Source organism: Phyllobates terribilis, unplaced genomic scaffold (assembly GCF_046119375.1).
Source record: "Phyllobates terribilis strain yellow unplaced genomic scaffold, ASM4611937v1 Scaffold_10__3_contigs__length_209671492, whole genome shotgun sequence".
Classification (NCBI taxonomy): Eukaryota; Metazoa; Chordata; class Amphibia; order Anura; family Dendrobatidae; genus Phyllobates; species Phyllobates terribilis.
Genome location: NW_027362770.1, coordinates 171,291,621 through 171,352,568, shown reverse-complemented (window position 1 = coordinate 171,352,568; position 60,948 = coordinate 171,291,621). Strand labels below are relative to the sequence as shown.

The 60,948-nt window shown below is 45.6% G+C and overlaps 1 protein-coding gene across 7 annotated transcripts; it reads right to left on the bottom strand.

The window, feature by feature from the left end:
• Window positions 1-648: 648 nt before the first annotated feature.
• AGK (acylglycerol kinase) lies at window positions 649-44,529 on the bottom strand. Of its 7 annotated transcripts, none has more exons than XM_073650147.1 (16): window positions 44,433-44,529; window positions 42,846-42,969; window positions 42,411-42,450; window positions 40,168-40,247; window positions 38,640-38,715; window positions 21,724-21,816; window positions 21,474-21,506; window positions 21,112-21,206; window positions 18,108-18,177; window positions 17,427-17,506; window positions 8,873-8,930; window positions 5,201-5,351; window positions 4,698-4,795; window positions 2,599-2,669; window positions 2,425-2,509; window positions 649-1,928 (listed from the first exon to the last, which is right to left on the bottom strand). In XM_073650147.1, exons 2-16 carry the CDS (start codon window positions 42,953-42,955, stop codon window positions 1,797-1,799), a joined length of 1,272 nt encoding a protein of 423 aa, XP_073506248.1. In that variant the 5' UTR covers window positions 42,956-42,969; window positions 44,433-44,529; the 3' UTR covers window positions 649-1,796. The 7 variants fall into 7 exon arrangements, with proteins under 7 accessions (XP_073506248.1, XP_073506252.1, XP_073506249.1 ...); XM_073650151.1 differs by having other exon boundaries at window positions 4,698-4,792; XM_073650148.1 differs by having other exon boundaries at window positions 44,399-44,515.
• Between the last annotated feature and the right edge of the window lie 16,419 nt (window positions 44,530-60,948).

Here is a 60,948-nt window from a genome sequence, read left to right as displayed (position 1 = left end):
TGAGTTACAACATATGTATATGCCACGCCTGGGTCAGCTTAGCGTTTCTGGAGTTGGTACATCATCCATCACTTCAATTATTAAGCCAGCCCCCTTTTCTGCCACAACAGATCTATAGACATAGAAGGGGGCTGGCTTAATAATTGAAATAAGCAGTCAGCCAGCCCCCTTCCCAAAACACAAACTGGAAACAAATGTCTCATGTGAAGCACAAGACTGGAAGCCAAGCTGCCACAATCAGAGATGGAGGATGGGGCGCCGGGCTTACTACCCCACGGTGGCTCTATAGGTTATAGATGAACCATAGATACACGAGTCACTGGGACACAGAGTGAAGTTTTATAGATATAGATTAATCTATATATTTTCTTCTATTTTTCACCCCAGCTACAGCACCACCCTTGTACATAGGCTGTACCTGGTATTGCAGCTTAATCCCCACTTTCACTCCATGGCTATTGATGACTTTCATGGATCTCGAACATTGTAAAAGTGGAGTTGTCCACATTGGACAATCCCCTTTAAAGTAGCCACATTTTAAAAAAAATAAAATAAATTAAAAAAAGAGAATTAATGTGAAATTTTCTCAGATTATATCTATATATTTGTATGATGATAAACTTCAGCCGCAGGAAAGACAGTGAAGAGTTAATGTGGAGGGATTTTACTGTATGAGCTGAGGATTTTAGTGCAGCAGCGCCATCTGGTGGTGAAATAATGGAAGCAGCAATTTTCAGTTTACACTGTAGCTGTAACGATAGTGGGGGAGGGAAGGGGTCGTGGACCTGCGCAGGTTCGGTACCGTATTCTGTGTGTAAGATGCGACCAGCAGCCACTTGGCGATACGAGAAATAATCTGCTGTGTAAACAATAAACCCACACAGAGTCCAACACGTGGCGTCTTGTCCTCGGTTATTTTGCGCCCGTAGAAAACCATAGATGATGTTTATGGTCTATCTGATCGCACCCGCGCTGATCCTGAACACAATGCACGGACTGAACAAACATCTCCCAACCCGAGCGGGACGGCTTCATATACTTCTATGCGGCTGTCACGCTCGGGTTGGGAGATGTGCAGTCAGTTGAGACTTTTTTTTCTTAACCTTTAAACAGGGGACTATAGTATTAAAGAAGGTGGACCCCCATGTAGTGTACAACCCGTTATTCATATGCTAAGAGTCCTTTATTACGGTGTACATGTAGATAACAGAGGATGGCCATTAAAGGGGGATCATCCTTCAGAATGGGTTTAGGGTAAACCTGCCTGCTGCCCAGAGCAATCTGCGCTAAGCTTTCATCTCATCATAGACATGACTAGGTGAGGACATGGCAAACCCCTCTCCAACCAGCCCAAACCAAAGGTTCAGACTACCCTCATCATTTGCACAGACATCAGGAGTATTAGTAGGACAAGCTGTTGTGCTGTACTGCTGAAACCCGTGGCAGCAGTGCAAGCTGTTGTGCTGTACTGCTGAAACTCGTGGCAGCAGTGCAAGCTGTTGTGCTGAAACTCGAGGCAGCAGTGCAAGCTGTTGTGCTGAAACTCGAGGCAGCAGTGCAAGCTGTTGTGCTGAAACCCGTGGCAGCAGTGCAAGCTGTTGCGCTGTACTGCTGAAACCCGTGGCAACAGTGCAAGCTGTTGTGCTGTACTGCTGAAACCCGTGGCAACAGTGCAAGCTGTTGCGCTGTACTGCTGAAACCCGTGGCAACAGTGCAAGGGTTTAAAGAAGGGGGATAATTGCCATTTGGACTTCCAGCGTTGGGCCAGTAAGTTGTTCCTCAGTCGTCTTGTAGGGTTACGAACTCCGGGTAAACTTTTCTTTTTGGGATGGATGGCAGAAAAAGCGCAACTTCCTGGGCAGGAGAGTCACCTCCACAGACATGGCGTCGTACTCCTCGGAGTCTATGCTGAAATGTCCTTCTGTGCCCTATGGGAAAATTTAAAAAAAAAAAGTGATCTTCTCACCACAGTGACGTAATAGGCCAGTACACACTAGATTATAAGGAGGGGGTGGTTCTCTGGAGCTGAGGGACAGCTGTAAGTTACCGGCCCCATGAGCACTGCGCCTGTCGACACAACAATATCGGCGCTTCGAGTTAATCTTTAATCACTGTATAAAAACAGTTCTGCAAGTTTCACTGACAGCAAGCAGAGATCTTGGAAATGACAAAGCCAATAAAGTTTCAGGACTTTTTTCCCCCCATGCTGATTACGCTTTATTGACGTGGGACTGCGAAACGCCTTCATCCGCAGATCATGAAAGCTCCAATGCAAAATCTGTCGCAGGATCCCGATTACCATTTATCATTCTATTCCTAAGGGGCAGATGAGATTTTGGGCTCCTCTTGTGCACCAGGGCCCCGAGTGCGATGGCCGCCCCACCCCAGGACCGCACAGGGTAAGTGTTTGGGTTCAGTGCTCACCTCTGGCACCTGGATACTGAGGCGGCTGACGTGTAAGATCCGGGCGTCTTTAGGGCACAGCCGGGGATCGGTCGTCTTCTCCACTCTGAAAAAGTAAGATTCAGGCTGCTGATATCCTCTGTGCTGCACAGAATAAAGGGGATGATGGGACAGCATTAAGAAACCAGGACTCACCCCAGACTAATGAACTCAGACTTGCTGATGGAGTCTGGCTCAATGCAGACACTCATGGAGTCCATCGTGCGCTGGTAACAAAATTGCAAATATTAGAAACATTACAGAACCCATTGCGGCTCCGACGCAGGGGGGGGGGGGGGAGAAGAGGGGAGGCGCGGCTCCGACGCAGGGGGGGGGGGGAGAAGAGGGGAGGCGGCTCCGACGCAGGGGGGGGGGAGAAGAGGGGAGGCGGCTCCGACGCAAGGGGGGGGGGGGGAGAAGAGGGGAGGCGGCTCCGACGCAGGGGGGGGGGGAGAAGAGGGGAGGCGGCTCCGACGCAAGGGGGGGGGGGGGAGAAGAGGGGAGGCGGCTCCGACGCAGGGGGGGGGGGAGAAGAGGGGAGGCGGCTCCGACGCGGGGGGGGGGGGAGAAGAGGGGAGGCGGCTCCGACGCAGGGGGGGGGGAGAAGAGGGGAGGCGGCTCCGACGCGGGGGGGGGGGGGAGAGAAGAGGGGAGGCGGCTCCGACGCAGGGGGGGGGGGGAGAAGAGGGGAGGCGGCTCCGACGCAGGGGGGGGGGAGAAGAGGGGAGGCGGCTCCGACGCAGGGGGGGGGGGGGAGAAGAGGGGAGGCGGCTCCGACGCAGGGGGGGGGGAGAAGAGGGGAGGCGGCTCCGACGCGGGGGGGGGAGAAGAGGGGAGGCGGCTCCGACGCAGGGGGGGGGGGAGAAGAGGGGAGGCGGCTCCGACGCGGGGGGGGGGGGGAGAGAAGAGGGGAGGCGGCTCCGACGCAGGGGGGGGGGGAGAAGAGGGGAGGCGGCTCCGACGCGGGGGGGGTGGGGGAGAAGAGGGGAGGCGGCTCCGACGCGGGGGGGGGGGGGGAGAAGAGGGGAGGCGGCTCCGACGCGGGGGGGGGGGGGGGGGGAGAAGAGGGGAGGCGGCTCCGACGCAGGGGGGGGGGGAGAGAAGAGGGGAGGCGGCTCCGACGGAGGGGGGGGGGGGGGAGAGGCGGCTCCGACGCAGGGGGGGGAGAAGAGGGGAGGCGGCTCCGACGCAGGGGGGGGGGGAGAAGAGGGGAGGCGGCTCCGACGCAGGGGGGGGGGAGAAGAGGGGAGGCGGCTCCGACGCAGGGGGGGGGGGAGAAGAGGGGAGGCGCGGCTCCGACGCAGGGGGGGGGGGAGAAGAGGGGAGGCGCGGCTCCGACGCAGGGGGGGGGGGAGAAGAGGGGAGGCGCGGCTCCGACGCAGGGGGGGGGGGGGAGAAGAGGGGAGGCGGCTCCGACGCAAGGGGGGGGGGAGAAGAGGGGAGGCGGCTCCGACGCGGGGGGGGGGAAGAGAAGAGGGGAGGAGGCTCCGACGCAGGGGGGGGGAGAAGAGGGGAGGCGGCTCCGACGCAGGGGGGGGGAGAAGAGGGGAGGCGGCTCCGACGCAGGGGGGGGGGGAGACGCGGGGGGAAGAGGGGAGGCGGCTCCGACGCGGGGGGGGGGGGGAAGAGAAGAGGGGAGGCGGCTCCGACGCAAGGGGGGGGTGAGAAGAGGGGAGGCGGCTCCGACGCGGGGGGGGGGGGGGGGGGAAGAGGGGAGGCGGCTCCGACGCAGGGGGGGGGGGAGAAGAAGAGGGGAGGCGGCTCCGACGCAGGGGGGGGGGAGAAGAGGGGAGGCGGCTCTGACGCAGGGGGGGGGAGACGCGGGGGGGGGAGAAGAGGGGAGGCGGCTCCGACGCGGGGGGGGGGGGAAGAGAAGAGGGGAGGCGGCTCCGACGCAAGGGGGGGGGGGGTGAGAAGAGGGGAGGCGGCTCCGACGCAGGGGGGGGGGAGAAGAGGGGAGGCGGCTCCGACGCAGGGGGGGGGGGGGGAGAAGAGGGGAGGCGGCTCCGGGGGGGGGGGAGAAGAGGGGAGGCGGCTCCGACGCGGGGGGGGGGGGGGAGAAGAGGGGAGGCGGCGCCCACACAGGGGGAAAGAGGGGAGGCGGCGCCCACACAGGGGGAAAGAGGGGAGGCGGCGCCCACACAGGGGGAAAGAGGGGAGGCTACAACCCAGCAAGAGGGAAGACTACTTTTTGTGAGCCGGCTGTCACAGGGGAATGGGAACCACAAAGCCCAGCTTACTCCCTCGTCCCTTACCGTGAGATCTGGTTGCTTGTTCTGAGTACTTATGGACAGTTCTATGGCAGAAAGCTGAGCTTCTTCCCAGGGCTCCGGTGCTTCCTCCACTGGAACTTCTAGACAAAAATTCATATAAATGTCATATCACCAGGTAAAAAAAAAAAAAAGCCACGATGTTCCTCTGTTATTCTTCCTGGAAATGTATGAATAAAACTGATAACTGGATTACACCGCTCTCTTTCTCAGTCTGCAGTGGTGCTACATACTGACGCTGCTTAATGTCAGAAACCCCCATTGAAAAGAGGAATGGTAACAAATGGGTTTTTCCAGATTTCCAGGAGGAACAAGAGAGGAACTGTTAAATATAAAATGCTAATAAACAAAGCTCCAGAATTGTTGTTTCATAGGGAAAGACATCAGGAAAGTGAACAAATCTCTCTGATACATATGGACAAGGCAGATGTCACCTCCCTGCCCCCGCACAGAGAATCTATATAAGAAGTCTTACAGGGCCATCTTACCAGCTTTTGGGGGTGACCAGTACTGGACCAGCCGGCGGTATATCCGGACATGCAGAGGCGGGCGGCCCAATGGCTCCTTAGCCTCCTCTTCAGGTGGTCGCTCAGTGGGTCCTAAGTACAGGACGGAGGCTTCGTGCCTCTGCGGCCACTCCTGTAACAATAAAAGGGGAGTTCTGGAAATGGGTCCTGCCATAAATAGATCCGACCTGCATAATTACAACAGGCGCAGGTGACGGCGCCGAGCGTCTTTATCGAGGCGTCGTACTGCTCCGCCATTTCCCGCTAATCTATGCATCACACATGAATGGAGCCATGGAAAGCTAAAACACCCCAAATTACCCCAGAATAAAGCTCACGGAGAGTAAATTGCAGGTTCTGATTCCCGATCTGAGGCCGAATCAGTCAGCGCATTGTGAAGGTTCTGCGACCCCGTCCTCATCTACTCTATAAATACCGCAATATGAGGTCCTAAATTATAGCCGGTGACTCAGAACTGGTAATGGTAACTGAGAAAGCAGCAAAGACTGAATATTATATATAGTACTATAGTAGTTATATTCCTGCACATAGGGGGCAGTATTATAGTAGTTATATTCTTGTATATAGGGGGCAGTATTATAGTAGTTATATTCTTGTACATAGGAGCAGTATTATAGTAGTTATATTCTTGTACATAGGGGCAGTATTATAGTAGTTATATTCTTGTACATAGGAGCAGTATTATAGTAGTTATATTCTTGTACATAGGGGGCAGTATTATAGTAGTTATATTCTTGTACATAGGGGCAGTATTATAGTAGTTATATTCCTGCACATAGGGAGCAGTATTATAGTAGTTATATTCTTGTACATAGGAGCAGTATTATAGTAGTTATATTCTTGTACATAGGAGGCAGTATTATAGTAGTTATATTCTTGTACATAGGGAGCAGTATTATAGTAGTTATATTCTTGTATATAGGAGCAGTATTATAGTAGTTATATTCTTGTACATAGGAGGCAGTATTATAGTAGTTATATTCTTGTACATAGGAGGCAGTATTATAGTAGTTATATTCTTGTACATAGGAGGCAGTATTATAGTAGTTATATTCTTGTACATAGGAGGCAGTATTATAGTAGTTATATTCTTGTACATAGGGGACAGTATTATAGTAGTTATATTCTTGTACATAGGAGCAGTATTATAGTAGTTATATTCTTGTACATAGGGGACAGTATTATAGTAGTTATATTCTTGTACATAGGGGACAGTATTATAGTAGTTGTATTCTTGTACATAGGGGCAGTATTATAGTAGTTGTATTCTTGTACATAGGGTGCAGTATTATAGTAGTTATATTCTTGTACATAGGGTGCAGTATTATAGTAGTTATATTCTTGTACATAGGGGGCAGTATTATAGTAGTTATATTCTTGTACATAGGGGGCAGTATTATAGTAGTTATATTCTTGTACATAGGGGGCAGTATTATAGTAGTTATATTCTTGTACATAGGGGGCAGTATTAGAGTAGTTATATTCTTGTACATAGGGGGCAGTATTATAGTAGTTATATTCTTGTACATAGGAGGCAGTATTATAGTAGTTATATTCTTGTACATAGGGGCAGTATTATAGTAGTTATATTCTTGTACATAGGGGCAGTATTATAGTAGTTATATTCTTGTACATAGGGGGCAGTATTATAGTAGTTATATTCTTGTACATAGGGGCAGTATTATAGTAGTTATATTCTTGTACATAGGGGGCTGGATTGTAGTAGTTATATTCTTGTACATAGGGGCAGTATTATAGTAGTTATATTCTTGTACATAGGAGGCAGTATTATAGTAGTTACTATCTGCTTTATTTTTATAACTAAGCCAGCCCCCTTCTGGGTTACAACAGATTTATAGACAATGAAGGGGGTCAGCTTAGCGTTTCAGGGATTGGCACATCATCCGTCAGTTTAATAATTAAACCTGCCCCCTTCTCCGCAACAATAGAGCTACAGCCATAGAAGGGGGCTGGCTTAGCATTTCCTACAGCAGTAGGGTGACTGCTTATTTTAGTATCTAAACCAGCACCCTTTGTTTCTCTAGATGTATAGACATTGATAGGGGCTGGCAATGGTGCTTTATGGTAAGGGGATTGGCTTTATCTTATTTTTGATATCTAAGCCAGCCCCCTTCTGAGTTACAACATATGTATATGCCACGCCTGGGTCAGCTTAGCATTTCTAGGGTTGGTACATCATCCATCACTTCAATTATTATAGCCGGTGACTCAGAGCTGGTAAATGTAACTGAGAAAGCAGCAAAGACTGAATATTATATATAGTATTATAGTAGTTATATTCTTGTACACAGGAGGCAGTATTATAGTAGTTATATTCTTGTACACAGGGGCAGTATTATAGTAGTTATATTCTTGTACATAGGGGGCAGTATTATAGTAGTTATATTCTTGTACATAGAGGCAGTATTATAGTAGTTATATTCTTGTACATAGGAGCAGTATTATAGTAGTTATATTCTTGTACATAGGGGCAGTATTATAGTAGTTATATTCTTGTACATAGGGGCAGTATTATAGTAGTTATATTCTTGTACATAGGGAGCAGTATTATAGTAGTTATATTCTTGTACATAGGAGCAGTATTATAGTAGTTATATTCTTGTACATAGAGGCAGTATTATAGTAGTTATATTCTTGTACATAGGAGCAGTATTATAGTAGTTATATTCTTGTACATAGGGGCAGTATTATAGTAGCTATATTCTTGTACATAGGGGCAGTATTATAGTAGTTATATTCTTGTACATAGGGGCATTATAATAGTAGTTATATTCTTGTACATAGGGGCATTATAATAGTAGTTATATTCTTGTACATAGGGGGCAGTATTATAGTAGTTATATTCTTGTACATAGAGGCAGTATTATAGTAGTTATATTCTTGTACATAGGAGCAGTATTATAGTAGTTATATTCTTGTACATAGGGGCAGTATTATAGTAGTTATATTCTTGTACATAGGGGCAGTATTATAGTAGTTATATTCTTGTACATAGGGAGCAGTATTATAGTAGTTATATTCTTGTACATAGGAGCAGTATTATAGTAGTTATATTCTTGTACAGAGGGAGCAGTATTATAGTAGTTATATTCTTGTACATAGGGGCAGTATTATAGTAGTTATATTCTTGTACATAGGAGCAGTATTATAGTAGTTATATTCTTGTACATAGGGGCAGTATTATAGTAGTTATATTCTTGTACATAGGGGCAGTATTATAGTAGTTATATTCTTGTACATAGGAGCAGTATTATAGTAGTTATATTCTTGTACATAGGAGCAGTATTATAGTAGTTATATTCTTATACATAGGAGCAGTATTATAGTAGTTATATTCTTGTATATAGGAGCAGTATTATAGTAGTTATATTCTTGTACATAGGGGGCAGTATTAGAGAACAATTATAGTATTATAACATATTATACTCTTATTTGTGAGAATGATCTTTACCACACACATCAGAAAATAACATTTCCGTTCTGGAGTTGACCACCCCTCACCATCAGGGGTTAACCTCTCAGCATTTTGCCCGTTGGCTACCGTTTCTGGAGCGGTATCTCGGTATAGGGCACCAGGGACCCGGTGTCCTAGATAAACAGTCCAGGCCGTACCTTAAGTGTACTGAACAGATGAGCGGCTCTCGCCTTCAGTGGCCCCAAATACCAATATCTGTGAAGAGAAGGCGACAGGGAAGGTTGTGACCGGCAGTGAGGGAGCGATTACAGTCGTGCACAAGACAAATGACATTAAATGGCGATAATACGTTTACAAGGAATCAGGCGTTTCGGCGCTCATCATCCTGCATTAGCGTAAAAGCTTTTCGGCAGGGTTTAACCCCTCTTATTTGGGTCTCCGAAGTTTTTTTTTAAAAAAAAAAGTAATAATCATCTTCTACAAGTTAATGCTTTGGTCCGATTTTTTTCCCCTTCCTTAATGGGGTTTTCCTCAGACAGGAGGAATGCTGTAAAATTATGATGCCGTAGAATAAGGGCCACGTAAAATTTTTTAAAAAAACTATTGCTAGTCACTGGGGAGTATTCTTATCTCCAAGATCCTATCCCAATATGTAGTAGGTGTATGTAATAATACTATTAGCAAATACCGCCTATTAGAAATTCAGTATAGTTCTTCTGATTAGCTATGTCGCTTACCCCAGGGCATTGCAGTAGCTTAAGATATCCATGGTTACAACAATTCATATAGTGAGAGTTATCTTTAAGTGGCTGTAACCATGGATACCTAGGCTACTTAAACACCTACACAAAATTCAAAAAAGGGGCGTAATAGGTAGAGACAACCAACGAAAGACACAACCCCCCTAAAACATACCTTTATTAGTACTTTCTAAAAAGGGCCCAAAGGTCCATAAACCCACAACAATAATTCTAATAATAATAGGGCACCTTGGGGATGTGAGACATGGCAGAGATACACCACTCGTTAGACATGTAATATCTAAACATGGAGGTGACGTGGGATGTATCTCGTTTAGGGTTTTGGAGGTAGTGGCACGGTCAATCAGGCAGGGTGATTGGAATAAAAGGATACTCCAACAGGAGGCCCGTTGGATCTTTTGGAAGGAATCAACGGCCCCTGGGGGTATTAATGAACAGTTGAGCTTCTTGAGTTTTATCTAATTCTAAGAATATGACAGTGGGGGCTGAGTGGAACCAGCCTATATGGTATTGGTCGGATGATCGCCATACATACATTTAAATAATATCTTATCTGATTTGTGACACCGTGCGTACTGCTCATTGTAGGTGCGTGCGCTTTAGACATGCCTTAGATCTCTTTTTTTCATTCCGGCGACGTCATCTCTGGTGGGTGTTACCATCGTATCGTCACTTCCGGGTGCGTGCGTTCCATCTACCGGCACTTGGCGGTCATTTCCGGTGGTCGCATCACCATACCGTCACTTCCGGTAGCGTGCGTTCCATGTACCGGCACTTGGCGGTCATTTCCGGTGGTCGCATCACCATACCGTCACTTCCGGTAGCGTGCGGTTCATGGACCGGCACTTGCCGGTCATTTCCGGTGGTCGCATCACCATACCGTTACTTCCGGTAGCGTGCGGTTCATGGACCGGCACTTGCTGGTCATTTCCGGTGGTCGCATCACCATACCGTCACTTCCGGTAGCGTGCGTTCCATGTACCGGCACTTAGCGGTCATTTCCGGTGGTCGCATCACCATACCGTCACTTCCGGTAGCGTGCGTTCCACATGCTGTCCATTGAAAACCAGGGGAGGAGTCCTGAGGAGATAATTTGCATATTCCCACTGCATTTTGGGGTAAGTGAAGAGTCTCCGTGAGCTCAAAGAACACTGGATTTTGGCTGTTGGAGCTGAAAAGAGGACATCGGTAAACCGTGCGCCTACCGGCGCCCGCATTTTGAAGCTTTTTTTTAAAGCTTTTTTCACTGTTTCAGAACATTAATAATAAGAACATGGAAGAGTCCAGGAGCCATTTGGTGAGCTGCATATCCTGCTACATGTTCACAGACTTGCCAGTGGAAAAGCCAAACTTCACATGCCAGAAATGCAAGCTTGTGTCCCTGTTGGAGGAAAAGTTGCGAAATCTAGAAGAGAGGTTAACTACCTTGAAAATCATTAAGGAAGGTGAAGAGTTCTTAGACAGAGCAGAATTATCTCTTCATGATACAGAAAGAGAAGAAATTCAAACTGCACCTGACGAAACAGAGGAATGGAAGCATGTGACCCACAGAAGCAGGAGGATCGAGAGGCAGTCAGCACCCATACTGCTCAGGAACCAGTACCAGGCTCTCACGCAGGAGAACCATGAAGAAATACAGCAAAATAAGACTTTGCCAGCAATGAATAACCTTGTAAGCCCTCAGAATCCTCCTGGATGGAGAAAGAAGAATGTTGTGAAGAAAAAACGGAGAGTGGTGGTCATGGGGGATTCCCTGTTAAGAGGAACAGAGGCCGCTATCTGCAGACCAGACATAACCTCAAGAGAAATGTGCTGTCTTCCAGGAGCAAAAATTAAAGATGTGTCTGACAGGATATCAAGACTCTTCAGACCTACAGATCACTACCCATTCCTGCTAATACATGTGGGGACAAATGACACCGCAAGAAAGGACCTGGAAACCATCTGCAGTGACTTTGAAGACTTAGGCAAGAAAGTGAAAGAATTGGGAGCGCAGGTGGTCTTCTCATCCATCCTCCCAGTGGATGGCCATGGAACAATGAGGTGGAATAAGATTCTACAGGTGAACAACTGGCTACGTCGATGGTGCCGTCAACAAGGATTTGGATTTCTGGATCACGGAATGAATTACCTATACGATGGACTACTTGCTAGAGATGGGGTGCACCTTACGAAGACTGGAAAACATGTATTTGGAAGTCGCCTTGCTACACTCATCAGAAGAAACTAGAACAATGTGGGAAGGGAAGCAAAAGGCCAGAAAAAGCCATACAGCTGACAAATACTATTGAGATCTCTGCTACTGGAAGTGGAAAGGAAGAACAAAGACAAAACAATTTAAATAATAAAAATATGGGAGGAAGAGAAACCAACCACAAACTAAAATGTTTTTATACAAATGCACAAAGCATGGGCAACAAACAAGGAGAATTGGAACTACTAATGCAGGAAAAGAAATATGATGTCATTGGAATCACTGAAACTTGGTGGGACGATACACATGATTGGAATAAAAGGCTAAAAGGATACAACTTATTTGCAAGAAACAGACTTGATAAACGAGGAGGAGGTGTTGCATTGTATGTTAGAAAAGCGTATATCTGCACAGAGATTGAAGCTTCAGAGACTGGGAGTTCTGTGGAAACTGTTTGGGTAAGAATACAAGGAGAGAACAACGGAAAGGACACCATTGTAGGCATTTACTACAGGCCACCTGGGCAAGCTGAAGATATGGATGAACTCTTTATGTATCAAATGACCAAGTTCTCCAAAAAATATGACGTAGTGGTCATGGGAGATTTCAACTATCCAGACATTTGTTGGGAATCTCTCTCAAGTAAAACTAACAGGTCAAGCAAATTCTTATCCTCTCTTGCTGACAACTTTATCTTCCAAAAGGTAGGGGAGAAAACAAGGGGATCTGCTACTTTGGATCTAATCCTTATAAACAGGGAGGAAATGGTTGAGGAGGTAAAAGTGGCTGGGACGCTAGGAGGCAGCGATCATGCTATTATAGAATTTTGGATAACTAGAGGAGGAAGACATGTGAAGACTCAGACTTCAAGGTTAGATTTTAGAAAGGCAGATTTTAAGAGACTCAGAAAGAGAATAGGAGGCATCCAATGGCTGGATGTCCTTAAGGACAAAAATGTCCAGGAAGGATGGGAAATTTTTAAAAATGAGATTCTCAAAGCACAATCGTTAACAATCCCGAAAAGTAGGAAGAATGGGAAGCATTTAAGGAAACCAGGATGGATGAACACAGAACTTAAACACATGCTAAAAAGAAAGAAAGAAATGTTTATTAAATGGAAAGAGGGAGGCATAATGCAGTCTGCAGATCCTGCAGGGCACGTATCAGGTTAGCTAAAGCTGACAATGAATTAAGGCTTGCAAGAGATGTCAAAAGCAATAAAAAAGGATTTTGGGGGTATGTCAAAAGTAAAAGAAAAGTCAAAGATGCTATAGGATTTTTACAGGATGAAAATGGAGAAATGGTAAGAGAGGATGTTGAGAAGGCCGAACTTTTTAATTCCTATTTTGCATCTGTTTTCTCTCAGAAAGAAAATGTAACATCAACTGATCTTCACTGTCCTTTTAAAGGAATAGAGGAATCCAAGTTATCTGTAAACAGAAAGATTGTGAGGGAATATTTAGCTAACATAAATGAGTTCAAGTCTCCAGGTCCAGATGAATTACACCCCAGAGTACTGAAGGAGATCGTAGAAGAAATTTTAGAACCACTCTCCATAATCTTTGAAAATTCTTGGAGAACAGGAGAAGTCCCAGAAGACTGGAGAAGAGCAAATGTTGTTCCTATCTTCAAAAAGGGGAAGAAGGTGGACCCAGGGAACTATAGGCCGGTGAGTCTGACTTCTATACCAGGAAAGATCTTTGAACAAATTATTAAACAACATGTATGTAAGTACATGGATAAGAATGAAGTGATTAACCAGAGTCAGCATGGGTTTGTAACTAACAAGTCATGTCAGACTAACTTAATTTCCTTCTATGACAGAATCACTGACTGGGTGGATCAGGGAAATGCTGTAGATATAGTATATCTTGACTTCAGCAAAGCATTTGACAAAGTATCTCACACCATCCTTATTGAAAAAATTACCAAGTATGCAATGGACCAGGCAACTGTTAGGTGGATTCATAACTGGCTTAGTGATCGGACTCAAAGGGTGGTTGTAAATGGCTTCACATCCAGCTGGATGAATGTCTCAAGTGGGGTACCACAGGGCTCCGTCCTGGGACCTGTATTGTTCAACATCTTTATCAATGATTTAGATGAAGGAATTGAGGGTAAACTGATTAAATTTGCTGATGACACAAAGCTAGGAGGGATAGCTAATACTAGAGAAGAGAGAGAGAGGATTCAAAAAGACCTAAATAAACTGGAGCAGTGGGCAGCAACCAACAGAATGGTTTTTAACAGGGAAAAATGCAAAGTACTACATCTGGGCAATAAAAATGAAAAAAGCATATACAGAATGGGAGGAATAGAGCTAAGCAACAGTACATGTGAAAAAGACTTAGGTATACTAATAGATCATAGACTGAACATGAGTCAACAGTGTGATGCAGCAGCAAAAAAGGCAAATACAATTCTGGGATGTATTAACAGAAGCATACAGTCTAGATCACGTGAAGTCATTATCGGTCTTTACTCCTCTTTGGTCAGACCTCATCTGGAATACTGTGTACAGTTTTGGGCACCACATTTTAAAAAAGACATAGACAAACTGGAGCAAGTTCAGAGAAGAGCGACCAGAATGGTGACTGGTCTGCAAACCATGTCCTATGAGGAACGGTTGCAGGATTTGGGAATGTTTAGCTTGCAAAAAAGAAGACCGAGAGGAGACTTAATAGCTGTCTACAAATATGTCAAGGGCTGTCACATTGTAGAAGGATCATCTTTATTCTCATTTGCACAAGGAAAGACTAGAAGCAATGGGATGAAACTAAATGGGAGGAGACACAGATTAGATATTAGAAAAAACTTTTTGACAGTTAGGGTGATTAATGAGTGGAACAGGCTGCCACGAGAGGTGGTGAGTTCTCCTTCAATGGACGTCTTCAAACAGAGGCTGGACAAACATCTGTCTGAGATGATCTAGTGAATCCTGCTTTGAGCAGGGGGTTGGACCAGATGACCCAGGAGGTCCCTTCCAACTCAACCATTCTATGATTCTATGATTCTATCACTGGCGATTGATATCGGACATGTGCGCATGTTGTTACAATTAATATTGATTGAGGGGGCTGAGTTACATGTTTATAAGGGATACATATGGGCAGGAATCAACTATACATGCAGCACTGACTGGTAACCTGGGGTGAGAGATTGATGTCCTCCCCAGGTCCCCTGATGAACCCTGGTGGATACTAGGGGGAAACGCGTTGGGATTATTAAGATAAGTGTTATTTTTTGATTCATCATGGAACCATTACTAATTAGGGTTACCCTCTGATTTACCAATGGAGATGTACACTCTTTACTGAATGAATATTTATAGTCTTCATTGCCATGTTCCAGTCATCTATTTGGGAATATAGAGGTTTTGCTTTTTTCAGATATTAGTATCAGAGACCATCTTGATATATGGGGAGATTTTTTCCTTTGGTGGGACTCTGATTTTTTGAGTCATGTGTGTTACACAGCTTTAGTGTCGTAGCGGAGCATAGGTCCACACTGATGTTTTGCTCTAGCTGCTAAATTGATCTTCTATACACCCCATGTACATGGCTGTTTACAGTCTTTTGGGTTATTATAGCTAGATTATCAGAGTGGAATTTTTGCTCTGTCTGACTTGACTTGGGTGGGTTTTTGCCCCTTTTTTGAGTCCCGTGGGTTATATGCATAGAGATTCAAAATAATACATATGCTCTGGCTGCTATATGATTGAATCTGACCATGGCAAAACAAATATTGGCTGCATTTGCATATATTTTATGAATTTGGCAATTTATAATCATTGATTTACTATCGGCTTCTTTACTTATACGTTCACTATTTTCTTCCCTTTTTCACCATTGTGTTTTTTGTCTTTAATTAAGTGAAGGGATTTTGTAGGGACACAGACGTTGAGCGGGGGCGCCACGAAGTACAAATTAGGGTGCCAACCTCCGCTGTCAGGAAGGGAGAGGATTTAGGGACTTAACAGGGACAGCCTAGACATTATATTGTGTACTTTCCCGGTCGGTATATTTATCCCTTTTTGCCCTATTATTATTAGTATTATTGTTGTGGGTTTATGGACCTTTGGGCCCTTTTTAGAAAGTACTAATAAAGGTATGTTTTAGGGGGGTTGTGTCTTTCGTTGGTTGTCTATACTTAGGCTACTGTAATGCCCTGCACATGGGGTAAGCTACAGCGAATCAGAAGAACTAAACTATATTTCTGTCACTTACCCAATGTGCAGGGTATTGCAGTAGCTTAAATATCCATGGTCACAACCATTTACAGATAACTCTCACTACATGAATGATCGCAAATCATGGATACCTAAGCTACTGCAATGCCCTGCACATAGGGTAAGCAACATCGCAAATGAGAAGAACTATACTATATTTCTAATTGGAGGTATTTGCTAATATTATCATTATTACACCTACTACATATTGGTAGAAGTTCTTAGAGATGGGAATACCCCTTTATTGATTCGGGAAGAACGTGAAAAAAAAATAAAAAATTGTTGTTTAGGATACAGAATATTAAAAGGGAAACCCCACACAACAAAACAAAACAAAACAAAAAAGTCTTAAAAGGGATTGACCTATAATCCACACGTGTCCAAAGGTTAGAGTGATATATGTTTAAAATTGCTGGGGATCTCACACCACTCAAAAGATGAAAATTTTCCAGTGAGCACGTGCGACCTCTGCGAATGATGGTCGCACGTGCAACCTCTGCGAATGATGGTCGCACGTGCAACCTCTGCGAATGATGGTCGCACGTGCAACCTCTGCGAATGATGGTCGCACGTGCAACCTCTGCGAATGATGGTCGCACGTGCAACCTCTGCGAATGATGGTCGCACGTGCAACCTCTGCGAATGATGGTCGCACGTGCAACCTCTGCGAATGATGGTCGCACGTGCAACCTCTGCGAATGATGGTCGCACGTGCAACCTCTGCGAATGATGGTCGCACGTGCAACCTCTGCGAATGATGGTCGCACGTGCAACCTCTGCGAATGATGGTCGCACGTGCAACCTCTGCGAATGATGGTCGCACGTGCAACCTCTGCGAATGATGGTCGCACGTGCAACCTCTGCGAATGATGGTCGCACGTGCAACCTCTGCGAATGATGGTCGCACGTGCAACCTCTGCGAATGATGGTCGCACGTGCAACCTCTGCGAATGATGGTCGCACGTGCAACCTCTGCGAATGATGGTCGCACGTGCAACCTCTGCGAATGATGGTCGCACGTGCAACCTCTGCGAATGATGGTCGCACGTGCAACCTCTGCGAATGATGGTCGCACGTGCAACCTCTGCGAATGATGGTCGCACGTGCAACCTCTGCGAATGATGGTCGCACGTGCAACCTCTGCGAATGATGGTCGCACGTGCAACCTCTGCGAATGATGGTCGCACGTGCAACCTCTGCGAATGATGGTCGCACGTGCAACCTCTGCGAATGATGGTCGCACGTGCAACCTCTGCGAATGATGGTCGCACATGCTCAGTAGCACTTTGTGATCCAGAAAGTGAGGGATCCAACGCTCCCCTGTGTGAATAGTGGCTCTCAGCACATGGACCCCCAGCGACAAGTCCACATGACTCAAGAGGGGGAGAGCACTGTGAAGCAAGCCAGCCCCCTCCTTCCACTGTGATCATGGATGGTCACGGATAGAGGAGAAGTAGTAACGGTAGAGGGGTCCTGGCAGATTTTTGCCCCCTTTTTAGCACCGTGCTTTTGCTGACACACGGGGAAGACTATCTACAGGTAAGTCCTGGACTACGAGGAGATCTTACTTGGTAGATTTTTCAGCGGCGTCTCGATAACTGCCCCATCTCAGACCGTTCAGTGCAAACACGGGCTGCTCCTGATCCCCCTGAGGAACGAGAGATAAGTCAGAAGTAATAGATACCAGGGACGACTGGTAAAAACCACGACGAGCGGATTCCTCTGTGTTAATGATGGATGCCAGCCCCGAGTCAGGCGAGCGGCGTGATTAGAGCGAGCGGTCACATATCGTTTATTTTAGCTAATGAGACGTGATTATTCTCCGGCAGATTTTTTTCTTTTTTTTTTTTTTACTCACCGTCCTCCAGGATCGATAAAAGCGCTATTATATATATTGGATTAAAATTAGGATTGAGCACGAGGCCGAGCTGGATGGATGAACACGTTCATCTAGGCCAATTTACTGTGAGCGGGATCGTGCATCTTCCTCCCTGTGAGACTGTTCAAGCGCCAAGAGGCAGCACGGGAAAAAGACTATGGATCCGCTTAGGACGCTCTACTCGCTCCTACTAAAAGGGGATCTCACCCCACAGGATGCATCAGCGTCCTTCAGTTTATTAATTGGACAGCTTTATTTCTGTATTATTGCAATATTTGATACAATAGTCTGTGCTTTATAGTCTGTGCTTTACAATGAAGCTTTGCTTTTTTCCGATTGTTTGCTGTGAACGGAGGGGGAGCCGCCTTACCTTTATCTGCAGTACATCCAGTGGCATGGTCTCTCCTTGCAGGATGGAAATCGTAGCATCGGAGATATGCCTGAAAGATACATAGGAAGAGGATACTATATACAATCCATTTTTAAGAAACTGCAGTCCTTTACTTCCTCCCTGCTAGCAGATAAAATCCTATAGAAATCAATTTATGTATCCATTCCTGTATATAAGGCTAAAATAACTTGAATACCCGTGTGTGTTTGTAAAGTGAGAAAGATAAAAAAAAAATAAATAAAAAAAAAAAAAAAGATTGGGCATATCAACGTTCAATATGCCTAATCTTTCTTTACACCAACATCTGGGAAGAGTTATGACACCCCTCCATACACGTTATTCATATATCTCATAGAAAATTATTTCCTAGAACATGTAAAGACACCTTTAGGAAAGGGGAGAGGTCTTAAAGGGAACCTGGCAGCACCTTTTTACGTATGGAAGTAGTGGTATGGCTGTGTAGGTGCTAGTCTCCCGATCAAAACGATACCTTTTTCGTAGAGATCCGATGCGCCAGCCATGAGTAATCTAGTGTAAGTTTCATATGCAAATCAAGCAGGAAGTGGATTGCTTCTTTCAAGTGCATTGACACGCCCCCAGTTCACTTTCGGCCTGATTTGCATATAGCTAGTACACTAGATATCTCATGACTGGAACATCGGATTTCTACAATAAAAGTATCATTTTTATTGACAGACGAGCGCCTACACAGCCGTATCACTACTTCCATATGTTTGAGTATGCTGAAAGATTCCCTTTAAGACACATACAGTTTAGCGAACAAGGAAAATTCTCTCCCGCACACATTAAAGTCGCCCGAACCTTATCATTTTGAGGAGACTCGATGTCCATCTTAATCTGCCTCTGTTCTCTGAGGAGTGTTGGAGTGGGCAGTTAGAATTGATATGCCCAATCCTTTGCTTTCAGGGAAAACCAGAGCGATCTAAGCAGCAGTCCTTCAGTCCTTTCCCACGTGCTTTTTTTTTTCTTTAATATCAATAGAAAAGTCCTAGACGATTGTTTTGACTGTGGAAACAGACAGGAGACGGTGTGTCCGTATAGGTCAAACAAGGACATGGAGACGGGGTCCAATTAAAACTTTACAAGCGCGCCGTTACTTGACGAATCTGTAAAGGGTAAGTCATTCCGGCGCGCGGCCCCTCATCTCCGCTGTGTAACGGCCGCGTACATCTGAGGCATATTTATGACCAATAAAATGCAAAAGAAATTAAATTGCCTCTGCCGGTAATCAGCGAAACGCGCCGGGTTATTTGTCAGGACCAGGCTGATCGGATGATGCTGCGGGGAAAGACTGAAGTGGCTGCTCAGATTTTTCACTTCGAGGATGGGGATGGAAGATTTTATTCACTGAATACAATTTTTTTTTTTTTAGTTGTTATATCTGTTCCTGGAAAAGCACGATGACAATCTAAACTTTACCTAAATCAATAGTACAAGCGAATAGAAGAAACTTTTCTAATAAATCTGATCAGAGAAATCAGCTTCATTCTCCACAAAACAAAAACGGACTGCCAGCTAACTGAGGGATCAAATTACAGCTGCCTATTAAAGTTTATACAGAGGAGAAAGTGAGGAACAGAGTGGAAGAACAGGCATAAACTGTGTATCTGCTTTCTAGTAAGTGTTTTATCTCACTTTGTAGATGGATTCACAGCTACACTGCTCAATACTGCTGTATAATGCCCTCCATGCTACCACTGCTTTTGCTAAATAAAAAGACAGGAAAGCAGAAATCTCTCATGTCAGTGTGTTTGTAGTGTACAGGAGCTGTACTCACAGGTACACTGCTCCATGCTGCTGCTATATGGATTCAAAGCTACACTGCTCAGTATTGCTGTATAATGATACCCATGCTTCCGCTGTTTTGCTAAATAAAAGGTACAAGACCAGGAATCCCTCATGTCTGTGTAGTGTACGGGAGCTGGATTCACAGGTATACTGCTCAGTGCTGCTGTATAATGTCCTCCATGTTGCAGCTGCTTTTGCTAAATAAAAGGTAGGAGAGCAGAAATCCCTCATGTCTGTGTAATGTATGGGAGCTGGATTCACAGCTACACTACTCAGGACTGCGGTATAATGTCGTAGTTTATGGGAGCTGGATTCACGGCTACACTGCTCAGTACTGCTGTATAATAACCTCCATGCTGCATTACTTTTTGCTAAATAAAGATAGGAGAGCAAGAATCCCGTGTGTGTGTTGTGGAACTGGATTCACAGCTACACTGCTCAGCGCTGCTGTATAACGTCCTCCGTGCTGCCACTGCTTTTGCTAAATAAAAGATAAGGGAAAGAATTGTGTGTGTGTTGTATAGGAGCTAGATTGACAGCAACATTGCTCAGTACTGCTGTAAAGTGATTTCCATGCTGCTGCTGGTTTTACTAAAAAAAATAGGAGAGCAAGAAACCCTCATGTCTGTGTAGTGTATGGGAGCTGGATTCACAGTTCATTCACTGCTCAGTGCTGCTGTATAATGTCCTCCGTTGCTATCTGGATTCACAACTACACTGCTCAGTGCTGCTATATAATGTCCTCCGTTGCTATCTGGATTCACAGCTACACTGCTCAGTGCTGCTATATAATGTCCTCCGTTGCTATCTGGATTCACAGCTACACTGCTTAGTATTGCTGAATAATGGCCTCCATGCAGCTGCTTCTGAACATATGATACATAATGACAGGAGAGAAGGAATCCCTCATGTCTGTGTGTACAGTGTACGGGAGACAGAGTGGAACGGATAATTAGAAAAAAATTAAGGATACGAGTCACATAACGGCCAGAAATAGTGATATAATCAAGTGCACACACTACGGCTTTTTCTGAAAAGTCACCTGAACGCACAGGATTAGACTTGTATGCCCTGAGCTCCCCCTGGTGGCGGCTACAGGTGGAGAAAACCAGAAGATTGTGCAGCACACAAATATTAAACCCTCCATAAATAAAAGATGATAGGCGGCACTTACTGGACCTTGTTATCAGAATGGGGGTACAGGGTTTGGCTCAGGGTGTTGGTCGCTCCTAGTGGAATGAACCCAATTGGGATTTTACTGAAGGAAGCCTGCAAAACAGAAGATCACATCGATCTATAAAAACCTACAACCATCATTTCCTCATAATGTTCAAGACTTCTGCTTGCTGTCAGTGAATGGGAGCGTTCCTGCCTCCAAACCAGGTCCTGTTCGGACAGTTTCGGATTTACAGCGTATCAGGATAGGTAAGAACGTACAGCCTGGTGTCCGGGCTGAGCTCACAGAGGGCTTTCTACAACTGATCCACTGTAACGACTCCTCAGCTGTTCCCTCAATGCAGCATTGGAGGCCATTACCTGATCGGCCCTGCGGAGGAGTCCTGTGATCACCTGCAAGACACAAGGCCTTCGTGTTACTTTGTGTTCCAGCTCATCGCGCTCATACTGTGCGGCATTCCATCACCTCCAGAGCTGTAATCGAAATTCAGCTGTCACGAACTGGCTGTATGTCACATATATTGTGAGATCCGATCCAGGGATCTAGTATGGGAGGATCTGTCCGGATTGTGCCGACGGATCCAGTCTTGGACGATTGCTTCATTCTTACCTCTTGCAGGGTCCCATCTCCACCAGCAACGATAATCAGATCCGTACTTTCCAACAGCTCCAGCATCTTTTTGGCCTGACCTTCGTAGTCCGTCTGAAAGATTTAAAGGGAATGTGTCACCTAGATTTTCTAGCTTGCTTTCATTCTCTGTACATTGTTAGGCTTCACCGGTAGTCTGGAGATAACTCGACTCATTGACTTCTAATGAGAATGTAGTCGGCATGCTCTGTGACCTGTGCAGAGATCACTGTGCAGGGAGGGGGGTGGAGGTGAACTGTATTCAGCACCTATTGTCAATACTTTGTTATCTACCATAGGCACATGCAGCCTGGAGATCACTCATTGATTTCTAATGAGAGTTTAGTGGGCACGCTCTGTGACCTGTGCAGAGATCACTGTGCAGGGAGGGAGAAGAGAGGAGTTGTGATCATTTATTATCAATGCTTTGTTCTCCACTACAGTAACCTATAGTCTTGAGATGAGTGCTTGACTTCTATGGAAAAATGTAGTGGGCATGCTACAGAGAGGGGGAGGAGGTTAGCTGTGACTATCATCTATTCTCAATAGTAGATCCTGTGTTATCTACCATAGGGAGCTGTAGTCTGGAGAGGTTTCATTGACTTCTATTGAAGAGTTTAGTAGGCATGCTCTGTGACTTGTACAGGGAGCTGTGACTATCAAAGTGTGAGCAGTGAATCGTGTGTTATCTACCATAGGAAACTGTCGTCTGGAAATGTCTCCTTGTTTTATAAAGGAGATTGTAGTGGGCATGCTCTGTGTAGGGAGGTGGAATAGGTGAGCTGTGACCATCACCTATTGTGAATAGTGGAATCGTGTGTTATCTACCATAGAGAGCTGTAGTCTGGAGAGGACACATTTACTTCTATTGGAGAGTGTAATGGGCCTGTTCTGTGTCCTGTGCAGAGAGGGGGAATAGGTGAGCTGTGACCATCACTTATTGTAAATAGTGGAATCGTGTGTTATCTACCATAGGGAGCTGTAGTCTGGAGAGGAAACATTTACTTCTATTGGGGAGTGTAATGGGCCTGGTCTGTGACCTGTGCAGAGAGGTGGAACAGGTGAGCTGTGACCATCACCTATTGTGAATAGTGGGAGCCTATGCTATTTATCTCCAGCTTTCAGAGGGAAATGCTATTAAATCTGACTTCTTTGAAGGTACATACACTATATAAACGGCGTCATACTGTGGACGTTTCTCTTCTATAAATCCTCAAGAATCTCTCTCCAATCTGTCACCGCTATTTATATATAAATCACAATCAACAATCTGCCGAGTGAGAATAGCTGGATGGCAATTAGCAGTTGTGGCGTTAATCACTGCTCTTCTCACGGACCTGTCACAGCATTTCAGGAAGACGCTGGCGTGCTGCCTAATGCGCGCGACACCTGCCATATGTAACGCAACAGCGTGCGGGTAATGGACGGCTACCATTGGGCAGGCGACACCTGACTGCGACCGTTCCAAAATCCCCACTAGGGGAGAAAAGGGTTAACTGTTCACACCTTTAAGCATCTTCTAATTATCTACATGTTAGAGAACAAGAAGAGAAAGGGCACAAAAATCCTAATGTTCTACTGCAGGGAGACAATAGGGGGGAGGCTCCTGCTGCAGCCAGATGTTGCTGCTGTCCAGAGGACCTTAGCCTGTGGCGTGCGGTGAGCTGAGGGCAGTCCTGTCCCGGTGGCGTGAGGGAAAGCGAGACGGTGGGAAGAGGACACGGTGAGGCAACACATCCTCCGCGTCAAGGTGCTTCAGATCCACAACGGCAAGAAGTCCTCTGCTGATTCCAGGAACATGGTCTTGAGAACCCCACATGTACTCAGAGCCTGACCTTTGGGCATAGAAGAGGGAGAGAAGAAGTCTCTCTCGGTCTGAGGTGGGTCCTGGGCTGAGGTGCTGCTATGACCCACAGCAAAAAGGATGGACCAGGAAGATTGAGGCTGGGTCCCAAGAGGGTAGAGCAGGCGAGCTGGAGGGTGCTCTTCCCCCCGCTATTCATAGGGACAATCAAGGTCATTCCAAGGCGGTGGCAGCTCTACTTGCCAAGTTTGACGACTTAGAAAACCCGCCAAAGACGCAATAACATCAGAACGGTTGGGGTACCGGAGAAAGTAGAAGGGAGTGACCCAGACAGCTTTTTTGAGAAATGGCTGATGGACACTTTTAGAAAGGAGATCCTCACTCCTTTATTCGTGGCAGAGAGGGCACATAGGGTCCCCACAAGACCGGGATCGGTGGGTAGACCCCTAGGCTCATTTTTGATTAAAATCCTACATTATAAGGATCGAGACATTATTCTGAGGAAGGCACGGGAAAACAAGACATTACTCTTGGCAGGTAAAGGATTTCTTTCTTTCTTCATTTTTTATGGAAGTTCAGCACAAGATGGTCATGTTCCTAGATATCAGAAGACGAATGCGTGCACCGTGTCTGCGATACTCCATGATCTATCCCGCTGAGTTGAGAGTGGTGGCTCTGGGATCTACTACATTTTTTTGAGAATGCGAAGGATGCCATTCAACACTCGTGAGCATCAGATTGGTAGAGAAATGATGGATGGAAGATCTGAAATCTTAGACGATTTCTGGAAGAAGCTGCGAGTGAGCTCTGATTTAGATGCATCTTTTTAAGTGTGTTCGCTGGTTGGTCACATTCAGTATGGTAGCGTATTGGATGACTAGGTCCTATTTTGAGCCCCGGTTGGTTTACGTCATTTGGGGAGGGAGGGAATGTTCTGGGTTGGGATGGGTAGGTCTTCTCTTGGGGTGCAAATGTAAAGATTTCTGGGTACCTTCCAGTATGACAACCTTGTGTTATGATGCTTTGTTAACAATATTTGCCATTAATAATATTTGTAGGCATCATGAAGATATTCATCATTATCATGAAGATAAGTTTCCGGGAGGGGGAAGACTGTATATCTCCATTTGGGTGTCTTACTACTGAGGTGGGCCAGATAGATATGTGGAGGAAGATGCTGCCCTTCGCGAGGGCCTCCTCTTGTGCCTCCTTGTTGACATATCAATCTCTTTCAATAGATATGGTATGGTATAACGCCTCCATGATATTGCTTTTGTCGGATATTGAATATGCCCCTAGGTCCTTGCTGGCTTCTACTCCTCCAGGGATATCTACCCGCAGGAGGAACTCTATGAGTATTTGGCTGGGATTTGCCTCCCAATAGGTAATTTTTAGACAAACCAATCTCATTGGAGGAAGTTCAACCAGCAGTGGGGAAGATGCCCAACGACAAGGCACCCGGGTGGGATGGCCTCCCAATAGGTAATTTCTAGAAAGAGGAATCTCGATGGAGGAAGCTCTACAGGCAGTTGGGAAAATGCCCAACGACAAGGCACCTGGGTCAGATGGCCTCCTAATAGAAATATACAAGCTGATTGTGGAGGTATTGGGGCAACAATACCTGGATATGATTAACAATGCGTTTATAGAGGGGAAACTACAAAGTTCCCTAAGTGACGCAGTAATTGTGGTTATACCTAAGGAGGAAGAGTAGGAGAATGAGCTACCAGATTCATATAGACCAATATCATTATACACGGTGTTCCAAATTATTATGCAAATAATATTTTCTCAGATTTTCCCAAATTACCTATATGAATTGCAGTCATTGTAATTTTCCAGTCAAATAACTATTCGAGTACAATTGAAAGGATTTTGTACAAACTGCCTATGATAACAGTATATTTTTAAAAAAATAAAAAACTCAAACTGCACTCAAAATGCATGTTCCAAATTATTATGCACAGCAGAGTTTTCAACCTTTTCATTTTAATAAAGAACAAAAAAATGGTCATTTTTGAAATTATAAGCATTAGCAGGTTATTACAAACTGAAATCAAACAGTTTTCAACTCAAAACTTTATTCTAGGTGATGTCACATTTGCACATAGGACCGCTTGTTCGAAAGGAGCTTCTGAACTCTCTCGTCCATTGAATTTGTCAGGTTTTGGATGGTTTCTGCTTCAATTGTTTTGCATGAGGACAGAATACCCTCCCAGAGCTGTTGCTTAGATGTGAACTGCCTCCCGCCATCATAGACACTCCTTTTGATGATGCTCCAGAGGTTCTCAATGGGGTTGAGGTCAGGGGAGCATGGGGGCCACACCATAAGTTTGTCCCCTTTTATGCCCATAGCAGCCAGAGATGCAGATGTGTTATGTGCAGCATGAGACGGGGCATTATCATGCATGAAATGATCTCGATGGTCCAGATGGATGGAGTGGAGGATGGCTGGTTGATGGACACCCCATGCAAACATGGCTACGGCGCTAACAAGGAGGAGGTGGAGTAATGTTTTGGGCTGGAATCATGGGGAGAGAGATTGTCGGCCCCTTTAGGATCCCTGAAGGGGTAAAGATGAACTCCATAATGTATGTTGAGTTTCTCAAACAGCACTTCCTTCCATGGTTCAAGAAGAAGAACCGTGTATTCCGCAGCAAGATCATTTTCATGCATGATAATGCCCCGTCTCATGCTGCACATAACACATCTGCATCTCTGGCTGCTATGGGCATAAAAGGGGACAAACTTATGGTGTGGCCCCCATGCTCCCCTGACCTCAACCCCATTGAGAACCTCTGGAGCATCATCAAAAGGAGTGTCTATGATGGCGGGAGGCAGGCCACATCTAAGCAACAGCTCTGGGAGGGTATTCTGTCCTCATGCAAAACAATTGAAGCAGAAACCATCCAAAACCTGACAAATTCAATGGACGAGAGAGTTCAGAAGCTCCTTTCGAACAAGCGGTCCTATGTGCAAATGTGACATCACCTAGAATAAAGTTTTGAGGTGAAAACTGTTTGATTTCAGTTTGTAATAACCTGCTAATGCTTATAATTTCAAAAATGACCATTTTTTTGTTCTTTATTAAAATGAAAAGGTTGAAAACTCTGCTGTGCATAATAATTTGACTCTATTATTAGGGGGACAGACAGGGCAATCTGTCACAAAGACCGGGATCGCCGAACGGTGTGCTGCCTCCCTGGCGCTCGAGTCCGGCACATCGCGGATCGGGTTGACAGGTTACTGGGTGGGGCTGGCGAAGACCCAGCGGTCATGGTCCACATCGGCACCAATGACAAAGTGAGTGGTAGATGGAGGGTTCTTAAAAATGATTTCAGGGACCTAGGTAGGAAGCTTAGGGCAAGGACCTCCAAGGTAGTTTTCTCAGAAATACTACCAATCCCGCGAGCCACACAGGAGCGCCAACGGGAAGTTAGGTAGGTGAATAAGTGGCTAAAGAGTTGGTGCAAGGCAGAAGGGTTTGGGTTCATGGAGAACTGGGCCGACTTCGCGGTCGGCTACAGGCTCTACCGTAGGGACGGGCTGCACCTCAATGGGGAGGGTGCAGCGGTGCTGGGGAAGAAGATGGCTAATAGGTTGGAGGAGTTTTTAAACTAGAGACGGGGGGGGGAAACCAAGGAAATAGGTGGGATGTGAGGCAAGCAAGGGGGAAGGGGAGAAGTGAATATAATGAGGGTGGAGAGGGGGGTGGGGATAGTACAGTTAGATCGTTAGAGAAGAATAGGATGCTAAATAACCCCAAAGTTTTATCTTGCATGCTGACCAACGCAAGAAGCCTGACCAATAAGGCGGATGAGCTGCAGGCGCTTATATCGGAGGAGAGGTATGACATCGTAGGTATAACAGAGACTTGGCTAGACGATAGCTACGACTGGGCGGTAAATTTATTAGATTATAGTTTATTTAGAAGGGACCGGAAACAGGGGAAAGGCGGAGGAGTCTGCTTATATGTAAAGTCATGTCTAAAACCCAGACTAAGGGAAGATATAGGAGAGGGAGAAGAGGGGGTCGAGTCCATGTGGGTAGAGATAGAGGGAACTAAAAATAATAAAATATTACTGGGGGTCTGCTATAAGCCACCCAATATAACAGAGGAGAATGAGAATCTGCTATTAGGACAAATAGACAAAGTAGCAAAACATAATGAAGTGATTGTAATGGGGGATTTCAACTACCCGGATATTGACTGGGAAACAGAAATCTGTAGATCTCAGAAAGGAAAAAGGTTCTTGACAAATATTAAGGATAATTATCTCTCCCAACTAGTGAAGGAACCAACGAGAGGGAAGGCCGTATTGGACTTAATATTGACTAATAGGCCTGATAGAATAACTGAGGTACAGATAGGGGGGCACCTAGGTAATAGCGACCATAATATTATCGACTTCAAAATGCCCTTCAGTAGGGTTATCAATAAGGGAACAACAAAAACATTAAACTTTAGGAGGGCGAAGTTTGATCAGCTGAAAGAAAGCCTTGAACTTATTGACTGGGACAAAGTTCTTAATCAAAGGAATACGAATAGTAAATGGGAAACCTTCAAAAGAATTCTGAATACTCAGTGCGAGAGATATATACCGTATGGGAATAAAAGGGCCAGAAATAAGAGGAAACCAATATGGTTGAATAAGAACGTAAAAGGGGCGTTAAATAGCAAAAAAGAGGCATTCAAGAGATTAAAACAGGAAAACAGTAAGGAGGCACTAATGTGTTACAAGGAAAAAACGAGAACCTGTAAAAAACAAATAAAAATAGCGAAGGAGGAAACAGACAGACGTATTGCTAGGGAAAGTAGATCAAATCCCAAACTGTTCTTTACGTATATAAATAGTAAAAGGATTAAATCGGATAATATTGGACCGATAAAAAGTGAGGAAGGCAAAATCATAGAGAAAGATGAGGATAAAGCTAATCTATTAAATAATTTTTTTTCGACAACTTTTACAAAGGAAATCGAACTAACAGGAGAAATGAGAAGTGACAAGCTTAATCCTCCACTAAGTATGACAAATCTAACCCAAGCTGGGGTACAGAAACGCCTCAGTAACATTAAAATAAACAAATCACCAGGACCTGATGGCATACACCCACGGGTACTAAGGGAACTAAGTAATGTGATACACAGACCGTTATATCTTATATTTAAGGACTCTGTTGAGACTGGGTCTGTGCCACTTGATTGGCGACAGGCGAATGTAGTGCCAATATTCAAAAAGGGAGCGAAAAGTGACGCCGGAAACTATCGGCCGGTGAGTCTGACGTCCGTTGTGGGCAAAATTTTTGAAAGCTTTATTAAAGAGGCAATTACGGAGCATCTTGATGCTAATAATCTTTTAATCCCGAACCAACATGGATTCATGAGGAATCGCTCCTGCCAAACTAACCTGATTGACTTCTACGAGGAGATTAGCTCTCGAGTAGATCAGGGGGAACCAGTGGATGTCGTGTATCTCGACTTCTCAAAAGCGTTCGATAGCGTGCCACATAATAGGTTGGTATACAAAATGAGAATGATGGGGCTGGGGGAAAATGTCTGCAAGTGGGTAGCTAACTGGCTAAAGGATAGAAGGCAGAGGGTGGTTATAAATGGAATATACTCAGATTGGGTAAGCGTCACTAGTGGGGTACCACAGGGGTCTGTACTAGGCCCAATGTTATTTAATATCTTTATTAACGACATAGTCAACGGGATAAATAGTAAAATATCTATATTTGCAGATGACACAAAGTTATGTAAAACAATTAATACAAAAGAGGACAGTGCAGACCTACAGAGGGATTTGGATAAGCTGGGTAGGTGGAGCATTAAATGGCAAATGAGGTTTAACGAGGAGAAATGTAAGGTCATACATATGGGAAGGAAAAATGGAAGTCACCAGTACTCACTGAATGGGAAATCATTGGGGAATTCAGAGATGGAGAAGGACTTGGGCATCTTGATTGATAGCAAACTAAATTGGAGTGCCCAAAGTCAGGCCGCTGCTGTAAGGGCAAACAGGGTAATGGGATGTATCAGAAGAGGTATAGCTGCAAAGGATGAGAACATTGTTCTTCCACTGTACAAAGCTCTGGTCAGACCACACTTGGAATACTGTGCTCAGTTATGGGCCCCAATATATAGAAAGGATATAAATGAGCTTGAAAAGGTACAAAGGAGGGCAACAAAATTAATAAAGGGAATGGAGGGACTGCAATACCCAGAGAGGTTGGCAAAACTAGGACTATTCAGCCTGGAAAAGAGAAGGTTGAGGGGGGACATAATAAATGTGTACAAATATGTTAGGGGACAGTATAGAGATCTTGCCCGGGATTTGTTCAAAAGGAGGGATATTACGGTAACAAGAGGGCACTCACTAAGACTGGAAGAGAAAAGGTTTCAGCACCAGCATAGGAAGGGGTTCTTTACGGTAAGAGCAGTGAGAATATGGAATTCACTGAGTGAGGAGACGGTAATGTCGGATTCACTAAACCAGTTCAAGCGGGGACTGGATGCATTTCTAGATACCAGGCAGATTTCAGCGTATACTTAAAAATAAAATAAAATAGTAGGTTGATACAGGGATTTATTCTGACTGCTGGTTTCAGAGTCGGGAGGGAATTTTTCCTCAGGTGAAGATTGGCCAAATCATTTGGGGTTTTTGCCCTCCTCTGGATCAACTTTAGCAATTACAGAACTAACAGGTCGAACTTGATGGACGCAAGTCTTTATTCGGCTTTACAAACTATGTTACTATGTTAATTTGGAACATGCATTTTGAGTGCAGTTTGAGTTTTTTATTTTTTTAAAAATATACTGTTATCATAGGCAGTTTGTACAAAAACCTTTCAATTGTACTCTAATAGTTATTTGACTGGAAAATTACAATGACTGCAATTCATATAGGTAATTTGGGAAAATCTGAGAAAATAGTATTTGCATAATAATTTGGAACACAGTGTATTGACGTCAGCGAAAGTCCTGACGACATGGCTATCTCTTCGGTAATAAATTCAGATCAAGCTGGGTTTATGCCCTCAAAATCAATGGCCATTAATTTACGAAGGATATTCCTAAATTCACAAGTGGCGCAGGTCGACCCAAGAAATACATCGATGGTTTCCTTAGATGCAGCCATTGTGGAGTGGGGCTATATAAAAGATTGGGTTTGACCCCAACTTCATCAAGTGGATTACGCCATTATATAAGACCCCGATTGTAAGAATAAGGTCTAATGGGGAGATGTCTGATAGATTTTAGCTCTTTAGAGGAACAACACAGGGCTGAACCTTGTTGCCATTATGCTTTGCTTTTCTTGCAATTGCCCCATTAGCATCCTGGGATAGAGGGGTTTAGGTACAAGGAAAAGAAATGGATCTATATATCAATGACTTATTTGTCAAAAATTCAACCATCTCCCTAAAGTTAGTAAGGGAATTATATCACTATTATATAATTCCCTGTTATTAAAAATTCTGGGAGATCAAAGGCATTGGTAAGGACTGGATGGGAGGGAGACATGGACAACATCTCCACTGAGGAGTGGGAGGACGCGCGAGAATCGACAGGACTGGTCTCAAATAATATGGTGCCGAGGAGGTCCCAACTGTTTCTCATACACAGAGTATTATATAGAATGGGCCTTCAAGCTGATGACCGCTTTGAGAGGAGGGTGTGGACTTAATACATACGTTTTGGTCATGCTCTCGACTAGTCGGGCTATGGGAAAGTACTGGCAGATAGGTGATGGAGGTTTATAACAGACTTCCTCTAGGTTTGGTGCGGGATGTGGGCTCTTCTTCCCAAGTACAGTTGGCCGTTGCCAAAATATTCCATCAAACCAAAAAATCTATTGCTAAGCATTGGTTGACAAATGGTCCTCCTTCGGTAGAGGAAGTGGTTCAGGACTTGAATTTTTCCATTTTAATGGAAAGAAAATGTATTGCCTACTCCTATCTGTCACGTGACTGTAGAGATGCTCATGGGCCATAAGTGATTTCTATCCCTATGCAACCAATGGTTGAAAAGTAAGTATCCACACATAAATCCTACCCAGAAATAGATAACCTACTCCCCATATAGGCCTTCTGCACCGCCACACTGAACATTAATAAATGCCGCATGTCCAGAGCTGGACAGCGAAGAGTTAAACTCCCCCCTCGCGGCCGCTTTCCACAGACCTCTGCTTAACATTCACGGCATCCGAGTAGAAAGAGTCTTCTAATTTTGGAGAACGGAGGTTGCTCCAAACTGCTCTAATTAATCCGCAACACTTGATTGCATTTCCAATTCCCCCTCCTCTCCCTTCTTTCCACTTGCAATTTTCTTTGCTGACTTGAAAAGGTCCGCAGCCGGCTGATACTGTGACCTACAAAAGCAGCCGGCAGATCCGAGGGCGCAAACTTTAGGAAGGGAATACATACTGGCGTGCAGGTGACTTATGTTGGAAAATTTCAGAGACCGGGACCTTCCATAACATTAGAAAACAACAAACAAAACTACTATAATCCTGCCCCCTATGTACAAGAATATAACTACTACAATACTGCCCCCTATGTACAAGAATATAACTACTACAATACTGCCCCCTATGTACAAGAATATAACTACTACAATACTGCCCCCTATGTACAAGAATATAACTACTACAATACTGCCCCCTATGTACAAGAATATAACTACTACAATACTGCCCCCTATGTACAAGAATATAACTACTACAATACTGCCCCCTATGTACAAGAATATAACTACTACAATACTGCCCCCTATGTACAAGAATATAACTACTATAATCCTGCCCCTAAGTACAAGAATATAACTACTATAATACTGCCCCCTATGTACAAGAATATAACTACTATAATACTGCCCCCTATGTACAAGAATATAACTACTATAATACTGCCCCCTTTGTACAAGAATATAACTACTATAATACTGCCCCTATATACAAGAATATAACTACTATAATACTGCACCCTATGTACAAGAATATAACTACTATAATACTGCACCCTATGTACAGGAATATAACTACTATAATACTGCTCCTAAGTACAAGAATATAACTACTATAATACTGCCTCCTATGTACAAGAATATAACTACTACAATACTGCCCCCTATGTACAAGAATATAACTACTACAATACTGCCCCCTATGTACAAGAATATAACTACTATAATACTGCTCCCTATGTACAAGAATATAACTACTATAATACTGCTCCTAAGTACAAGAATATAACTACTATAATCCTGCCCCCTATGTACAAGAATATAACTACTACAATCCTGCCCCCTATGTACAAGAATATAACTACTACAATCCTGCCCCCTATGTACAAGAATATAACTACTACAATCCTGCCCCCTATGTACAAGAATATAACTACTACAATCCTGCCCCCTATGTACAAGAATATAACTACTACAATCCTGCCCCCTATGTACAAGAATATAACTACTACAATCCTGCCCCCTATGTACAAGAATATAACTACTACAATCCTGCCCCCTATGTACAAGAATATAACTACTATAATCCTGCCCCCTATGTACAAGAATATAACTACTATAATCCTGCCCCCTATGTACAAGAATATAACTACTATAATACTGCCCCTATATACAAGAATATAACTACTATAATACTGCACCCTATATACAAGAATATAACTACTATAATACTGCACCCTATGTACAAGAATATAACTACTATAATACTGCACCCTATGTACAGGAATATAACTACTATAATACTGCCCCTATGTACAAGAATATAACTACTACAATACTGCCCCCTATGTACAAGAATATAACTACTATAATACTGCCCCCTATGTACAAGAATATAACTACTATAATACTGCCCCTATGTACAAGAATATAACTACTATAATACTGCCCCTATGTACAAGAATATAACTACTATAATACTGCCCCCTATGTACAAGAATATAACTACTATAATACTGCCCCCTATGTACAAGAATATAACTACTATAATACTGCCCCCTATGTACAAGAATATAACTACTATAATACTGCCCCTATGTACAAGAATATAACTACTATAATACTGCCCCTATGTACAAGAATATAACTACTATAATACTGCCCTCTATGTACAAGAATATAACTACTATAATACTGCCCTCTATGTACAAGAATATAACTACTATAATACTGCCCTCTATGTACAAGAATATAACTACTATAATACTGCCCCCTATGTACAAGAATATAACTACTATAATACTGCCCCCTATGTACAAGAATATAACTACTATAATACTGCTCCTGCTGTACAGGAATATAACTACTATAATACTGCCCCTATGTACAAGAATATAACTACTATAATGCTGCCCCTATGTACAAAAATATGACTACTATAATACTGCCTCCTATGTACAAGAATATAACTACTATAATACTGCCCCCTATGTACAAGAATATAACTACGACAATACTGCTCCTATGTACAAGAATATAACTACTATAATACTGCCCCCTATGTACAAGAATATATCTACTATAATGCTGCCCCTATATACAAGAATATAACTACTATAATACTGCCCCCTATGTACAAGAATATAACTACTATAATACTGCCCCCTATGTACAAGAATATAACTACTATAATACTGCTCCTATGTACAAGAATATAACTACTATAATACTGCCCCTATGTACAAGAATATAACTACTATAATGCTGCCCCTATGTACAAGAATATAACTACTATAATACTGCTCCTGTGTACAAGAATATAACTACTATAATACTGCCCCTATGTACAAGAATATAACTACTATAATGCTGCCCCTATGTACAAGAATATAACTACTATAATACTGCTCCTATGCACAAGAATATAACTACTATAATACTGCCCCCTATGTACAAGAATATAACTACTATAATACTGCTCCTATGTACAAGAATATAACTACTATAATACTGCCCCCTATGTACAAGAATATAAGTACTATAATACTGCTCCTGCTGTACAGGAATATAACTACTATAATACTGCCCCTATGTACAAGAATATAACTACTATAATGCTGCCCCTATGTACAAAAATATGACTACTATAATACTGCCTCCTATGTACAAGAATATAACTACTATAATACTGCCCCCTATGTACAAGAATATAACTACGACAATACTGCTCCTATGTACAAGAATATAACTGCTATAATACTGCTCCTATGTACAAGAATATAACTAATATAATACTGCCCCTATGTACAAGAATATAACTACTTGCCTAAACTACTGCTGTTAGAGAATATCTGGTATAAACACCCTCGGTGGTGACACGTATAGCGTGGATGGATTATCTATATGGCGGATGAGTTGGTAAGTAGGGTAACAGTTTACCATGGGGCCAATTGTAATTTAGTAAAATTAGCAAAGCGTTTTCTTCCTGCTAAGCTCTGCCAGCCTCGGGGGGGGACATACATTAGTATGTGGCGTCCATCCCACATCATGAGGGGATGATTACATTGACAATCTCCTAAAGGCGCATTTTCCATTTTGTAATGAGGTTTCCATCCCGAGGCAGAGAGTCCTTGATCACAACCACAAGTGTTTCTTCGCGGTGCAACAATCAATCCAAACTGGTGAAGGAAGACTTAGGTAAATGAAGCATTATACAGAGCTCAATCATAGCCACGGGGCGTCCGTGTAATGTAGGACAGGACGGGTCCCCCAGAGAGGAAGACTCTCCTTGTGACCGTGCTCCACCGGGCCCAAGAGATGAAGATCCTGAACACAGGACTCCTAACTAGTTATGCTCAATTTTTGCCCTTTTAATTTTTTTTTAAATCAACGTTTTAATTTTATATTTTTACAGATCAGAGTTTTATTGATGTGGTGATACCAAATATGTTTTAAAGGGTTTGTTCGACCTTGGGGTAGAAGTGTGCAGTCAACTGTGCGTGACTACAGACTTGTGAATCCTCAGAACGTGCAGTATGCGCGCTGTCAATACTCTCTGGTGCTGGCGGCTGCCGGGCGCGTGACCTTAAATATGCAATTTGCATATACGCAGTCACATGCTGACTAGACGTGCGCAAGGCCGGATTCGTCTAGTCAGAATGCGGCCTGGAGTATGCATATCGTATTCTTGCGGTCACATGAACGTCCATGAGTCCTGACAGTGCGCACTATGCACTCTGTGAGGATTCACAAGTCTGAAGTCACAGAGTGACTGCAGACTTGAGCCCCAAGGATGGACAACCCCTTTAAACCTTTATCGCTTCTTCTATATAATGAAGTACTTCAGTATTGCAGTGTGTAGAGAAAATGAAGCTTTCTTATTAAGAACAGCTGGTGGATGGGCTTAACATGAATGCCAAGAAGGCAGCGGCGAGGGACTTTATTGGGCTACCTGCTGCCATGCCAGCTCATTGCGACATGGGTGGGCTGCTGGGTGCCCAAACAGACCCTCCACCAAGCTCAATGCTGCTGTAAGAGACAAACAGCAACAGTTTGGTGGTTTTGACACCAGTGATTGGAGATGCTGTTAGAGGCAGGTGCTGACTGTATAAAACAGCCGACCACTGCCCTGTGTGGAGCACGTTCAGATCCTGCTCCATACACTGGCTGATATATCCGTCATAGGACAGTAAGGAGTTAACATTGTAGACATTAGGAATTCTTCCTTAACATTCCGCCCGACATTCCACCCAGACATTCTGGCCGACATCCCCGACATTCCACCAAGACAACCCGACCAACATCCCCGACATTCCGCCAAGACAACCCGACCGACATCCCGCCCAGACATTCCGCCAAGACAACCCGGCCGACATCCCGCCCAGACATTCCGCCAAGACAACCCGACCGACATCCCCGACATTCCGCCAAGACAACCCGACCGACATCCCCGACATTCCGCCAAGACAACCCGACCGACATCCCCGACATTCCGCCAAGACAACCCGACCGACATCCCCGACATTCCACCAAGACAACCCGACTGACATTCCGCCAAGACAACCGGACCGACATCCCGCCCCGACGCACTAGTATATCTATATATATAATCGTCTTATCCCGTCTGTCTGTCTGTCCTGGAAATCCCGCGTCGCTCATTGGTCCGGCAGCGGCCAATCAGCGCCGCGGTATTTCTGAAAAAAGATGGCGGCCGTTAGCGGCTCATCTGCGGAACGGAGCTCAGCGGCGATGCAGCCGGGAGATGACAGGCGTGAGGCGCTCATCTCCCAACCGCCGGCGACGCTGACCTCCATGCGGCTAGGGTGTCAAGGGAGGACCGGCGCTGCGGGTCGGGATACTTCAGCTGCGAGAGCCTGCTCATGTCCCGGGTTCTCGCAGCGGAAGTAGCCACACAGGCAGCGGCGCTGACCTCCATGCGGCTAGGGTGTCAAGGGAGGACTGGGGAGCGGCGCTGCGGGGCGGGATACTTCTGCTGCGAACGCCCGCTCATGTCCCGGGTTCTCGCAGCGGAAGTAGCCGCACAGGCAGCGCCGCTCCCCAGTCCTCACCAATACGATTCCGCTCCCCGGTCCTCACCAATTTGATTCGATGATTGGTCGAGATCTCTCGCCACGACCAATCACCGATTTGGGCGCCACATTTAAATAGCGCCCGCGACCAATCACCGATCTTGCAGACACATTTAAACACCGCTGTGCTGATTGGTCACGGACGCTATTTAAATGTGGCGCCCAAATCGGTGATTGGTCACGGACGCTATTTAAATGTGGCGCCCAAATCGGTGATTGGTCACGGACGCTATTTAAATGTGGCGCCCAAATCGGTGATTGGTCGCAGGCAGCGTCCGCGACCAATCAGCACAGCGGTGTTTAAATGTGGCGCCCAAATCGGTGATTGGTCGCGGGCAGCGCCCGCGACCAATCAGCGATTTTGAACACAAATATCAGGACCTTAGTAACACCATGCGGCTACTGTCGGGAGATCAGCGGCTAGGGTGTCAAGGGAGGACCGGGGAGCGGCGCTGCGGGTCGGGATACTTCTGCTGCTGCGAGCAGTCGCTCATGTCCCGGCTTCTCGCAGCGGAAGTAGCGGTACAGGCAGCGGCGCTCCCCGGTCCTCACCAATACGATTCGCTGATCGGTCGCGGTCTCCGCACCCGACCAGTGATCTTGGCGCTAAAGTTAAACACCGCTGTGCTGATCGGTCGTGGACGCCAGCCGCGACCAATCTGCGAGCTTGGCGCCAAATTTAAACAACGCTATGATCTCCCGACGGGAGGTGTGAACAGAGGACGGAGGAGCGGCGCCGCCGGTCGGGATGCTTCTGCTGCGAGCAGCCGCTTATCTCCCAGCTGCTCGCAGCGCAAGTACCCGCACAGGTAGCGCCGCTCCCCGGTCCTCACTAATACAACGCTGATTGGTTACGGCCGCCGGCCGCAACCATTCATCGATATGGGCGGCAAATTTAAAACCCGCTCTGCTGATTAGTCGCGGTCTCTGGCCGCGACCAATCAGCAATATTGGCGCCATATTTAAACACCGCTCTGCTCATTGGTCGCGGTTACCGGTCACGAATAACCAGCATTATTGGAAACAAATTTAAACACCGCTCTGCTGATTGGTCGCGGCCGGCAGCCGTGACCAATCTGCGATATAGGCGCCAAATTTTAACACTGCTTTGCTGATTGCGCCCGGTCGGCCGCATACCTATTCTAGAATACCCGATGCGTTAGAATCGGGCCACCATCTAGTAGAATATAAAATTCATCTGCTACCTGTATGATCCACACTAGGAAAGGAAGCAGAACAGACCAGGTGAGCGTGGTGGCAACATTTCTATAGACCGTGCACACACAGTACTGTCCATGCTGGGATGACTCCAGATTTAGTGGAGACAGATCTGACATCTGGGAGTCCCACAAGGCATTATATTCCAGTCATAAACCACAATACACCAAGTTCCCTTGATTTTAACACTTGCAATACCTCACTATTCCTGCAGAGGCACTGCATGAAAAAACGAACTCGAGACCTGATGGGTACAGTGCACATAGAATAGAAATCGCAGGTTTTCTTAGAGAGATTTCTACCTTGCGAAGTCAATGGACCCTACCTTCACCACATGGACATCCACTCCAGCTAGGTGCAGTATAGGGGCAGCATTCTTCTCAAAGAGGGTCCTGGCTTTTCTAAAAGAGCGAAAGACGAGACTATTGTTTGGGGTAAAGGCCAAAATTCATCATATACAGCTCGGCTCCGATATACAGGCATTATATATCCTCCATATATAAAGATATTTTTGTATAGGATGATGCCCCTACAAGAGCTGAGGAGAGCAACACAATCTTCCTGATTCAGAGAGTACTGTCTCCAGGTACCTAATGTTGGCACAGATAGTACTGCCTCCGGGTACCTAATGTTGGCACAGATAGTACTGCCTCCGGGTACCTAATGTTGGCACAGATAGTACTGTGAGCACGGCAGGAAGAGAATGTATGTACAGTCAGAACTCATAACCTGTAACTACTGCCTCTCTGTACATATTCTATGCACAGATGAATGACAGGGAGGCAGTACTAAGTACAGATAGTACTGCCTCCCCGTCTTTCACTGTACATATCATAGGCACAGATAGTACTGCCTCCCTGTCTCTCACTGTACATAACATAGGCACAGATAATACCATCTTTCCTGTCTTTGCCCATAAATGATATAATACAGCACTGCCTAAACTGTATGATGTGAATACAGATAGCACTGCCAGTCATTAGATAATAAGTTATGGAGAATTGCTCTAACACAGTCTATAACTGCTGTGACACTACAGCTCCCAGCAAGCTCTAACAGGAAAAGTAGGAGACACCAATCACACAGACACTTTTACATCTGAGCAGGAATTGGAGATGGCCTTTAACACGGACGTCTCTTTTAGGTTTTTCTTTCTCAGATCGTACATCTTCATACCCGGGACCTGAAAGCTGAAGGTCAGAAGGAAAGCAATGCCGACCTTTCCGGCTGTGATTACAGAGCGATCAATAATCAATGTGCCGTAGTCCAACCCAAAGCACTGCTAGCCGGCCAGCCAGCCCGGGGCTCATTACTTAGGAGACAGAAGTGAACTATTAGTGTAAAAGGTGATGTTGCCTTTTAATTACACAGATCAATGGCGGCATGCAGAGCGATGTCGGACCCGGTGTTGCCCTTTTAAAAAGCTGCGAGGCCTCATTGTACGGAGGTCTGAGCGCGTCTCCCATGTTGTGTAAAGCTGCGGAAAAAAGGTTAGAAGACCCATCGGCAGCTTTGTTTTTGTCTCCCCTTCTTCCAAGACGCATAACATTATTTATTTTTTTTGCAAGTATGTTGTAAATTGTGATAGAGGAGAAGCCGCTTGTAGAGGCAGCGAATCTTCACTGTGAACAAAAGGATAAGGCATGTTGAAAACAATCAGCCCGATCCTTCGTTCTCTTCTCAACCGTCAGGGGGAAATGCATAGATATCTCCCATACACAAGATGATGAACTGGGGTGAAAGGGTTAATGTGATATGTATGGGCCGCTTTATATGATCCCCACTGCAGTCCACAGGATTAGCGACCCTGTAATCGGTTATACCCAGGTTCTCCTAATCTCACCCGTCCTCACCCGTTACAAGCTGCTGGATTCAGGAAAACCGTCGCCTTCTTCACTGCTGTATTGGGGTAAATGAGCTCATGTCCAAATATCTAAAGAGGAAAGAACAGGAAGCTTATCAGTCACTGTACAGGAGGAGGAGGTGAGCTGTGACATCCATCCCCTATTGTGACTGGTGGATCCTGTATTATCTCCTGTATATAGAGGTGTTATCCGTCATTGTACAGGAGGAGGAGGTGAGCTGTGACATCACCTATTGTGAATGGTGGATCCTGTGTTATCTACTGTATATAGAGGTGTTATCAGTCATTGTAGAGGAAGAGGAGGTGAGCTGTGACATCACCTATTGTGAATGGTGGATCCTGTATTATCTACTGTATATAAAGGTGTTATCAGTCTTTGCAATACTGCCTGTGATGATAGAAGTATGTGTAAAATAACATTTTTATATATATATATATATATATATATATATATATATATATATATATATATATATATATATATATATATATATACACACACACAGTACAGACCAAAAGTTTGGACACACCTTCTCATTTAAAGATTTTTCTGTATTTTCATGACTATGAAAATTGTACATTCACGCTGAAGGCATCAAAACTATGAATTAACACATGTGGAATTATATACTTAACAAAAAAGTGTGAAACAACTGAAAATATGTCTTATATTCTAGGTTCTTCAAAGTAGCCACCTTTTGCTTTGATGACTTCTTTTCACACTCTTGGCATTCTCTTGATGAGCTTCAACAGGTAGTCACTGGAAATGGTCTTCCAACAATCTTGAAGGAGTTCCCAGAGATGCTTAGCACTTGGCCCTTTAGCCTTCACTCTGCGGTCCAGCTCACCCCAAACCATCTCGATTGGGTTCAGGTCTGGTGACTGCGGTGGCCAGGTCATCTGACGTAGCACCCCATCACTCTCCTTCTTGGTCAAATAGCCCTTACACAGCCTAGAGGTGTGTTTGGGGTCATTGTCCTGTTGAAAAATAAATGATGGTCCAACTAAACGCAAACCAGATGGAATAGCATGCCGTTGCAAGATGCTGTGGTAGCCATGCTGGTTCAGTATGCCTTCAATTTTGAATAAATCCCCAACAGTGTCACCAGCAAAGCACCCCCACACCATCACACCTCCTCCTCCATGCTTCACGGTGGGAACCAGGCATGTAGAGTCCATCTGTTCACCTTTTCTGCGTCGCACAAAGACACGGTGGTTGGAACCAAGGATCTCAAATTTGGACTCATCAGACCAAAGCACAGATTTCCACTGGTCTAATGTCCATTCCTTGTGTTCTTTAGCCCAAACAAGTCTCTTCTGCTTGTTGCCTGTCCTTAGCAGTGGTTTCCTAGCAGCTATTTTACCATGAAGGCCTGCTGCACAAAGTCTCCTCTTAACAGTTGTTGTAGAGATGTGTCTGCTGCTAGAACTCTTTGTGGCATTGACCTGGTCTCTAATCTCAGCTGCTGTTAACCTGCGATTTCTGAGGCTGGTGACTCGGATAAACTTATCCTCAAAAGCAGAGGTGACTCTTGGTCTTCCTTTCCTGGGGCGGTCCTCATGTGAGCCAGTTTCTTTGTAGCGCTTGATGGTTTTTGCAACTGCACTTGGGGACACTTTCAAAGTTTTCCCAATTTTTCGCACTGACTGACCTTCATTTCTTAAAGTAATGATGGCCACTCGTTTTTCTTTACTTAGCTGCTTTTTTCTTGCCATAATACAAATTCTAACAGTCTATTCAGTAGGACTATCAGCTGTGTATCCACGTGACTTCTGCACAACACAACTGATGGCCCCAACCCTATTTATAAGGCAAGAAATCCCACTTATTAAACCTGACAGGGCACACCTGTGAAGTGAAAACCATTTCCGGTGACTACCTCTTGAAGCTCATCAAGAGAATGCCAAGAGTGTGCAAAGCAGTCATCAAAGCAAAAGGTGGCTACTTTCAAGAACCTAGAATATAAGACATATTTTCAGTTGTTTCACAATTTTTCGTTAAGTATATAATTCCACATGTGTTAATTCATAGTTTTGATGCCTTCAGTGTGAATGTACAATTTTCATAGTCATGAAAATACAGAAAAATCTTTAAATGAGAAGGTGTGTCCAAACTTTTGGTCTGTACTGTGTAATATAAAATAATTTACTGATGGGACATCGCCTTGACAAAGAAGCGCCGGTGTCATATTATCCGGCAGAGGTCATGGAGGCTCTGTGTGTGGCACGTACCTGTGCTTCCTGGCAGGCCGCCCTCCTCAGCAAATTATCACTGTGCAAGGAAGAGGCAGAAAATAAGATTAAATGCAGATTCTTTGCATTTATTACCGAGATCAGTGGCCGCACAATACATAACATGCTAAGAATTGAGCGAGTGTTACAGCTCGATACAAAGTCTATGAGACCCCCACCTATTTCTGATATGGGGGTCTTGTAACCCTCATCTCAAATGCTCCATTCATCCACTTTTCACTTATTAATCCCAGGCGGTCCCATAGAGAATGAATGGAGCAGAGGTGAAGCCCTAGCGCTGCCCCTCTATGGCCGTCTCGGCAATGGGATCCCCACTGATCTAGAAGTGATCACTCCTGTGGGAAAGTGATCACCTCTTTATACCCCCCCTGTAAGGATGCTAATATCCCAGTTTCCTTCTCACTGGTCCCTCACCTGTATTTGCCGTACATCCAGTTGCTTCCGTACGCCAGCAGGCAGAAGCCCACCGTGCTCTTCTTCCAGTGATTACGGAGAGTTTTGACAACGCGGATGACTCTTGCCATGGCTGCCGTACAGTCTGTAAGTGATTGAGGGGAACAAGTCAGGATCTCGATATCAGACCGGTGGGGGACTGGCACATCAGCAGTTCCAGCGTATTGTATACAGCTCCATATACTTTGTGTAATGGCAGCTCAGATCTATAGGAGCCGAGATGTACCCGAGCTATTCTGACTCCTGCACGGACCTGTAAATTATCTGACATTGATGACTTATCCCTAAGCAAAAGTGCTGGACAATCCATTAAAGAGGTTGTCTCAAAAAGATAACGCCGGTCCATAAACACATTAGAATAGGAGGAGGGTTCCATTCAATGAGCCAGAAAGGAGCACTGTCCTCTAAGAGAGCCGCCATTGTAATAACTGGTGGAGGCAGAAAAATGGTCTGCGTCCAGAAAGCTGTGACATTAAAGGGTTAAAAGTTTTTTATTTCTATGTTTTTATAATAAGGAGCGAGGGCTCTGCTCGCAACCTATATATCAGATAGACATCCATCCGCCCCATAGACATCCATCCATCTACATTCACACATACATATGGTGTCACGCCCGCGAGACATACATACGGTGTCACGCCCGTGAGCGTAGAATAATGCGGGTGCGGCGCTCCGTAATCTGTACGACAAGATCTGACGGAGATCCCCCTTCCCCCCTCAGGACGATAATGGGATGATCAGGTGAAGTCTGTCTGATCACTCTCTCTCCAGTCTCCGGGCCACACCAATGCCTGACAGACAAAATCAATGCAGAGCGCCAGCCGCCTCCAAAAATGGGGGCTCTGATGTGTCCAGAAGTGGATGGATAAGTGGTAGGAAGATGAGAAATATAACTGGGATCCTAAGAAATCGTTCTCCGGGTTCAGTCCCAATTACCTCATTGCGATGACACCTAGCGATGATCTTCTTCTTAAGGGGTTATTCCAGCATTAAAGGGATTGTCACGTAAAAACAAAATCACCTCCCCACACGGTGGGGTATAACTCAGAACGCCAGATAAATCGCACTGGCCGGCGACTCTCCCGTCCCGAGCGTGACGGCAGCATACAAATACATGAAGCTTTCACGCTGGGGTGGGGAGAGCCACCGACCTGTGCGATTTATCCGGTCGTCTGACTGCGCCCTTAGTGTTCAGGCTCTGTGGCTGCACCATTCATTCCCTGTGGCTTTTTCCTATAGAGAATGGCTGGGGCGGCGGAGGGGTCACTACACTTTGTGATGGGGATAAAAAATGGCGCCAGCACCGATCAGTAAGTCATCACTTGTTTTCTCAGGACAATGCCCCTTTAAGGCCTCGAGGATACAGTGAACTGGTTTGGAGCAGAACAGGTTTCCATTCACTGACAGTAATCAGAGGGAATAAGAGTGTGAGCATCAGGTGACAGAAGCTGCAGTCCCTGCTGTCACTGCCTATGTCATGTCTGCCTCCTCCTCCATGGCTCCTTACTATTCACACAGCGACACGTTACTCCGGTGCCCGTCAGTCACCTGTGTCCTCTCCGTCACGTTGTCTCCGCACAGCTGTCTCTATGGGTGCACCGCCTAATGGCTCCTCAGTGGAAACTGAAGACGACACTTTTAGTTCCGGAGTGAGCTGAACGTTCCACCTGTTACCAGGGCAACCGCTAGACGGCAGCGCTGTGTGTCTGCAGGAAGTGGTGTGGTAGCTACTGACTGAACCTGCTGGGAGTAGTAGTGTCACAGCACAGGATTACATCACCCTACAAGTGTACATCACTCCATAAATGTACCTCACATATCACCCCATAAATGTACCTCACATATCACCACATAAATGTACCTCACACATCACCCCATAAATGTACCTCACACATCACCCCATAAATGTACCTCACACATCACCCCATAAATGTACCTCATATCACCCCATAAATGTACATCACATATCACCCCATAAATGTACCTCACACATCACCCCATAAATGTACCTCACACATCACCCCATAAATGTACCTCACACATCACCCCATAAATGTACCTCACACATCACCCCATAAATGTACCTCATATCACCCCATAAATGTACCTCACACATCACCCCATAAATGTACCTCACACATCACCCCATAAATGTACCTCACACATCACCCCATAAATGTACCTCACATATCACCCCATAAATGTACCTCACATATCACCCCATAAATGTACCTCACACATCACCCCATAAATGTACCTCATATCACCCCATAAATGTACCTCACATATCACCCCATAAATGTACCTCACATATCACCCCATAAATGTACCTCACACTTCACCCCATAAATGTACCTCACACATCACCCCATAAATGTACCTCACATATCACCCCATAAATGTACCTCACACTTCACCCCATAAATGTACCTCACACATCACCCCATAAATGTACCTCACATATCACCCCATAAATGTACCTCACACTTCACCCCATAAATGTACCTCACACTTCACCCCATAAATGTACCTCACACATCACCCCATAAATGTACCTCACATATCACCCCATAAATGTACCTCACACTTCACCCCATAAATGTACCTCACACATCACCCCATAAATGTACCTCACATATCACCACATAAATGTACCTCACACATCACCCCATAAATGTACCTCACACATCACCCCATAAATGTACCTCACACATCACCCCATAAATGTACCTCATATCACCCCATAAATGTACATCACATATCACCCCATAAATGTACCTCACACATCACCCCATAAATGTACCTCACACATCACCCCATAAATGTACCTCACACATCACCCCATAAATGTACCTCATATCACCCCATAAATGTACCTCACACATCACCCCATAAATGTACCTCACACATCACCCCATAAATGTACCTCACACATCACCCCATAAATGTACCTCACATATCACCCCATAAATGTACCTCACATATCACCCCATAAATGTACCTCACACATCACCCCATAAATGTACCTCATATCACCCCATAAATGTACCTCACATATCACCCCATAAATGTACCTCACATATCACCCCATAAATGTACCTCACACTTCACCCCATAAATGTACCTCACACATCACCCCATAAATGTACCTCACATATCACCCCATAAATGTACCTCACACTTCACCCCATAAATGTACCTCACACATCACCCCATAAATGTACCTCACATATCACCCCATAAATGTACCTCACACTTCACCCCATAAATGTACCTCACACTTCACCCCATAAATGTACCTCACACATCACCCCATAAATGTACCTCACATATCACCCCATAAATGTACCTCACACTTCACCCCATAAATGTACCTCACACATCACCCCATAAATGTACCTCACATATCACCCCATAAATGTACCTCACACTTCACCCCATAAATGTACCTCACACTTCACCCCATAAATGTACCTCACACATCACCCCATAAATGTACCTCACACATCACCCCATAAATGTACCTCACACATCACCCCATAAATGTACCTCATATCACCCCATAAATGTACCTCACACATCACCCCATAAATGTACCTCACACATCACCCCATAAATGTACCTCACACATCACCCCATAAATGTACCTCACACATCACCCCATAAATGTACCTCATATCACCCCATAAATGTACATCACATATCACCCCATAAATGTACCTCACACATCACCCCATAAATGTACCTCACACATCACCCCATAAATGTACCTCACATATCACCCCATAAATGTACCTCACATATCACCCCATAAATGTACCTCACACATCACCCCATAAATGTACCTCACACATCACCCCATAAATGTACCTCATATCACCCCATAAATGTACCTCACATATCACCCCATAAATGTACCTCACATATCACCCCATAAATGTACCTCACACTTCACCCCATAAATGTACCTCACACATCATCCCATAAATGTACCTCACACATCACCCCATAAATGTACCTCACATATCACCCCATAAATGTACCTCACACTTCACCCCATAAATGTACCTCACACTTCACCCCATAAATGTACCTCACACATCACCCCATAAATGTACCTCACACATCACCCCATAAATGTACCTCACACATCACCCCATAAATGTACCTCACACATCACCCCATAAATGTACCTCACACATCATCCCATAAATGTACCTCATACATCATCCCATAAATGTACCTCACACATCACCCCATAAATGTACCTCACACATCACCCCATAAATGTACCTCACACATCACCCCATAAATGTACCTCATACATCACCCCATAAATGTACCTCACACTTCACCCCATAAATGTACCTCACACTTCACCCCATAAATGTACCTCACACATCACCTCATAAATGTACCTCACACATCATCCCATAAATGTACCTCACACATCACCCCATAAATGTACCTCACGCATCACCCCATAAATGTACCTCACGCATCACCCCATAAATGTACCTCACACATCACCCCATAAATGTACATGACACATCACCCCATAAATGTACCTCACACATCACCCCATAAATGTACGTCATATATCACCCCATACCTTACACATCATCCCATAAATGTACCTCACACATCACCCCATAAATGTACCTCACACTTCACCCCATAAATGTACCTCACACTTCACCCCATAAATGTACCTCACACATCACCCCATAAATGTACCTCACACATCATCCCATAAATGTACCTCACACATCACCCCATAAATGTACCTCACACATCACCCCATAAATGTACCTCACACATCACCCCATAAATGTACCTCACACATCACCCCATAAATGTACCTCACACATCATCCCATAAATGTACCTCACACTTCACCCCATAAATGTACCTCACACATCACCCCATAAATGTACCTCACACATCATCCCATAAATGTACCTCACACATCACCCCATAAATGTACCTCACACATCACCCCATAAATGTACCTCACACATCACCCCATAAATGTACCTCACACATCACCCCATAAATGTGTAGCACCCTGAGGATTCGGCTGCTACAGGGGTATTGCACCTCAGTCCAGAGGTGTGATATTCCACTCCCGGGTAAGGATGGAGTGTGGATCTGAGCTCGGTAGGCTGCATGCACTACACACATCCCATTTCCGAGGAGCAGACCGACGGTACTCCCACTTAGAAATGTGCAGGTACGACCGAGTCTGTTCCTGGCTGGAGTGGGAGGGGGGTGGTACATCCCAAGTAGTGTAGGGGCAGATAGGGGGAGCAGCCTGGGTAAAGATAGGAGCTCATTGGGTGCTGGTCACCTGAGCTCACACATAGAGGGTGTATATAAGGTGGGCACCAACTAAGAACAGGGTCAGTTGCAGAGAGAAAGTCAGGAGCAGAGGAGAAGAAAGACCCAGAGTGAGAGAGGAGAAGAGAGAGAGACCCAGAGGGGGAAACAGCAGAAAAGGACTCCAAGATCCCAACTTAAATCCCCGGGTGAAGAGTCGGCACCAGGGTACCGGAACCCAAGCTGGTGGGGGTAAAAACACTCCCCAGCCAGAGACCGGAGACCGTGGGCAGCGTTTGCCACGGTCACCCACCACATCCACCACGAAGGCATACCACGAGGAGGGTCAGGGAACCCAAGGCCAAGGGTGTCCCAACAGAAGGCCCGAGGGAGCTGGACCTGGGTGGATCAATAGTGGGGACGGCCAGAGAAAGGACTGAAGGAGAGCTCAGGGTCACGCTCCGGACTTATTTGGGAGTTGGCTGGATCCAGAACCTGGTGGACGCAGCACGGCTCGGGAGGTCACTCGAAGCTGGAGTGACCAGAACATCAGCAGTGAGTAAACATCCTAAACTGCATAACCCGACTCTGTCTCTGATTGCCGTCTACACTGCATCACCACAACTCCCATCCTCTGCACCTGATCCCACTGAGGCTATACCCCTCCCGTTGGGGGTTATCCTATCAAGCTGCACCAACACCATCAGCCTCAGCGGACCCTGCTGCAGCGGCGGCCACAGTGACCGCAACACAACGGGTGGCGTAGTCGACAAATAAAGAACTTAATAACATCAGAGGACTGCCACACACTGAGCTTGACACCCTGGGCACGGACCGGGTCACAGCCACTCGGAAGACTACAACCCCCATCTGATCCGGCTCCGGATATTCCCACTAAAGAATATGGCCCAGGGGGCGCGTCAAATGTACCTCACACATCACCCCATAAATGTACCTCACATATCACCCCATAAATGTACCTCATACATCATCCCATAAATGTACCTCACACATCACCCCATAAATGTACCTCACACATCATCCCATAAATGTACCTCACACATCACCCCATAAATGTACCTCACACATCACCCCATAAATGTACCTCATACATCACCCCATAAATGTACCTCACACTTCACCCCATAAATGTACCTCACACATCACCCCATAAATGTACCTCACACATCATCCCATAAATGTACCTCACACATCACCCCATAAATGTACGCCATATATCACCCCATAAATGTACCTCACACATCACCCCATAAATGTACCTCACGCATCACCCCATAAATGTACCTCACACATCACCCCATAAATGTACCTCACGCATCACCCCATAAATGTACCTCACACATCACCCCATAAATGTACATGACACATCACCCCATAAATGTACCTCACACATCACCCCATAAATGTACGTCATATATCACCCCATACCTCACACATCATCCCATAAATGTACCTCACACATCACCCCATAAATGTACCTCACATGTCACCCCATAAATGTACCTCATACATCATCCCATAAATGTACCTCACACATCACCCCATAAATGTACCTCACACATCATCCCATAAATGTACCTCACACATCACCCCATAAATGTACCTCACACATCACCCCATAAATGTACCTCATACATCACCCCATAAATGTACCTCACACTTCACCCCATAAATGTACCTCACACTTCACCCCATAAATGTACCTCACACATCACCCCATAAATGTACCTCACGCATCATCCCATAAATGTACCTCACGCATCACCCCATAAATGTACCTCACGCATCACCCCATAAATGTACCTCACACATCACCCCATAAATGTACCTCACACATCACCCCATAAATGTACCTCACACATCACCCCATAAATGTACATGACACATCACCCCATAAATGTACCTCACACATCACCCCATAAATGTACATGACACATCACCCCATAAATGTACCTCACACATCACCCCATAAATGTACGTCATATATCACCCCATACCTCACACATCATCCCATAAATGTACCTCACACATCACCCCATAAATGTACCTCACATATCACCCCATAAATGTACCTCACATATCACCCCATAAATGTACCTCATATATCACCCCATAAATGTACCTCACATATCACCCCATAAATGTACCTCACACATCACCCCATAAATGTACCTCACACATCACCCCATAAATGTACCTCACATATTTCCCATAAATGTACCTCATATATCAAATGACTGGTATGTTGGACTCAGGAAGTTTGGTAACCTTAGTGAGGACCACAGTTCCTCATCGGCTGATTCCTGGGAAGATGGTGGGCGTCCACTGTATCCGTGGGGACGCTAAAGACTACCCTATAGCCATAGTGGTCATAGAAACAAACTGGGACCCCGAGTCCCATGAGGTTGGCGTAGTCAAAGACCTATTACACCCTGTTATAATAGGCTGCAACTTTGCTTTGTTCTGGGACTTGTGGGGGAAAGAGGGGTCACCTGATTGCTTTGACAACAGCCGGGTTGCGCCTAAGGAAACTACATCGAAGACCCCAGATGGTTTTCCTTTTTGTGTGCTTGTTTGCGATGAGGATGAGGTAACAGCTCCGAAGGCCAACATACCTGAGCAGGAGGTGTCCAGGGGAAACTTTGGAACCACCCAGCTCAGGAATTGAACTCTAAAAGGGACATTTGATAATGTAACTAAACTTAATGGTTTTGCTCAAGAGCTGGGGGCTGAAGCCTAATATCCATATTTTGCCGTAAATGGGGTGTTACTGTGGCGCCCCTGAGGGTTCAGTCGCCACAGAGGTACTGCACCTCACCCAGAGGTGTGGTATCTCCTTCTCTCAGGTAAGGAGGGAGTGCTGCCCGGAACCCTAACACCCGCATTCAACACTACACTGCTCCAGGCCGGCTGGAAGGGCAAGATGCATTGTGTTTTCCTGCTGAGCCCTGTCCCTGGCTGGAGTGGGGGGAACCAAAGGTAGGGGGAACCAGTAGTGGGTGTGGGTGGAGGAAGTAGCGTAGGGGAGCACCATAGTAGGAGGGATATAAAAAGGGAAGCCATCTTAGGGTGGCAGATGAGTGAGAGAGGACAGTCAGTCAGGGAGCAGAGTCTCGTCAGGAGCTCTGCTCCACAAGTGGGGCCTAGTGATAGAGGCCCAGGAGGGGAGCCGAGGAGAAAGGCTCCTTTCTATAGAAGGGATCCCAGGGGGTACGGTGAGTGCAGGACGGCACCCGTACTCCCCGAATCTGCCAGGTGGCAGAGGGATCAGGCCGCAAGAAGGGGACCGGCCCCTGGACCAGCCATGTTACTCCAGGTGTCGGCTGGAAAAACCAGAGGCTTCTGTCTTTTATAGTGCAGTTGCCACAGCCTCATCTTAGTCACCGTGAGGGTCAAGTAGGTCCGGGAACTCCAGAGCGGGACTGTGAGTGGGGAAGCGCAGGGCAGAAGGGAGAAGACCCAGCGTGAAGTCGGTCAAGGAAGGGAACATAAGAAAGCGGGGTTCCGTCAAGTACTCCTGACACATCTAAGGAAGAGCTGAACCCCCGGTCTGGTGAACGCAGCGCGACGTGGGAGGCTGATACCCTTACAGTGCACCTGTGGAACTTACATAAGAACTGTGAGTAAAAACTCGGATGACTGCACTGCACTGCCTCCGTCCATTATTTCAGCTGCGCCATCTCTCCCTCTGCACTACAAGCCCCAGCATCACCACCCACCATCAAACTCCACACTGCCCTGAGGCCCACTCCACACTGCCCTGAGGCCCGCTCCACCTGTGGGGAGCAGAAACATCCTAGCTGTCTATCAACTGCCTCAGAGGTCTGCCGCAGCGCTGGTATAAATTACCAGAAACCACTTTAAATCCCCTATAAATAGAAATTCTCCCCTTTTTATTGACCGCCCTGGGTCACGGACCGGGCCAGCCACTGTGACATATTCCCCCAGCATCCATAGGCCCTGCTGCCGAGCACCCCATTGCCCTCGGGGCGCGTCATTACTATATTGGGTCACCAAGCAGAGAGGTGAGGTAATCGAGCAGTTACTGGTGCCAGGGCCGTACAGAATCAAGGTGTTAGACAAGGTCCATACGCATGTGTTAGGTGATCATCTGGGGGTAGAAAAAAAAATAGGAACGGATCCTCCAGAGGTTCTACTAGCCAAGTTGTCACTGAGAAATTCTGAATTTTTTTAAGTCCTGGCCCACCTGCCAGCTGACCTCCTCAGTGGCTCACTTCTGTAGCCCCTTAGTGTCGTTTCCCATCATTAAGGTCCCGTTTCATCACACAGCCATAGATCTAGTGGGACCACTGGTCAAATCTGTCAGAGAGCATCAGTATATTCTGGTGGTCCTGGGCTATGCTACACAATAGCCGGAGGCTGTACCACTATGAAACTCCTCTGCCAAAGGTATTGGTCCATATCTTTTCCAGAACGGGTTTGCCGAAGGGGATCCTAACGGACCAAGGAACTCCATTCATGTCAAAGGTGATGAGAGAGTTGTGCAAAACTCTGCAAATCAAACAACTCAGAATCTCAGTCTACCATCCACAGATGGACGGTTTGCTGGAGGGGTCTAATAAAACCTTGAAGGCAATGTTGAAGAAGGTCATAGAGAAGGACAGCCGAGACTGGGACTGTCTACTGCTGTACCTTTTGTTCTCCATCTGAGCAGTCCCACAGGCCTCTACTGGTTTCTCCCCTTTTGAACTATTGTATGGCCGATATCCCCATGGACTTCTGGATGTAGCAATGGAGACCAGGGAGGCGGAGTTTTTGGTGGCTAAGTCTGAAGCCGACGTAAACAAGGCCAAGATGGCAGAGTCGCTGTCACGTGCCCAAACATATCAGTGCCAAGAGTTGCTACATCGGAACAGAGACCTGTTCTCAGAATTACCAGGTTTTGCTCAGGTCATAGAGCATGAGGTTCTCACAGAGCCTAATGTTCAGGTGAACTTGAAGCCGTATCGGATTCCCGAAGCCTGCCAAGAGGTGAACTCAAAAGAGGTGAAGCGGATGCTGAGCCTGAGAGTCATTGAAGAGTCCAAGAGTGGCTGGTCCAGACCCATAGTCTTAGTGCCGAAACCAGAATGCCCTGTGTCGATGAACTGATTGAAAGGCTAGGACTGGTCCGGTAGATTACCACCCTTGACCTCACGAAAGGATATTGGAAAATTGCCATGTCCTAAGATGCCAAGGAGAAGACGGCCTTCTCAATGCCAAACGGTTGTTTCCAGTACACAAGGATGCCATTTGGGTTGCAAGGAGCTCTGGCCACCTACCAGAGAGCCATGGACCGGATCCTAGCTCCCAACAAGAAGCACGCAGTGACCTACCTGGATGACATTGTGATCTTCTTCCAGGATTGGGGAAGCCATTTGAGCAAAGTCCAAGTGATACTTGATGCTCTACAGAAGGCAGGGTTTTCCATAAACCCGACAAAATGTGCCATGAACAAGGAGTAAGTTAAATACTTGGGTTATGTCATAGGCGGGAGCGAAATAAAGCCCCAAATAAATAAAGTTGATGTGATCCAGAGTAGACCACATCTCCCAAAGAAGCAGGTCAGAGCGTTCCTAGGCATCGTGGGCTATTACCACTGGTTTATCCCTAGCTTTGCCATGATAACTGCCTCTTTGACAGACCTCCTTAGAGCCATGTAGTCGGCTATGGCTAAGTGGTCTTCAGAAGCTGAGATGGCCTTCCAGGAACTGAAGCTAGCTTTGTTTAAACAGCCAGTGTTGAAGGCACCGGACTTCTTTAAGGAGTTTTTCATCCAGACAGACGCTTCAGATGTCGGGCTGGGAGTTGTCTTATCACAAGAGGTGAATGGTGAAGAGCACCCCATAATGTATCTAAGTCGAAAGCTGTCATCCTGCGAGAAGAGCTACTCCATAGTGGAAAAGTAATGTTTGGCCATCAAGGGGGCGTTGAACGCTCTAAGTCAGGGTTCCCCAACTTCAGTCCTCAAGGCCCATCAACAGGTCATGTTTTCAGGATTTCCTTAGTATTGCACATGTGATGGAATTATTGCCTGTGCAGGTGATGTGATTATCACCTGTGCAATACTAAGAAAATCCTGAAAACATGGCCTGTTGGTGGGCCTTGAGGACTGGAGTTGGGGAACCCTGCTATAAGGTACTACCTCTTGGGATGGAAATTCAGACTGGTTTCAGACCAAGACCCGCTGAGGTGGATGCGGGAGAAGAAGGGGAACAATGTCCGTGTGAACAGGTGGTTCCTAGCACTTCAGGATTTTAGCTTCCATGTAGCGCATAGGCCCGGGAAACTGTATGGCAATGCTGATGTGGCACCCCAGAGGGTCTGGTTGCCACAGTGGTAGTAATACCATGTCTGGGAGCAAAACAGGAGTTTCCTGGTCAGGAACACATGACATGCAACACCTCCTGCCCCAGACCAGAAAGGGGAGGATCCTGACCTATATAACTGGATCTGAAGGCGGGGTTAGTGAGTCTAAGTCTAGTCAGAGTCTAGTGAGGAGTCAAGTAGGACACAAAGGAGCAAGGAGCTGAGGACTGGAGCTGGCAGAGCTCGTCCTGGCCAAAGTACTTACAGAGAACCCGACACCGGAGTCCGAGGCTGTGGGGATTGCATACCCAGCAGTAGAAACCGCACGGCAGGAGATTGTAGGTCTCCTGGCCCACAGAAGCCCGGAGGCTCAGCCACACGAGAGGATCAGTGCCGCCACAGAGGAGCGAGGAATACACGGGATCCAAGTCGCCAGCCATACGGGTGAGCACAGCACGTCACACTCAGGGACGTGGGCTACAACATGACTATAAGCGGGATAGACAAAGAGTATAGTCATAACGGCAGGCCTACAACTTCACCTGGCCAGGAGGACTCTAGGATTGTTCCCAGACTGACCAGACCCTCATCACTAGCCGGTACTCCCGTTGGGGCCTACATAATTGCCACCAGTAAAGACCCTAGGACTGCAACGACTCCGTGTTATCATTACTGATCCCGGCACTATCACCACCATCATCCATACACACTGCCCTGAAGCTACACTCTTCCTGTGGGGAGTTACATCACCTTGCTGCACATACCACCAGGTTCAGTGGACTGCTCCGCAGCGGCGGTTCCCAATAACCGCATTCCACAGGTGGCGTAGTCGGACTATATATAACCTATACACATAGACTACCCTGGTTTGACCGCCCTGGGTCACGGACCGGGTCGCCGCCACGGTGACTACAACCCCCAGCATCTACAAGGCCCGGCTCCAGGTATCCCCACGGCCCAGGGGGCGCGTCACTGACGCTCTGTCGAGTGCGAACCCGCACTACTGTATTGACTATTTACTTTCTGTTTCACTCAGTGCTGGAAAAGGCTGTCTTTTTGTTTGGTTATGCTGAGCGGTTTATGAAGTTTTAATAAACCAGCCTGGACATTTTACTGAAACCGCTACTGATGCCTACCTCAACTGCAGCTGAGCGAGTAGAAATCCAACAATTGGTGGAGTATGCGGCATAAATCCAGAGGTGCTGTGTGACTGCTGCAGAAATACTGCATCTTCTGGGTAAAAGCAACTGCAGGAGCGAAAGTCGACAACATGGAGGAGTTGATAAAGCAATTGGTTCAGGCTAATCTCCAATGACAACAGCAGCAGCAGATGCAGCAGCAGGACAGGCAGCAGATGGAACTCCTAGTTGAGACAATCTGTGGCAGGGCAACCGCCCTACCCCTAAGTCAAGGTGATGACTCACATGTGAGGAAGACGGTAAGGAGAGCCTGCAAAAGATGACGTCGAGGCATTCCTGACGGTTTTCAAAAAGGTGGCGGAATAGGAGAAATTGCTGAAACTGAATGAGTAGAAACCCTACACACCTTATAAATGTACCTCCATATATCACCCCATAAATGTACCTCACACATCACCCCATAAATGTACCTCATATGTCACCCCATAAATGTACCTCACACATCACCCCATTGTGGCGACCCTGAGAGTTCAGTCGCCACAGAGGTACTGCACCTCACCAAGAGGTATGGTGTCTCCTTCTCTCAGGTAAGGAGGGAGTGCTGCCCGGAACCCCAACACCCACATTCAACACTACACTGCTCCAGGCCGGCTGGAAGGGCAAGATGCATGTGCACAGTGCTGAGCCCTGTCCCTGGCTGGAGTGGGGGGAACCCAAAGGTAGGGGGAACCAGTAGTGGGTGTGGGTGGAGGAAGCAGTTTAAGGGAGCACCAAAGGGAGCACCATAGTGGTAGGTATATAATGGGAAGCCATCTTAGGGTGGCAGAAGAGTTGAGTAGATGAGAGAGTGAAGACAGTCTTGGAGCAGAGTCTCTTTAGGAGCTCTGCTCCACAAGTAGGGCCTAGTGCTAGAGGCCCAGGAGGGGAGCAGAGGAGGAAGGCTCCGTTCTGTTGAGGGATCCCAGGGGGTACGGCGAGTGCAGGACGGCACCCGTATGCCCCGAATCTGTCAGAAGACAGAGGGATCAGGCCGCAAGAAGGGGACCGGCGCCTGGACCAGCCGTGTTACTCCAGGTCTCGGCTGGAAAAACCGGAGGCTTCTGGCTTTTATAGTTCAGTTGCCAAAGCCTCATTCTAATCACCGTGAGGGTCAAGCAGGTCCGGGAACTCCTGTTAGACAGGAGGGACTTCAGAGCACCCGAGCGGGACTGTGAGTGGGGAAGCGCAGGGCAGGAGGGAGAAGACCCAGCATGAAGTCGGTCTAGAGAGGAACACGAGAAAGCGGGGTTCTGTCAGGTGCTCCTAACCTACCTGAGGAAGAGCTGAACCCCTGTTCTGGTGAACGCAGCGTGACGTGGGAGGCTGGCACCCGCGCAATGTAACAGTGGAACGTACATGAGAACTGTGAGTGAAGACTCGGATGACTGCACCGCACTGCCTCCGTCCATTATTTCGGCTGCGTCATCTTTCCCCCTGCACTACATCTCCAAGCGCAACCAACAACCCCTACACTGCCCTGGAGCTAGCTCTTCCTGTGGAGAGCCACACCATCCCTGCTGCAGTAACATCAGCTTCAGAGGACTGCTCCGCAGCGGCGGCTCCATTTAGCCGCATTCCACAGGTGGCGTCACGAACACTTCCTAAAACTACAAACCCCTTACAAATAACCTTCCCCTTTTTGTTGACCGCCCTGGGCCACGGACCAGGCCAGCCACTGTGACATATCCCCCACCAGCATCCATAGGCCCGGCTGCCGAGTACCCCACGGCTCTGGTGGCGCGTCACCATAAATGTACCTTACATATCACCCCAACCTCTTCCGGACCAGGCGATTTATCAGTTTTTTTGTTTCCTTCCTCCAAGAGCCATAACTTTTTTATTTTACCATCCCCATAGCTGTATGAGGGCTTGTTTTTTTGTGGGAAGAGTTGTACTTTTGATTGGAACCTAGATCCTATGTTTTGATCGGCTCCTATTTCATTTACACTGTGTTCCAAATTATTATGCAAATAATATTTTCTCAGATTTTCCCAAATTACCTATATGAATTGCAGTCATTGTAATTTTCCAGTCAAACAGCTATTAGAGTACAATTGAAAGGTTTTTGTACAAACTGCCTATGATAACAGTCTATTTTAAAAAAAATAAAACACTCAAACTGCACTCAAAATGCATGTTCCAAATTATTATGCACAGCAGAGTTTTCAACCTTTTCATTTTAATAAAGAGCAAGAAAATGGTCATTTTTGAAATTATAAGCATTAGCAGGTTATTATAAACTGAAATCAAACAGTTTTCAACTCAAAACTTTATTCTAGGTGATGTAACATTTGCACATAGGACCCCTTGTTCGAAAGGAGCTTCTGAACTCTCTTGTCCATTGAATTTGTCAGGTTTTGGATGGTTTCTGCTTTAATTGTTTTGCATGAGGACAGACTACCCTCCCAGAGCTGTTGCTTAGATGTGAACTGCCTCCCGCCATCATAGACACTCCTTTTGATGATGCTCCAGAGGTTCTCAATGGGGTTGAGGTCAGGGGAGCATGGGGGCCCCACCATAAGTTTGTCCCCTTTTATGGCCATATCAGCCAGAGATGCAGATGTGTTATGTGCAGCATGAGACGGTGCATTATCATGCATGAAAATGATCTTGCTGCGGAATACACGGTTCTTCTTCTTGAACCATGGCAGGAAGTGCTGTTTGAGAAACTCAACATACATTATGGAGTTCATCTTTACCCCTTCAGGGATCCTAAAGGGGCCGACAATCTCTCTCCCCATGATTCAAGCCCAAAACATTACTCCACCTCCTCCTTGTTGGCGCCGTAGCCGTGTTTGCATGGGGTGTCCATCAACCAGCCATCCTCCATTCCATCCATCTGGACCATCGAGCGTTGCACGGCACTCATCGGTGAACAAAACAGTTTTGAAGTCAGTCTTCATGTAATGTTTGGCCCACTGGAGCCGTTTCTGCCTGAGTGCAGTGGATAGAGGAGGTCGACAGGATGGCTTACGCACAGCTGCAAACTTCTGAAGGACCCTGCATCTTGTTGTTCGGGGGACGTTGGAGGCACCAGCAGCTTCAAAAACTTGTCTGCTGCTATGACAAGGCTTTTTTGCCGCTGCTCTTTTAACCTGACGTAATTGCCTGTAGGAAAGAGTCCTCAATTTTCCCTTATCAGCACGCACACATGTGTACTGTGAATCAGCTACATACTTCTTGATTGTGCGATGATCAGGATGAAGTGTCTTGGCAATGTTGATTGTAGTCATGCATTGACCTAAACACTCCACAATTTGTTGCTTCTCAGCAGCCGACACATCCTTTTTCTTTCCAATTTTGGCAGAAAATGTAGGCTGCTTAATAATGTGGGACAGCCTTCTTAAGTAGTCTTGCCTTTCATTGGACACACCTGCCAAACTAATTAGCACAGGTGTCTGCAATTGCTTACAGTGATATAAAGAGCCCTGACACACATCACCATCAATGAGTTTAACTGACAAACAAAAAAATTCTTACCTTATCACTCCTAAACACTTTTTGCATAATAATTTGGAACACAGTGTAATTGCAATGCTTCAGCAGCCGAAAAAATGTAATTCTGTTTTGATTTTTTTTCTCATTACGCCTTTTACTAATCGGACTAACTTCTTTTGTATTATGGTAGATCGGACCTTTATGAACGTAGCGATACCAAATATGTGTATTTTATTTTATTTTTATTTCTTTGCTTTTAATGGAATAAAGGGAGGTGATTTGATAGTTTATGTTCTTTTTTATTATTTTTTTTCATATTTTTAACCCCTTTCCGATGTGGTCAGTAATAGTACGCACCACGTTGGAACCCCCGGTTCAGCTTCTAGTCTCCTATGGAGACTATTGAAGCATGCAGAAAGTGTAAAAAAAATGTTTTTAAAAATATTAAAAAATAAAAAAAATAAAAGTTTAAATAACCCCCCTTTCGCCTCATTGAAAATAAAACAATAAAAAAAAACACATAGACATATTTGGTATCGCTGCATTCAGAATTGCCCGATCTATCAATATAATAAAAATTAATCTAATCAGTAAATGACGTGACGAGAAAAAAATTCTAAACACCAGAATTACCTTTTTTTGGTCGCCGCAACACTACAATAACGGGCAATCAAAACATCAGATCTACCCCAAAATTATATAAATAAAAACATCAGCTCAGCGCACAAAAAATAGCCCTCACTTGGCCCCAGATCCTGAAAAATGGAGACGCTAGAGGTCTGGAAAATGGCAACATTTTTTTTTTTTTTTTTAGCAAACTTTAATTTTTTTCCACCACTTAAATAAAAAAGAACCTAAACATGTTTGGTGTCTACGAACTCGTAATGAGTTTTAGTATTAAGTGAACGTAGTAAAAAAAAAAAAACAACTGCGGTATTACACTTTTTTTGCAATTTAATCCGCACTTGGAATTTTTTTCCTGTTTCCCAGTACACAAGATGGTAAAACCAGTAATGTCGTTCAAAAGTACAACTTGTCCCGCAAAATATAAGCCCTAACATGGCCATATTGACAGAAAAATAAAAAAGTTATGGCTCTGGGAACAAGGGGAGCATAAAACAAAAAGGTAAAATGGCCCGGGGGTTAAAGGGAAACATGTTTTCCACTTTCCACTGTATTTAATAGGCTCCTTAGGGGAATTGAACCTATGATCGTCTGATCGCTTGTGCTATACGTAGCAGTGCAGCAGCACAGCTATGTATAGTGAAAATCATGACAGGCACCGTGACAGGCCTCAGGGTCTTCAGAAGACCCCCAACCGCCATGGCATCACATTGGTGTATCGCAATCACGTCATGGGCACACCAATGGAAGAATAAAATGACGCCGGCGTGCATTAAATACCGCTGCCAGAGATAACATCATTTAACAGGTTAACAGCTGCGGGTGGAGTGGGCTGTCCGAAGCAGATGATAGCTAAATAACACAACCATCATCTGCCAGGAAAGATGTGGGTTCGGTTTGTATGTCATAAAAAAAAAGTAGCTGCAATTTTTCACATGCGTTTTTTTTTAGGTGCCACATAGAAGCCTCCAGAGAAAAAAAAAGCACCAAAACCCCACAGTTCAGCTGCGTGTTTAGACCACAGGGGGCGCAGTTCTCATTAAATAACATCCACTTTGCTTGGACAGTTAAAGACAGCAGTATTTCTGTGCAAAAAAGGAGCAGAAAAAAAGCAGCATTTACGCTACATGTGAACAAGGTCTAAATGTCTAAGCAAAATGGCTCCATGAAATCTT

Excerpts from the sequence above, each read along its gene's own strand:
- AGK (XM_073650147.1), bottom strand. The coding sequence starts at position 42,955 with ATGGCAAGAGTCATCCGCGTTGTCAAAACTCTCCGTAATCACTGGAAG. Across the intron at positions 4,796-5,200 it reads CTGGTCACCCCCAAAAGCTG|AAGTTCCAGTGGAGGAAGCA; the intron begins GTAAGATGGCCC and ends ATTTTTGTCTAG. Across the intron at positions 1,929-2,424 it reads TCAGTATCCAGGTGCCAGAG|GGCACAGAAGGACATTTCAG; the intron begins GTGAGCACTGAA and ends ATTTTCCCATAG.